The sequence below is a fragment of the Sarcophilus harrisii genome, chromosome 2 (assembly GCF_902635505.1).
Source record: "Sarcophilus harrisii chromosome 2, mSarHar1.11, whole genome shotgun sequence".
Taxonomy (NCBI): Eukaryota; Metazoa; Chordata; class Mammalia; order Dasyuromorphia; family Dasyuridae; genus Sarcophilus; species Sarcophilus harrisii.
The window spans coordinates 200,629,167-200,701,255 of NC_045427.1; positions in this window are offsets into that span (position 1 = coordinate 200,629,167).

Consider the following 72,089-nt stretch of genomic DNA (forward strand, 5'->3'; position numbering starts at 1 on the left):
TATGCATGTGATTTTCTTCAGTTAGATTTTGCATCCCCTTTCCATTTGATTAATTAAATGATTTTTTTTCCTTTTGATTTCCATTTCCATTTCATTTGTTGTTTTACTCATTTGATTTTTTTTGCACTTGGTCAATTGCATTTTTTAGGAATTGTTATTCTTCTAAACTATTGATTTTCTCTTGCATAATTCTTTTTTCTAGTGAGGGACAGAGCCAAGATAGCGGAGAGTAGATTTGTCTCAATCTGACTTCCTCCAAGTATCCCTCAGATCAACACCAGATTAATCCTTTAAAGGGGTTCTTGAGTGACAGAATCCACAAATATTAGGAGTACAACAAATTTTCCAAAGAAGATAATTTGGAAGAACTTCAGAAAAGATATGTTTCAATCAGTCAGGGCTAGAGGTTGCTGAGCATAGACTGCAATGCAGGGAGCCTGGGGTAGGGAGCTGATGTGGGGAGCCAGGACTTTGTGCCACTTGTGCACCAGGATTCTACTGCAAAGTTTTTAGGCTACTTTGTCCTGGGTATAAACCAGTGGTTCAGCAGACTTGCTGTGAGACACCCAAAATAAATACAAAAAACAAATAGTGAGCCTCTGAATCCCTGGAAAAAGTGAGAACTGTCAACTCTACCCAGCATTGAAAGTCAGTCAGCAGCATCAACCCACACCAAAGTAAAGCAGCTGTTGCCCCTTTGCCTTAAGAACAGACCTCAAACATCAAAAAAATGAGCAAAAAAAAAAGAACTCTGACCATAGACAAATTTTATGGAGAAAGAGAAGATAGACATCTAACACTGAGGCTCTTAAAGATAAATTGTTTCCAATTGAAGTCCCAAAGGGTGATATGAATTGGTCCCTATTTCACAAAGCTCTCTAGGAAGAATTCAAAAAGGATCTTACAAGTGAGTTAGAAGAAAAATGGGGAAAGTAAATGAGATCTTCATAAGAAGGTATGGAAAAGGAAAAAAAAACAGAAAGTACCTGAAGAAAAGTCCTTAAAAATAAATTTGATGAAGTGGGAAAAACATAGAACTCTTTTCAAAATAGAAATGAAAATGTAACCAATTCATTGAAAAACAAATTCTATGAAATAGCAAACAAAGTGCAATGAACAAAACAATTCATTTAAAATTTCAATTGGCCAAATGGAAAAAGGAGATAAAAAAAGCATACTGAAGAAAATAATTCCCTAGAAATTTGAATTGAACAAACAGAAGTGAATGAAAGATTGAGACTTCAAGAATCTATCAAAACAACACAAAACAAAAAGTAAGTTACCTCATTCGAAAACAGCTGATCTGGAAAATAGATTTAGCAGAGACAATTTAAGAATTATACTTTCTGTACTTCCTGAAAACCATGATGGAAAAAAAAAAAAAAAAAAAACCTAGACATCATCATTCAGGAAATCATCAGAGAAAACTGCCCAGATGTCCTAGAACTGGAGGGTAAAATAGCCATTGAAAGAATTCACCAATAATCTCTTGAAAGAAACTCCAAAATTAAAACTCCAATGAATATCGTAGCTGAATTTCAGAACTATCGGACCAAGGAAAAAATATTACAAACAGTCAGAAAGAAACAATTCAGATACCAAGGAGTCACAATCAGGATTATGCAGGATCTATCAGTTTCCACCTTAAACCATCCAAGGATCTGGAATCTGATATTCCACAAGGAAAAACAACTTGGATTGCAGCCAAGAATCAACTATTTAGCAAAATTTAGCATCATTGTTCAGCAAAAAGATGGATATTAAAGGAAACAGGCGAATTTCATTTATTTCTGATGAAAAGACCAGAGCTGAATAGAAAATTTGATTTCAATATAGAAATTGAAAGAGGCATAAAAAAGTAAAAAGGAAAAAATAATAACTTCGTTTTTAAAGTGAAAAAGCTTATATCATTATAGAGAAAGATGGTATGTCTAACTCCTGAGATGTTTATTTATCTCTGTTATGAGTAGACTTAGAGAGTTTAGGTATAACTTCACTTTATTTTGATGATATAAATAAAAAACTAGATGAGGAAAGGTGATCCTACTGGAAGAGGAGGAAAATGGAGTTAAAATGGGGATAAATCACATATCAATGAGGAGGCAAAAAAGAACTATAGCAATTGAGGGGAAGATGAGAGAGGGATGAACATTGAGTGAATCTTACTCTCATCAGATTTGGTTCAAATAGAGAATATCAGACACATTTGGTTTCACTGAGAAACTTGTCTCATGTTTTAGGAAAGTAGAAGGAGAAGGGCAAAAGGAACATAGAAGGCTAATAGAAGTGAAAACAGAAGTAGACAGTGAAAGATATAAGAAAGGGGAAAGGACTACAAAAGGGAAGGGCTGTTTTAGGGAGGGGATGGTATAAAATACTGGGGAGGAGGGAAAATACTGGAAAGGGAAGAGAAAAGTTTAAGTTGGGTAAAACAAGAAGGCAGGAAATGCAGATTAAGTAATTTTATTTGTAAATATGAATGGAATGATCTTTCCTATAAAAGAAAAGTGGATTACAGACTGGATTAAAGGCAAGAATCCTACAATTTGTTGTTTACAAGGAACACATTTAAAGCAGAGTGTTGCATTTAGGGTAAAGGTAAAAGTTTGGAGCAGAACCTATAATGCTTCAAGTGAAGTAAAAAATCAGGGGTAGGAATCCTGATCTCAGGTCAAGCAAAAACAAAAGTACATCTAATTAAAAGAGATAAGGAAACTATATCCTACTCAAAGGTTCCATAGATAATGAAGTAATATAATACTAAACACATATGCACCAACTGGTGCATAGTCAAGAGATATAAATAAACTTTGAAGGCCTATATAAATAATAGATAGTAACACCATATGGTATGATGTCAAAATATGTCATCTAAGAACATCCAATATTACAGTGTTTGAATGGATTGTGTTGCTTTAAGGTACAAGAATTGATAGCTTTAACAGACTATGGATTACATCAGTGAAGTAAATATTTCTTTTTTTTTTTTTTTTTTAATAGCCTTTTATTTACAGGATGTACAAAACTTTCGCATTAACAATTAAACCTCTTGTTCCAATTTTTTCCCTCTTACCCCCCACCCCTCCCCTTGATGGCGGATGATCAGTAGATGTAAATATATTAAAATATAAATTGAAATAAAATAAGTATACCTGACCAAAACGTTTTTTGCGTACAAAAGAATCAGACTCTGAAATATTGTACAATTTTAAAGGAAATCAAAATGCAGGTGTGATTAAATATGGGGTTGGAATTCAATAATGGTTTTAGTCTCTCCCAGAGTTCTTTTTTCTGGGCATATAGTTCGTTCTTTTGCTCCATTAGAAATGATTTGGTTGTCTCGTTCGAGAGGCCTGGTCCATCAGAACTGGTCATCATATAGTATTGTTGAAGTATATAATGATCTCTTGGTCTGGTTTTCCTCAGCATCAGTTTTGTAAATCTCCCCGGCCTTTCTGTTATTATTGGTCATTTCTTACAGAACAGTAATATTCCATTATTCATATACCACAATTTATTCAGCCATTCTCCAACTGATGGACATCCATTCAGTTTCCAGTTTTTAAACCACTACGAAAGGCTGCCACAAACTTCGTGCAATACAGGTCCCTTTCCCTTCTTTTAATCTCTTTGGGATATAAGAGTATAAATTGTGGATCAAAGGGAATGCCAGTTTGATAACTTTTGAGCATAGTTCCAAACTACTCTCCAAAATGGTTGGATTCGTTCAACTCCACCAACAATGCATCAATGTCCAGTTTTCCCGCATCCCCTCCAACAATCATTTATTTTCCCGTCATCTTGCCAATCTGACGGTGTGTAAATGGTATCTTAGAGTGGTCTTAATTTGCATTTCTCTGATTAATAATGCTTGAATCTTTTCATATGACTAAAATAGTTTCAATTTCTTCATCGAAATTGTCTGTTCTATCCTTTGACCATTTTTCAATTGGGAGAATGGCTTGATTTTTTTTAGAGTTAATTCTCTATATATTTTGGAAATGGGCCTTTATCAGAACCTTTGACTGAAAAAATATTTTCCCGTTTATTGCTTCCCTTCAATCTTGTCTGCATTAGTTTTTTTTGCAAAAGCTTTTCAGTTTGTATAATCGAAATTTTTATTTTGTGATCATTGATCTCTAGTTCTTTTTGGTCATAAAGACCTTCCCCCACAGGTCTGGAGGTAAACCCTATTTCCTAATTTGTTAATATTTCATTCTTTTTGCCTGGTCATAACCCTTTTTGTTATCTTGGTGTACGGGTTGATGGATAATGCCTAGTTTTGCTATATTGTTTCCAATTTTTTGCAATTTTATCAAACAGTAAGTTCTTTCCCAAAAGCTGGGTCTTTTGGGTTTGTCAAAGACAGGTTGCTATTTTGTTGACTGTTTTTCCCTTGAACCCATTTATTCCACTGATCAACAATCTTTCCACCAATACCAAATAGTTTTGGTATTTTCTCTATTATGTTTTTAATCGTTTTCCCTAAGCCACCATCATTTGATTTTTTCATTAATTCCCTTGAAATTTTATTTTTTTTTCCTATAACTTTTTTATTTTTTTCTAGGTAATTAAATGTTTTAAGTCTGATTGGTATAAAGCACAAATAAATAGATTATTTAGGTAATATTGTATCTTTATTATTTTGCTCGCCCTATCCAAGGCATTTAATATTTTTTCCAATTGGTTAGATGACTTAATTTGTGTGAAAAGTGGTCTGTAATTTTGCTCATAAAGTTTCTATTTTCCCTGGAATGATTCCTAAATATTTTATTTATCATAGTTACAAATGGTTTCTCTTTGTAACTCTGACTGTTGGATTTGTTAGTGATATATAAGAATTGTGACTTATTGGGTTTTTTTATAACACAACTTTGTAAAGTTGTGGATTATTTCTAATAACTTTTATGAATCTCTGGGGTTTTAAGTAATATGTTCCAAAGTGATAATTTGGCTTCCCATTGCCATTCTTATTCCCTTTCATCTTTCTCGCTCATTGCTAAATACTTTCTAATCAATATTAAATGTAAGGTATAGGGGCAAAATTGCCCCTGATCTTTTGGGAATGGTTGGTTTGTTCCTACATTGATGCTTTGATGGTTTTAAAAGTTCTGCATTATTTTGGAAAATTTATTCCTTCTCAAGTGTTTTTAAAGGAATGGATGTTGGATTTTATCAAATGGTTTTCCACATTGAGATGATCATTGTTTTTTTGTTTTTAACTGGCCAATTATTTGATGTTTTCTAATATTGAACCACCCTGCATTCCTGGTATAAATCCTATTGATCATGTTATTTCTTGGGTGATTTTCTGTAGTCTTTTGCTAATATCTTATTTAAATTTTACTCAATTTAAGGGAGTTGGTCTTAATTTTCTTTCTCTGTTTTTCAGCCTACCTGGTTTGGTATATACCATGTCGTGTCATAGAAGGTTTGGGACTCCTTCACCCTATTTTATCAAATAATTTATATAACTTGGGGCCAATTGTTCTAAATGTTTGGAAAATTACATGTTCCATCTGGTCCTGGGGATTTTTTCGGGGTTGAATTCCTGTTTTTTTTTTTCTAAATGGGACTATTCAAAAATTTACTTCTTCCTCTGTTAGTCGGGAAGTTTGTATTTTGAGGGTAGTCATCCATTTCATTTAGGTTATCAAATTTATTGGCATAAAGGGTTGAAAAATAACCCTTATTATTTTCTAATTTCCTCTTCATTGGTGGAAAGTTCTCCTTTTCATTTTTAAGACTACTAATTTATTTTCCTCCCTCCTTTTCTAATCAGATTTACCAAAGGCTTATCATTTTATTGGCTTTTTCATAGAACCAACTCTTGTTTTATTAATTAGTTCAATAGTTTTTTTACTTTCAATTTTTAATTTCTCCTTTAAATTTAAATTTCCAATTTAGTATTTGATTGGGGTTTTTAATTTGGTCTTTTTTTAGTTTTTTTTTAGTTAAGCCCAATTCATTAATCTTTTTTTCTTTTTATTCAAGTAAGTCTCTAAGGATATAAAATTCCCCTTATTACCCTTTGGCTGCATTCCCAAATTTTGGTATGATGTCTATATTGTCATTATCTTGGTAAATTATTAATTTATCTATAATTTGCCACCCAATCTTCTTTAATATAGTTTTTAGTTTCCAATTACTTTTTGGTCTATTTCCTAATTTTTTGTTAGTTTTTATTGCATCATGATCTGGCTTTTCTATTTCTTTTCTTATTTAATTTTGGGTTTTTATGTCCAATATGGTCAATTTTTGAATAGGTTCCATGAACTGCTGAGAAGAAAAGTATATTCCTTTCTCTCCATTCAATTTTTCTCCAAAGATCAACTACCTAATTTTTTCTAATATTCTATTTACCTTTAATTTCTTTCTTATTTGTTTTTGGTTTGATTTGTCTAATTCTGAATTAAAGGGTTGAGATCTTCCACTTTACAGTTTTTTTGTATATTTCTTCTTGCAACCTCTTAACTTTCCTTTAGGAAGTTGGATGCCATACCATTGGTACATATATGTTTAATATCGAATTGTTCGTTGTTTATGCCCCTTTAGCGGATGTGTTTCTTCCTTATCTCTTTAATTAATCAATTTTTACTTTTTCTTGATCTGAGATAAGGATTCCCTCTTTTTGACCTTTACCAACATGATAGATTTTGCTCCAGCCTTTTACCTTTATTATTTTCCTTCTTTAAATGTGTTTCTTGTAAACAAATATTGGGGTTCTGACTTTTGTCCAGTCTTAATCCCTCCTCATTATGGGAATTCATCCCATTCCATTTCGTTAAATTACTAAATCTGTTTTCCCTACCATCCAATAATCCCAGTTGGCACGCCCCCCAACCCTCTTTCCCCCTTTTAAAACTTGTACATCTTTGTAACGTGCTTACCCTCTTTATAATCCCCTCCCCCCTTTAATCTTTTCCCCTTCCCCTTTTATTTTTTTTTTTTCCTTTTCCTCTCCCCTTTTAATGGGGGGAGAGAATTTTCTTAAAAACAAATGTCAATTATTTTTTTTTTTTGAGCCAACTCGTGAGTAAGGCACCAAATTCCTCCCCCCTGTTCCCTCAGATTGATAAGTTTCCTTTGCCCTTTTGGGATGTGGCCCTTTTTTATCCCTCCTTATTATTTATTCCTTTTCCATATTTTCCCCTTTTTTTTTTATTTATATCATACAATCAAATTATACATTATTTTTTGCATCCCAAACAGAAATACAATTTAAAAGTTTTTTCCTTTCCCATCTCTTGGTTCTATGGTTGGAGATCAAATTTTTTGTTTAGTTCTGGCTTCCGAAACAAATGGAATTTTTGTTTATTAAAATTCCATCTTCTTCCCTGGAAGAAAATGCTCCAGCTGGGTGTTTATTCTTGCGCATCCCGGTCTTTGTGCCTTTTGAATATCATATTCCAGGCCCTTCTTTCCTTTAAGGTGAGGCAGCCAGATCTTGGGTGATCCCTTATTGTGGCACCTCGGTATTTAAATATATTTTTTTTGGTTTAAATTTTTTTTAATCGTAGTTTAATTTGGCCAAAATTTTCCTTGGGGGTTTTTATTTTGGGTTTCTTTAGGGGTTGGTGAATTCTTTCAATCCTATTTTACCTTCTGATTCTATTACATTGGGAGTTCTCTTTGATAATTTTTGTAAAATAGATCTAGCCCTTTTTTTCATCATGTTTTCAGAAAGTCCAATAATCCTCAGTTATCTCCTAATCTATTTTCAAATCTGTCGTTTTTGCAAGTGATAATTCATGGTTTTGCAGTTTTCATTTTTTTTTTTCTTCACTGATTCTTCTGTCTCAATGAATCATTAGTTTCAATTTGTTCATTCTAATTTTAAAAATTATTTTCTTTATTAGCTTTTTTTTTTTCTGTAATTCCAATTGAGTTTTAAATGTATTGTTTTGGTCTGTATTTTTTTCCATTTTTTTTTTTTAGTGAATTATTTTCTTTTTCCAACCACAGATCCTACTTTCTTGAGTGTTCTTTGTCTTTTCCAATTCACGATCCTACTTTCTGAATTCTTTTATTTTTTCAATTCACAATTCCCACTTTCCTAGTTTTTTCTTTTTCAATTCGTATTTCAGGAAGTTTTGCCTCTTTTAACTTCTCTTTCCTTTCCCCATTTATCTTCTAACCTCTTTTGGACTTTTAATTCTTCTTGAGGCATCATGTAAAAGGAGGACAGTCTGGCTTTTGCTGTTTGAGGCTCCAGGTTTGCTGACCTGCTCTTTTTCTTTTAAAAGGTGTCGATTGTTCTTTTCATCTTTTTATTCTTTTTAAAGCCTTTAGGGTGGTCTCCTAGGGCAAGGGGGTTCCAGCTTCCTCTGCAGAGCAGGGAGATGTAAACCATTCCCCCGGGTATAGTGCTCTGGGAGGTTTTCACTTCCCCCAACAGGAGTGGTTCAGCACTGTGAGCTATCAAACTGTTAGTGGGCTGAGTGGGTTGTGTTCCCTTGGCTGAGACCAAGGGGAAAGTGCCTGCCCCAGGCCGGGCCTCTTGTGGGACTGTAGTTTGCCCTGACCACAGACTGCAACGCAGACCGCGCCCAGACGAACCGCCAGGAACTCTGCCCCAGTGTCTCTCCCAAGCAAAATCCCGGCCCTGGAAAGCTCCCATGGCCCCAAGCTGGGCTCCCCCACTGTCAGATTGAGGCTAACCTGGGTAGTCCTCCTGCTGGGGATCACACCCCCAAGGAAAAGCCCGACTGTGGGTTGGGGCTGCATGGTTTGCGAGATCTTGCCTTCACCCTCTGTTTGGGCTCTCCTGAACCAATTTTCTCCCCCAGTTTGGGACCCCTGGGGAACCAACCTTTTTGGCGAGACCAGTTTTCTTCGGCTGGTGAGTTGTTATCTTCTTATCTTTATGAATTGGATGAGCTATTTTAGGTGAATAATATTGAGAAGGGGAAGAAAGAGCTTAGAAGTCGCGTGTCTTCTCCCATCTTGTTCCCCCGAAGTAAATATTTCTTAACAATACCTAATAATGAATATAAGGAATATTTTAAATAATCCCATAAGTACATTGATTTTCTTAGTATTAAGTGAGAGAGACGAATTGAGTGATATTGTTTTATCATATATTTAGAAAAATGTCAGAAACCCAGTTTACTTCTGATTAGGGCCCTCTACATTATTTTTTTCATAATTGAAGATTAGTTAATATGAATAAGACTTTTGAAGCTTAAGGGTCAGATTGAATAATATAAATAACTGATTCCTGTAGCAATTTAAGGTTTTCAAAGATGTATATATAGATATATCTATATATATACACATATCCATCCATATATATGTATATATAATATTTAAATGCACAAAGTTGTTAGTATACATACACAACCCTCTTTTATAAATGAGTACCAGTGAATTTAAGCAACATGTATATTGTCACATAGCTGATCAGTAAGAGGGACAAGGTCTGAATCCAGCTTTCTCTGGATATCAAATATAGGACTTTTTCTACTATGTATCTCTATGAGTCAGACTCAATAAGAAGTCATAGCCTTTGTGACCAAAAACATTATTCAGGATGAAGAAACATATTTGGAAAGTACAATTTCATTTTTAGGAGTCAATATTATTGGTATAAAATATATTGATTTGAAAGTAAGATGAAAAACCATAAACATAAATTACTGGATTAGAATTAGACACTTAAACAGCTATGCTTCCTTCTCTTTATACCTTCTTTAAAAAAGTCTCCTATAACCAGTAGTCTTTTCTTTTTCATTTGAAATGTATTAACTTGTTCCATGGTCCATTACTTTGATTAACTTTGAAATGGATGCCTCATGTCCTAATTTTTCTTAAAGTTTGTTTCCTACTCTCACTGGACTATTTTCTTAAAGTGACATTTTGCTAAAATGATACATGAAAGCTGACTTAAGCTTTCCAACATATTTTGAAAATATGATGATTTTTTATCTACATAACAACTGTGGGAGGTAACTGCTATTATTATCTTCCTTTTAGAGATGTGGACAAAGAAGTAGATATGTTAAGTTCCTTGCTTTGGCTCACACAACTTGTAAGTTTTTAAGGATAAAGTTGAACTAAGATCTTCTTGATTTTGGATTTAGCATTCTATCCACTGTACAACCTAGCTCTCTTTGATGATAGAAGTAATATAAGAAATTAGTTTAGTACTTAAACATGTATATAGTAACAAGACAAAGTTAAGGATTCAGCACTTTAGTTATTGTTTGCAAGAAATCTTGTTAGCAATTTAAAACATCTTCCTAGTGTAAATTGAGAGAAAAGTCAATTTTATTTTCCTTTTTCTAATTTCAGGGTTAGCAAAATTGAATTACCTAATACTGTTTGTAAGCCAGTGGCATATTTTTTCCTCCTCCTATCCTAGCTACACATTTCATACCCATCTTTTAGAGTTGATTCTGAACAAAAATTAATGGGCTCCTTATTCAATATTGCAGTGTTTCAGGTAACAAATGCATGACAGCTATTTAGCCAATCTCTGAGTAGCCAACCAGGGAGTGTGGCATTAATGATTTTGGAGAAAGTTAACTAAGTACATCTATCACTTTGTCATGTATGGTAAAAGAAAGCATCCATCAGAGGATAAGAGGGGAGCAGGCTTTGCTTCCTTTTGCAGGTAGAGCTGAAATCTTTTACAAAAATCAATAAAACTGGAATGGTAAGCTGCATTTATGTTGATTAAATATAACAGATGGAAAAAAGGAATGACAGAGGCTGGCAAAGAGTCACCTAGAAGATAACAAAGGTCACTTGGCTAAGGTTAACCAACGTTCTGAAAGGATTTACAAAAAGCATTATACTAGAATCAGCAAGATGTAGTGAAGAAGTGTCAAACATGTCTATTAGAAACTGTATGTGGTCCACAATACAATACAACCTGAATTCAATTAAAATTCAACTGTGGAATAGTTAACAAAATAAATAAAAACACCACAAAACAGATAATATTGCATTTTAAGACTATGTAAAGTTAATATGTGACCCTCATATATCCTTATGTACAGTTTAGTGGCTCCTATTTCAGTCTGAGTTTGCCACCAAAGGTGCAATTGACAATAACTGGGTTTTAAGTCAGAAAGATTTAAGATTTGAATCTCAACACAAATAATTACTGATGTCAGACCATAAAAATCTCTGGGCCTCAGTCTTCCTCCATATTCCCTCCAAATTGTTAATCTATGAACCTATGTCTCAAATGTTGGATATCTCAAATTACTTTTAGGTACAATAAGATAAATGGACAATTTCTTCATTCAAAGTGAAATTAAATTAGATAATATAGCTATAGGACTCTCTATATTTCAAATATAATTCTTGCTTCTTTAAAAGTTTAATTTTATTTATTTAAATATACATATTCTGAGACTGTTCATTCTTGAAAATTTATGTCTCTAGTCTCTCTGTGTTTACTAAGTCATGTCCTTTTACTTCATCTCTATCCTTCCACTGTTGAAACTCTTCATGTTATGCACATTTTGCCATCTGGAATAGGCTTAGTGAGAGCAGATGGAGAAAGGTGGGGGCTAATCAGATGAGAAGAAAAACTGATGAGGGAAACGAAGAGGGCCAAATCTTGGTAAGCAAATCCTCCAAATAGTCTGGGGATTTCTATGGGACTTAAAAATGGAAATTATTTTCAATTGTAGGCAGAAGTGAATGGAGTGCCAAAAAGAATAAAAGTTCTATATCACTTTTCTTTTTCAAAGGATGGAATGCAACATCAGTTGAAGTGTTCAAGTTAAAGGTGAATGACTTTTGTCTAGAGGGTTATACATGGGGTTCTTCTGTAGGCTAGGGGAGATAAGCTCTTGGGTTCCTTCTAATATGGATATTCTATGAATAAACAGCTGGAGTTTACCTTATAAGTTTTGCAGCACGTCATTCAATATTCTAAATGAACAGTAACAAGAAATTTAAACCATTTGTTTGTTCATGCATTGTTTGTATTATAACCATTAGAGATGAGGTTGTGAAGTTAAAAGTTACAGAGCTTCCATACTTTCCTTCTTTAAAATTATCTATTAGTGAAATGATTTATTTTGTCTTTAAACATGATTGGTAAAGAATCTTGACCCTACAGACAGCTGAAAGTTATCCTATTACAAACAGCCTAAGGATAAAGCAAATTTCCTCTATGTTAGTTCTAAGGGAAATTAAATAATTTATATACTCTAATTTTGTGTTTCTTCTTACAAATGTGCCTTTCTTTTTTTTTTTCGGTTATTTTTGACTGTAACAGAAAGTGCATTCAAATTTCCTGTATCCTAATGGAGACTTCCAGCACCCTTGTTCAATGCCAATTTAAACATCATTTACCTATCTCCATTAGGTTCCTCTGTTGTCTTTACTACAAGTAAAACAGCTTCTACTTTTCCCCCCTTTTCTTTCTTTTTTTCTATTTTGTCTGGTATTTTATTTATTTTTAAATATATTGATCTATTATTAAAAATGTTATGTCATCTGATTTGCCCTAAACTTATATAGATATTCCATGAACTAACATCACAAATATTACCTTTCAACATAGTAAGAAGTGATATAAGAATTGACAATTAATCAGAAATCACTGCTTTACATTAATCACACATAAATCTCAAAAATTGTTTTACCCATTTGTTTTATTTCAGTTACATACACCTAATCAAGGCAAGGTCTTTATTTTCTTTCCTAAGATCCATAGCCACTGTTTATGTTTTATATTTATATTTGACTAACATGGAAAATTCTTTACAATATTAATTATTTAGACTTCGTGTGTTTATATTACAAATAGCTTGTAATTATGCACAACTTTATTTACCGCTATCTGTGCCATCACACAAAATGATATCAAAAAAATCGTAGTCTTTTCCATATCCAGCTAACTTGGCCTAATAATGGTAGCACTAGGCCTAAATCAACCACACCTATTCCTTGCTTTTTAAAACTAATTCCTTTTTACCTTTTCAACAGACACATATACATCTATTTTATATATTAAAAGATAACTGATCTTTTTATTTTGCTTCATAGTTTATAAAGTACTTTCCATATATTATCACAACAACCCTCTGAGGTAAATAAAACAGCCAATTTTATCACTATTTTATAGATGTTGAAGTTGAGACCTTAAATGAATTGCCTAAGGTCACAAAGCTTATAAGTTCCAGAGACCAAATTTGAACTTATAAGTTCATTAAAAGGAAATTGAGGAATTTTTATGTCTCTCCCATCTTTTCAGTCATGAGGGACTTTGAATATGGAATATTACATATATTGTATGGCAAAAGAAATATAATGATTGATTTTTGCACTGTTTTTGTCCATTTAAAAACAAATCTTTATAAATATTAATGAATATGGAAGTAGAAGGGACATATTTGAAAATATAGGTGATTTAAAAGCAAAGTATATCAGTAAAACAAAATAAAATCAATATAAAATGGGAAATATGCCTTTTTTATTAATAAATTTCACATTTGTCTTAAATGCCTATCTAAACTTTAAACTCCTGGATGGAAGACATCATGACTTAAACTTACTAGGTGCTCAATAAATAAATTGGATAAATCTTCACACATCACAACATCCAAGTCTTGACATAAATGGGAATTTAGATCAGGGAAATTAATGACTTTTAATCCTTTATTTATACTTTATAAGTAATAAATGTTAATTGGATGAAGAAATTACTGTTGGATAAGATCAAAAGAAAAATGATTGTCTTTTGATTTCTTGTGAGGTGGTTAAACAAGACAGCAATAAAAGAAGTTTTGATTATTGTTAAAAATTACTATTGTCTATTTCTTTTAGAAGGAAGAACACGTTCTCTTTTCTCAGTTATATTCTATAATACATCTCTATGCAATCCCTGTAAGTGATCATGAAAAAATGGATTCCATTAAAAAAGGGAACTAGTTTTCATAGGCATATATATATATATATATATATATATATATATACACATACATGTTCTTTAAGTCAGGAAGGATTTACAAGTTTTGGAAATGAAATAAGAAAAAGCAATCCAAATTGAGATAAAAGATAGTGAGTTAATTTAAGTTAATTTTATTTATTTATTTTAAATTAATTTTAATCCAAAAATAGAGTTAATTTATCCTTAGAATAACATTTAAAAATATCATGTTATCTTGTGTCATTTAAATGCAAATTCTATAAATTAGTTAATAATTTAAAAAAATAATGAATAGGGACTTATATTTGTTAAGGCGAATAAATAAGACAATCTCCTACTCACTTTATTTCTAAACAATGAATTACTTTTAAATATTTTTCTTCTTCAAGGCATAAAAAATTTTCTTTTTTTTTTTTTTTTTTTTTAAAGCATAAAAAATTTCAGGAGGTTAGGATAATCAGTGTTCTTAAAACATACCATTGTAAACAAAAGGAAACTAAAATAGATAGTTGTATTCTTGGAATAGCATAGCATATAAAAAAAACAAAAAAAGCACTAAGCTATAACTGTATGCAATTTAATCCCAGAATCAGTAATAGCATTTTCTCTTCTGGATTACCATTTCACAAGGACCCAGTTTCAAACTTGACAGTTATGTGACAAAGTTGAAAAATAAAATAAAATAGCAACTTTGAATTATCATTTCCTCTTTCTTCCTCACTTAAAAATGACAAATCTTCTAGTTGCTATATAAGCTGCAAAAGTTTCAAAACCTAATAAATAAATCTGCAAGGTTTCCAAGATGTCTGATAATCCCAAAGGAAAAATATACTGATCCAATCACTCTGGTACTGCATCATGAGGCACTGAATAGAAAAGTCAATAAAAAGCATTGGAGCACTGAGAAGCAAGCTGGAGTCAAGAGCTGATTTTGATGAGAGCTGTCTGATAGAAAATCAGTGAGATTTACTTAAATTTACTACTTAATTCTTGGAGTTTAAAGGGCAGGAAATTCTGGTGAAATGATCAGTATTATTTATTTGATTTCTTCACTCTTTCCTTGACTTTAATTTTAAATGATAGCTTATATTTTCAAAATATATGCAGAGATATCTTTCAACATTCACCCTTGCAAAACTTTGTTTTTTCAATTTTTTCCTCTTATTCTTTTTCCATATCTGATTTTTTAACATTAAAGCTTATTTTCAAAATATATTTTCGAAATTTTCAACATTATCCTTTGCAAAACCTTGTATGAAAAAATATTTTCCCTCCCTTCCCCATACACCCTCACCTAGAGGGCAAGTAATGCAATATAAGTTTAACATGTGTAATTCTTCTAAATATATTTCCACAATTGTCATGCCACACAAGAAAAATCAGATCCAAAAGGAAAAAAATAATAAGAAAGAAAAGGAAAAGAAAGCAAACAACAACAAAAGAAGTGGAAATATTATCTTGTGGTTCACACTCAGTCCCCACAATTCTCTCTGTGGGTAAAGATGGCTCTCTCCATTACAAGACTGTTGAAACTGGTCTGAATCAGTACTTGAAAAGAGTCATGTCCATCGGAATTGATCATCGTATAATCTTGTTGTTGCTGGGTACAATGGTCTCCTGGTTCTGCTCATTTCACTCAGCATCACTTCTGGTAAATCTCTTTAGGCCTCTCTGAAATCATCTTGCTGAATGTTTCTTATAGAACAATAATATCCTATAGCATTAATATATCATAACTTTATTCAGCCATTCTCAAACTGTTGGATATCCACTCTGTTTCTAGCTTCTTACCAGTATAAAAAGGCTGCTAATATATTTTTGCACACATAGCTCCTTTTTGCTTTTTGTTTGGTCCTTGGGATAAAGGCCCAGGGTATACACAGTTTAATAGCATAAACTTTGGGCATAGTACCAAATTGCTATCCAGAATGGTTAAATTGGTTTACAACTCCAATCAATGTATGTTTCCAGGATTTCCAACATCTCCCCCCAACATTCATCATGATCTTTCTTATTATTTTAGACAATTTGAGAGGTGTGTAGTGGTGCCTCAGAGTTGTCTTAAATTGCATTTCTCTTATTAATAGTGATTTAGAGCATTTTTGCATGTAACTAAAATTATTTTAAATATTTCAAGGGAAAATTGTCTATTCATATCCTTTTACCATTTGTCAATTGGAGAATGGCTTGAATTCTTATAAATTTGGGTAAATTTTCTATATATTTCAGAAATGAAGCATTTATCAAAAACACTGCATGTAAACATTTTCTGCAGTTTATTGCTTATGTTCTAATCATGTCTGCATTGGTTTTTTATTAAAGTTTTTTTATTTTCAAAATATATGCATGATGATATTTGTGTAAATATGCATACATATGTTGCATTTAAGATATTTTAACAGTTTAACATATATTTTATTACTTGACATCAAGGGGATGGGGTAGAGGGAAGAGAGGGAAAATTTTGGAATGCAAGATTTTGCAAGGATTAATGTTGAAAAATGGCCCTTGCATGTTTTGAAAATAAGAAGCATCAATAAAAAAGAAATAGTAACAAAAATTAAAGTGAATAGATTGTTTAACATGAAATTAAGAAAAAAGAAAATAAACAGCTGTAATAATTAAAAAAAAATATTGCACGGATAATTTTCAACATTCACCTTTACAACATTGTTCCAAATATTTTCCCTTCCTTCCCTTCCCCCCTCTATAGATTGCAAGTAATGCAATATGTGTTAAACACATGTTATTATATATATATTTCCACATCTATCAGGTAGCACAAGAATTAGCAAATCAAAAAGGAAAAAATGAGAAATGAAATAAAATACATGCAAATAACAACAAAAAGTGAAAATAACATGTGGTCTACACTCATTTTCCTTATTCCTTTCCCTGGGTGCAGATGACTCTCTGAATCATAAGATCATTGGAACTGACCAGAATCATCTCATTCTTGAGAAGAGTCATGTCCATCAGAATTAATCATTTCACAATCTTCTTGCTGTGTACAATGATCTCTTGGTTCTGTTTAATTCACTTGACATCAATTCATGTAAGTCTCTCCAGGCCTCTCTAAAGTCATCCTGCTGATTATTTCTTATAGCACAATAATATTCCATAACATTCATATACCATCATTTATTCAGCCATTCTCCAACTGATGGGAATCCATAAAGTTTCCAGATTCTTGCCACTACAAAAAGGGCTGCCACAAATAGTTTTGCACATGTGAATCCCTTTCCCTGCTTTATGATTTCTTTGGGTTACATAACCAGTAGAAAGACTGTTGTATCAAAAGATTATTATTTTCTTCTCTTATTTTCAAAGCTAATATTTCTAATTCAATATTGAATAGTCATGGCAATAGTGGGCAAACTTGTTTTACTCCTGATCTTATTGGGATTAGTTCCTGATACTATTAATTTTAATTTATTCCCATACTCTTTAGTATTTTTAATAAGAATGGGTATTGGATTTATCAAATGGTTTTCCTGAACTGAGTAAGATATACATATGATTTTTTAAAAAAAAATCTATTTAATAACCTTTTATCTACAGGTTATATGTATGGGTAACTTTACAGCATTAACAATTGCCAAACCTCTTGTTCCAATTTTTCACCTCTTAGCCCCCACTCCCTCCCCCAGATGGCAGGATGACCAGTAGATGTTAAATATATTAAAATATAAATTAGATACACAATAAGTATACATGACCAAAACGTTATTTTGCTGTACAAAAAGAATCAGACTCTGAAATATTGTACGATTAGCTTGTGAAGGAAATCAAAAATGCAGGTGGGAATAAATATAGGGATTGGGAATTCAATGTAATGGTTTTTAGTCATCTCCCATAATTCTTTCACTGGGCGTAGCTGGTTCAGTTCATTACTGCTCCATTGGAAATGATTTGGTTGATCTCATTGCTGAGGATGGCCAGGTCCATCAGAACTGGTCATCATATAGTATTGTTGTTGAAGTATATAATGATCTCCTGGTCCTGCTCATTTCATTCAGCATCAGTTCGTTTAAGTCTCTCCAGGCCTTTCTGAAATAATCCTGTTGGTCATTTCTTACAGAACAATAATATTCCATAATTGATTTTTTTTAAATCTGGTTATTGACATAGTCTATGCTAATAGTTTTTCTAATATTGAAGCAGCCCTGAATTGCTGATATAAATCCTACTTGTATTATCCTGGTTATAACTTATTGTAAACTGTTTGCTAATAGTTTATTTTAGATTGTTGCATCAATATTCATTAGAAAACTTGTTCTGTCATTTTCTTTCTTTGTTTTGACTATACCTGGTTTAGTCTGTGTCATAAAAAGAATTTGGTAGGATTCCTTTTTCCAAATAATTTGAATAATATTGGAATTAATTGTCCTGTAAATGTTTGATAGAATTCACATATAAATCCATCTGGTTCTGGAGATTTTTTCTTAGGAGTTTATTATTAGCATATTCAATTTATTTTTCTAAAATGGGGCTATTTAAGCAATATATTTCCCCTTCTATTGATCTGCACAACCTATATTTTGTAAGCATTCCTCTATTTCCCTTAAATTAATCAGATTACTAGATTGCTAAAGTCACTAAATATTTTGTCCTGTGAACCTAATCTATTTAACTAAACTACTACTGTATTTTTTAGCCAGTATCAAAAGGTTTTGATGACTATCATAAATGCCACATTTCAAAAATATAGACAATTGACTTAAATTTATAAATGGTCAAAAATATGAACAATTTTAGATAAAGAAATTGAAACTATTTCTATTCATATGAAAAGGTGCTCTAAATCACTAGCAATTAGAAAATTATAAATTAAGACAACTCTTTGGTATCACCACACGTATCTCAGATTGACTAAGATAACAGGAAAAGATAATGATGAATAGTTGGAAGGGATATTGGAAAACTGGACTACGTTGTTGGTGGAATTTTGAACTGATTCAACCATTCTGTAAGGCAATTTGGAACTATTCCCAAATGTCTATCAAACTCTGTGTACCATTTCATCCAGCAGTGTTTTTACTGGGATTGTATCATAAAGTGATAATAAATGAGGTAACGGGAATCAAATGTTCAAAAAATATTTGTGGAGGTCCTTTTTTGCAGTTTCAAGAACCTGGAAAGTGAATGGATGCATGTCATTTGGAGAATGGCTGAATAATTTATGGTATATGAATGTTATGGAATATTATTGTCATATGAGAAATGATCAACAGGATGATTTCAGAAAGGTTCAGTGAGAACATGAACTGATGCTAAGTGAAGTGAGCGAACCAGGAGATCATTATACACAAGATTACATGATCATCAGTTTTTGACAGTTATGGCTCTTTTCAACCATGAGATGATTCGGGCAAGTTCCAGTGATCGGAAGATGAAGAGAGCCATCTGCACCCAGAGGGAGGACTGTGGGTGTTGATCACAATATAATATTTTCACTTTTTTTGTTATTGTTTTCTTGTGTTTTTTTTTGTTGTTGTTGTTTGTTTGTTTGTTTCTGGAAATATGCACAGAAGAATTATACATGTTTAACATATTGATTGCCATTTGGGGGAGGGGTTGAAGAAAATTTGGAATACAAGATTTTACAAGGGTAAATGGTGAGAATTATCCATGCATATGTTTTGAAAATATATTTTTTATAAGAGCTACAATTCTTAAGAGTTATAGTTATCAAATGTAAACAATCTAGCTTTATTGAATAATACTTTTCTGTTTACGATTTTTATGCTCCTCTTAATTCTTATATTGGAAAATCAAATTTTCTGTTCAACTTTGGTATTTTCAGCAGGAAATTATGAGTCTCCATTTCACTGAATTTTTATCATTTCCCCTGAATTATTATGTTTAATTTTGCTGAATAGTTGATTCTTGGTTGTAATACAACTTCTTTTCCTTTCTAGAATATTATACCCACCCTCCCATCTCCTAGTCCTTATCATTTAATGTTGAAGCTATTAAAACCTGTGCATTCCTTATTTTGTTTTCTTGAAATTTGATTTTTTTTCTTTCAGTATTTTCTCTTTGATCTGATTATTTTGGAATTTGCCTTAAAAAAACAAACAAACAAAAAAAAAACCTTGGAATTTTCATTTTGGGATCTCTTTTATGTAGTGATTGATAGATTCTTTCAATGACTCTTATTTTCTTATTCCTGGATATCAGAGCAGTTTTCCTTGAAAAATTTTGAAAGATGCTGTCTAGGAAATAGAGCCAATATAGTAGAGTGAATGCAGAAACTCACTCAACTTCTTCCCCAAACCACTCCAAATTCCTTTAAATACATATGACTCCATGCAAATTTTACAGCGTTGGAGTACCCCAGAATATGAAATAAAACATTTTCTAGCTGAAGACAACTTAAAAGGTCAATAAAAAAAGTTTGTGACACCAGGATAAGAGTCTAGCATGCATTCCTGGTGCAGGCAGTTCCAGTGCAACCCCAGACCTGACCCAGCCAGACATCTGAGTCAGCAACAGTACTAGTGGCTTCTGGTACATCAAAAAGAATTTGGAAGGTCATCAGAAAAAGTCTGTGGAACCAGGGTGGGAGCTTAAAACATTATCTCAGAGCAAGTTGCTCCAGCACAGCTTGGCTTCTATCATGGCCCCAGACCCTCCCCCATCACAGCCCTAGCCGGGTACTCAGTATGAACAAGGTGGGACCTCTGAATCAAAAGCAGTACTGGAGGCTTATGAACCTCTCAGCCAGGGCCACCAGAGAGGACTTGGAAGGTCAGCAGAGAGGGTCTGTAGCAACAGGGTGGATGTTTGGTGTGCACTCCTAGCAGAGGCTGTGCCAGCACAGCCCTGGCCCCAATCCCAGCTGTGTAAATATTACAGCTACAGTGGGATGGGGCCACTCCTAACAGCTTCAGAGAAGAAAAGAGTGATTGTGGTACAATTCCTAGAAGTATCTCTGAAAACAGCTGCTCAAATCCCTTAAGCTTGGGGCAGTGCATCCTCCATCCTAGAAACAGAGTCCTACTTTATTTATTTATTTTAATTGATTTAAATTAATTTTAATACATATTTCTTTGTGAATCATATTGGGAGAGTATAGAGGGCCAGAACTCTGAAGAGTTGTACTTGAATCTAGGTCAGCAGGGTACTTATTGTTAAGCATATATTTAGCGTAATGTAATGATGTTATGGCTACAGTTGGCACAAGTTTAGTGTGCTGCAGTTATGTTATCATACTGAAGTACTTAAGGAATGGAAGGGCTCAGAATGAGTCTCTCAGCCACAGACACAAGAGAAGACACCAGACTTCAGATTCCAAAATTAAGATTCCATCTTTGACCATCCTCCTGGTGGCTGTCCTGCCTCCTGTATTCCTCCACTAAGATCTAAGCTGGTTTCAGATGCTCCAGAGAGCTAGTCCAGACAATATACTCATGAACATCAAAAATTGTTAATGAGACTGATGCAGAACTTCAAAATTTGCAGGAATCATTGGATTCCCTGACACATGAAGTAATGGACAATAGATTGGTTTTGGACTATCTTTTGGCTGCTGAAGGAGGTGTATGTGTGATTTTTATTTATGTACCCTCCTTCTAGGACTTATGGACATATATACTTCCTCATATTAATTCATGTTGTTTGTTACATCACTATTAGCCTGTGTTATATTACTATGTGGTTGTGTAATACCTCCCATGCTGATGGATTTATGTTTCAAGTAAAACCTTTCTTCCCAGAGGAAAACTGCTAATAATATTTTGTTTGACTCCCTATTTCCCTTTGGTGCTCATCTCCCTTCCTGAGAAGTCAGGGAGGCATGACCATCTGTGCTCTAAAACCAAAGAATCAGGAGATGTAGAGGGCAGGAACTCTGAAAAGGTGTACTTGAATCTAGGTCAGCAGGGTACTTAATGCAAAGCACATATTTAGTGTAATGTATTGATGTAATGGCTACACTTAGCACAAGCTTGGTGTGCTGTAGTGATGTAATTGTACTGAAGTACTTAAGGGCTGGAAGGACTCAGAATGAATATCTCAGCCACAGACACAAGAGAAGATGACAGACTCCACGTGCCAGACTCCGGATTCCATCTTTGACCATCCTCCTGGTGGATCTCCTGCCTACTTCACTCCTCCACTAAGACCAAGGCTGGTCCTGAGATCCTCTGGAGAGCTAGCCTGGACTTTATAGGAGAGAAGAATGAGAACAAAAGGGAAAACCAGGAGAGAGGAGAAAAAAAACAGAAAAAAGACATCAACATTGCATGTGTTGATTTGCATTCAATCTCCATAGCTCTTTCTCTGAATGCTGATGATATTTCTATCCAAAGTTTATTGGGATTGACGGAAATCTCTGAAGAAATGAAAAAAAAATCAAGTTTTTCACAGATGATCATCTCAAATTCTTGCTGTTACTTTGTGCAATGCATTCTTAATTATGCTTGCTTTTCTCAGCATCAGTTCATGCAAATCTTCCCAAGCCTTTCTAAAATCAACTTGTTCATCTTTTTTTTTATAGAAAAATAATATTCCATTATTTTATATCCCATAATTTATTTAGCCATTCTCCAATTGACAGACATTAACTCATTTTCCAAATCTTTGCTACTACAAAAAGAGCTGCAACAAATATTTCACACATGTGGGTTCTTTTTCCTCATTAATACTGTTTTAGAAATACAAACCCAGGAATGGCACTGCTTGAGCAAAAGAAGTAGAAGCAGGGATACATAATACACAGTAACAGAAAGAATGTGCAGTGATAAACTATGAAAGACTTGGTTCTTCTCAATGGTCAGTGACCCAAGAAATCCCAATAAACTTTGGATTGAAAACAATATCTGCATCTAGAAAAAGAATTGTGGAGATTGAATGTAATAAAGCCATTTTATATTCATGTCTTTTTTTTCCCTCTCTCTCATGGTTTTTCCCCTTTGTTCTAATTTTTCTCTCCCAACATGATTAAAGAAAGTGTATTAAAAGAAAATAAAAGTGAAAAAAATGAGATGGGATACTGGGAACTATATATTAAACATTGGGCATCCATTCATTGTAAAGTTGTGGTCTGGCTAGAGCTGTGGTCTGGCTTTATGAAAGTACTGATGTCTTAATTTTAGTTACCACTAGGAGTTTTTCATTTTACACATCAATGTTCAAGGAAAACAGGTGATTTTTTTTTTTATTTAATAGCCTTTTATTTACAGGATATATACATGGGTAACTTTACAGCATTAACAATTGCCAAACCTCTTGTTCCAATTTTTCACCTCTTAACCCCCCCACCCCCTAAATGGCAGGATGACCAGTAGATGTTAAATATATTAAAATATAACTTAGATACACAATAAGTATACATGACCAAAACATTATTTTGCTGTACAAAAAGAATCAGACTCTGAATTATTGTACAATTAGCTTGTGAAGGAAATCAAAAATGCAGGTGTGTATAAATATAGGGATTAGGAATTCAATGTAATGGTTTTAGTCATCTCCCAGAGTTCTTTTTCTGGGTATAAGCTAGTTCAGTTCATTACTGCTCCATTAGAAATGATTTGGTTGATCTTGTTGCTGAGGATGGCCTGATCCATCAGAACTGGTCATCATCTAGTATTGTTGTTGAAGTATATAATGATCTCCTGGTCCTGCTCATTTCACGCAGCATCAGTTCGTGTAAGTCTCTCCAGGCCTTTCTGAAATCATCCTGTTGGTCATTTCTTACAGAACAGTAATATTCCATAATTTTCATATACCACAATTTGTTCAGCCATTCTCCAACTGATGGACATCCATTCAGTTTCCAGTTTCTCCACTACAAAAGGGCTGCCACAAACATTCGTGCACATACAGGTCCCTTTCCCTTCTTTATAATCTCTTTGGGATATAATCCCAGTAGTAACACTACTTGGATCAAAGGTATACACAGTTTGATAACGTTTTGAGCATAGTTCAAACTTCTCTCCAAAATGGTTGATTCGTTCACAACTCCACCAACAATGAATCATTGTCCCAGTTTTCCCACATCCCCTCCAACAATCATCATTATTTTTCCTGTCATCTTAGCCAATCTGACAGGTGCTATGTGAGTATCTTAGAGTTGTCTTAATTTGCATTTCTCTGATTAATAATGACTTGGAGCATCTTTTCATATGACTAGAAATAGTTTCAATTTCTTCATCTGAAATTGTCTGTTCATATCCAGTTTGACCATTTTCAATTGGAGAATGAACTTGATTTTTTATAAATTAGGTTAATTCTCTCTATATTTTGGAAATGAGGCCTTTATCAGAACCTGACTGTAAAATATTTTCCCAGTTTATTGCTTCCCTTCTAATCTTGTCTGCATTAGTTTGTTTGTACAAAAACTTTTCAGTTTGAGTATAATCAAATTTTCTATTTTTGTGATCAGTAATGATCTCTAGTTCTGCTTTGGTCTTAAAGACCTTCCCTTCCACAGGTCTGAGAGGGTAAACTATCCTATGTTCCTCTAATTTATTAATGATTTCATTCTTTATGCCTAGGTCATGAAGCCCATTTTGACCTTATCTTGGTATACAGGCGTTAAGTATGGATCAATGCCTAGTTTCTGCCATATTAGTTTCCAATTTTCCCAGCAATTTTGATCAAACAGTAAGTTCTTATCCAAAGCTGGGATCTTTTGGGTTTGTCAAAGACTAGGTTGCTATATTTGTTGACTGTTTTATCCCTTGAACCTAATCTATTCCACTGATCAACTAATCTATTCCTTAGCCAATGCCAAATAGTTTTGGTAACTGCTGCTCTATAATATAATTTTAGATCTGGTACAGCTAAGCCACCATCATTTGATTTTTTTTTTCATTAATTCCTGAAATTCTTGAGCCTTTTGTTTTCCATATGAACTTAGGTTGTTATTTTTCTAGGTCATTAAAATAGTTTTTGGGAGTCTGATTGGTATAGCGCTAAATAAATAGATTAGTTTAGTTAATATTGTCATCTTTATTATATTTGCTCGCCCTATCCAAGAGCATTTAATATTTTCAATTGGATAGATCAGACTTAATTTGTGTGAAAAGTGGTCTGTAATTTTGCTCATAAAGTTTCTGATTTTCCTTGGCAGATAGATTCTAAATATTTTATATTATCAGTAGTTACTTTAAATGGAGATTTCTCTTTGTGAACTCTGACTGTTGGATATTGTTAGTGATGTATAAGAATGCTGATGACTTATGTGGGTTTATTTATAACCAGCAATTTTGGTAAAGTTGTGGATTATTTCTAATAACTTTTGTGAGAATCTCTGGGGTTCTCTAAGTATACCATCATGTCATCGGCAAAGAGTGATAATTTGGCTTCCTCATTGCCTATTCTTATTCCTTTAATCTCTTTCTCAGCTCTTATTGCTAAAGCTGGCATTTCTAATACAAAATTAAATAGTAATGGTGATATTGGGAAACCTTGTTTCACTCCAGATTTTATTGGGAATGGATGCAGTTTGTCGCCATTACATATGATGCTTACTGATGGTTTTAAATAGATACTGCTGATTATTTTAAGGAAAAGTCCATTTATTCTTGTATTCTCAAGTGTTTTTTAATAGGAATGGATGTTGGATTTTATCAAATGGTTTTCTGCATCTATTGAGGATGATCATATGTTTTTGTTAATTTGGTTATTAACATGGCCAATTATATTGATAGTTTTTCTAATATTGAACCAGCCCTGCATTCTGGTATAAATCCTACTTGATCATAGTGTATTATCTTGGAGATGATATTCTGTAGTCTTTTGCTAATATCTTATTTAAGATTTTAGCATCAATATTCATTAGGAAGATTGGTCTATAATTTTTCTTTCTCTGTTTTCAGCCTACCTGGTTTAGGTATCAGTACCATGTCTGTGTCATAGAAGGAATTTGGTAGGACTCCTTCATTCCCTATTTTATCAAATAATTTATATAGCATTGAGAGCCAATTGTTCTTTAAATGTTTGGTAAAATTACATGTAAATCCATCTGGTACTGGGGATTTTTTCTTAGGGAGTTGTTTAATTGCCTGTTCTATTTCTTTTTCTGAAATGGGACTATTCAAGCAATTTGCTTCTTCCTCTGTTAGTCTGGGAAGTCTGTATTTTTGGAGGTAGTCATCCATTTCACTTAGGTTATCAAATTTATTGTCATAAAGTTGAGCAAAATAACTCCTTATTATTTCTCTAATTTCCTCTTCATTGGTGGAAAGTTCTCCCTTTTCATTTTAAGACTACTAATTTCATTTTCCTCCCTCCTTTTCTAATCAGATTTCAAAGGCTTATCTATTTTATTGGCTTTTCATAGAACCAACTCTTAGTTTTATTAATAAGTTCAATAGTTTTTTTTACTTTCAATATTTTTAATTTCTCCTTTAATTTAAATTTCAATTTAGTATTTGATTGGGGGTTTTAATTTGGTCTCTTTTAGTTTTTTAGTTGCAAGCCCAATTCATTAATCTTTTCTTTCTCTGTTTTATTCAAGTAAGCCTCTAAGGATGTAAAATTCCCATTTATTACCGCTTTGGCTGCATCCCAGCAAATTTTGGTAGTGATGTCTCATCATTGTCATTATCTTGAGTGAAATTATTAATTGTATCTATAATTTGCTCTTCACCCAATCATTTTTTAAGATGAGATTGTTTGGTTTCCAATTACTTTTTGGTCTATTTCCCCTAACTTTTTGTTGAATGTAGTTTTATTGCATCATGATCTGAAAGAAAGCATTTACTATTTCTGCTTTCTACATTTAATTTGAGGGTCTTTATGTCCTAATATATGGTCAATTTTTGAATAGGTTCCATGAACTGCTGAGAAGAAAGTATATTCCTTCTATCTCCATTCAATTTTCTCAAAGATCAACTATCCGAATTTTTTCTAATATTCTATTTACTTCTTTAATTTCTTTCTTATTTGTTTTATGGTTTGATGTTGTCTAATTCTGAGAGTGAAAGGTTGAGATCTCTGCTACTTACAGTTTTGTTGTCTATTCTTCTTGCAACTCTCTTCAACTTCTCCTTAGGAAGTTGAGTGCCATACCACTTGGTGCATATATGATTAATATTGATATTGCTTCGTTGTTTATGCTACCCTTTAGCAGGATGTAGTTTCTTCCTTATCTCTTTTAATTAGATCAATTTTACTTTTTGCTTGATCTGAGATAAGAATGGCTACCCCTCTTTTTGACTCACCTGAAGCATAATAGATTTTTGCTCCAGCCTTTTAGCTTTTTACTCTATATGCATCCCCTGCTTCAGATGTGTTTCTTGTAAACAACATATTGTAGGGTTCTGACTTTGATCCAGTCTGCTATCTGCCTCCTCTTTATGGGGAGTTCATCCCATTTACATTTATGGTTAGAATTACTAAATCTGTATTTCCTGCCATCCTATAACCCCAGATTGTGCTTTACTTATTCTTGCCTCCCCAACCCTCTTTCCCCTTTTAAACTTATGTACCCCTCTTGTAGCATGATACTTATCCTCTTATAACCCTCCCTCCCCTTTGATTCTTTGCCCCTTCCTTCCCTTATTACTCTTTTTCTTTTTCCTTTTCCTCTCCCCGTTTTTAATGAGGCGAGAGAGAATTTCTCTAAAACAAATGTAAATTATTTTTTCTTTGAGACAACTCTGATGAGAGTAAGATTCACAATGTTCCTCCCTCTCTAAATTCCCTCAGATATGATAAGTTTCCTTAGCCTCTTTGTGGGATGTGGTTTCCCCCTTTTTATCCCTCCTTCCCACCTTATTCTGCCATCATCCCTTTTCCATATCTACTTCCCTTTTTTATGTTATATCAGTACAATCAAATTATACATGTATTCTTTTTGTATATCCACAACGGAAATACAATTCTCAAGAGTTATTTTTACCTTTTCTGCATCTCTTGAGTTCTATGGTTGGAGATCAAATTTTTTTTTTAGTTCTGGTTTTTTCTTCAGAAACAAATGGAATTCATTTGTTTCATTAAATGTCCATCTTCTTCCCTGGAAGAAAATGCTCAGCTTAGCTGGGTAGTTATTCTTAGCTCATCTCAAGATTCTTGTGCCTTTCAGGAATATCATATTCCAGGCCCTTCTTTCCTTTAATGTAGAGGCAGCCAGATCTTGGGTGATCCTTATTATGTCACCTCAGTATTTAAATGGTTTTTTTTTTGGCTGCTTGTAAAATTTTTTCCTTAATCTGATAGTTTTGAAATTTTTCCACAATATTCCTTGGGGTTTTTATTTTAGGGTTTCTTTCAGAAGGTGTTGGATGAATTCTTTCAATGCCTATTTTACCTTCTGATTCTATTACATCTGGGCAGTTCTCTTTGATGATTTCTTGTAAAATAGTATCTAGGCTCTTTTTTCATCATAGTTTTCAGAAAGTCCAATAATCCTCAGATTATCTCCCTAGATCTATTTTCCAAGTCTGTCGTTTTGCAAGTAGATAATTCGTGGTTTTTCAGTTTGTCATTTTTTGTTTTGCTTGACTGATTCTTGCTGACTCAATGAATCATTAGTTTCAATTTGTTCAGTTCTAATTTTTAAAGAATTATTTTCTTCAATAGCTTTTTTTACTTCTTTCTGTATATGTCAATTGAGTTTTTGAATGTATTGTTTTAGTCTGTGGAATTTTTTTCCATTTCACTAATTTTTTTTTAGTGAATTATTTTCTTTTTCCAATTCACAGATCCTACTTTCTTGTGTGTTCTTTGTCTTTTCCAATTCACGGATCCTACTTTCTTGCGAGTTCTTTGTCTTTTCCAATTCACAAATCCTACTTTGTAGTGAATTCTTTATTTTTTCCAATTCGTATTTCAGGAAGTTGTTGCTCTCTTGTCAGGCTTCTCTTTCCTTTCCCCATTTATCTTCTAACTCTCTTTTGAGACTTTTAATGGTCTCTTCTATGAGAGCATTATGTAAAGGAGGACAGTCTGATGCATTTTTGCTGTTTGAGGTCTCTTCAGGTTTGCTGACCTGCTCTTTTTCTGCATAGAAGCTGTTGATTGTTCTTTTCATCTTTTTATTCATGTTTTAAAGCCTTTAGGGTAGGTCTCCTAGGCAAAGGGGTTACCAGCTTCCTCTTCAGAGCAGGGAAAGATGTAAACAGATTTCTGGCTCTGAGGTATGGGAGTGTTCTGGGTGAGAGTTTTCCCTTCCCCCAACAGGGAGTGGATGCAGCACTGGCCGAGCTATCAAACTTCTTAGTAGGGCTGAGTGGATTATCGATTGCCCTAGGCTAGAGACTAAGTGGTGAAAGTGTCACTGCCCCAGGCCGGAGCCTCTTGTGGGACTGTGAGTATTAGCAGCTGACTGCAGACAGCCACAAACTCTGCCCAGAGTCTCTGCCTGATGCAAATTGGCCCTGGAATAGCTCTATGGCCCCAAGCAGAGCTCCCCACTGTGCAGATTGGAGGCTAACCAGGGCTGCGTCCTCCTGCTGTGCAGGATCACAACTGCCCCAAGGAAAAGACTGTACTGCCGGTTGGGGCTGCGTGCTTGTGCTGAGATCTGTGCCTTCACCCTGGGTTTGAGACTCTCCTTGGAACCTAATTTCTCTCCCAGTCTGCGCCGATCTCCCCCCTGGCCCTGGAACCAACCTTTTTTGGCGAGACTGCAGATTTTCTTTGGCCGGTGAGTTGTTCTACTTCTTATCTTTACGAATTGTAGCAGTCAAGACTATTTTTGAGGCTCGATATAATATTGATAAAGAGGGTAAGAGAAGAGCTTAGAAAGTCGCGTGTGTCTTCTCTGCCATCTTGGCTCCGCCCCCCGAAAACAGGTGATTTTTATGACATACAGGTATAGAAAGAAAAAATAGCTAAATGTTAAAAAGACACTATTCATTCTCTTTGACCCAATAAATATCCCAGGTTTCTTCCTGACAAGAAAAGGGAATAAGCTCAAAGTCAACATCAATAAGGCTTTAACAAAACAAGAGATTTACACTAATCATTCAAGATTTCTTCATTATTTGGATAATTATCCATTTAGTAGTCCATATTAAAATTTTTTTTAAATATCCTAATTTCATGATTATATCAAAAGATGCATAAAATATATTTGATAAAATGCAAAAGTATTTTATGTTAAAAGAAATCATAAAAGAATGAAAATAAATGGGCCTTTCCTTCATATAAGTAATATTCATTAAAAATAAGAATAAGCACTATATTTACTACTAATGTGGATAAACTAGAATCCTTTCTAATGTGCTCAAGGTCAAAAGTACATTATTAACCTTATTTATCCCCAAGCTAAAAATGTATGGCAATAAGATTTAATAATGCAATTTGAACACAAATAGGAGTCTATTCCTTGAGACTTGGCTACCCCAAGACTAAAGATTCAGATTTTTCATATAGATTCTTTTCCAGCTGAATGCAAAACAGTTGTGAGTAGACTTAGGGAAGTTTTCTAAATGTGTAATTCCAGCAAAAGGCTTTTGCTTATCTGAATTACCTCAAGGTTTCCTCAAGGCCTTTTCTTGTTGTATATTCTCTTGCTGCTGTACCTTAAGTAAGGTTCTTTTAGTTGACTATTGAATGATTTTTAAGTCTTATTTGTTTCATTTCTGTATCTTGAATTACATAAGTCCCAAATGAGAAGAAAATTTACATTTAGCAATTTTTTTAAAAATGAGAACTATATTATGCTAACAACAGGATCATTCAAAAAGAGTGGACCATCAATTATGATAGATTCTTAACATATATAATTTTATGGGATATTTCCAAATCAATTCTAAATATGCCATTTCTTTGATGATTGAATAAAACATGATTAGAGTAGACTAAAACCAATATTTTTCCTTATTACTGATGACTAACTATAGCTAGATAGCTTAGAAATGATTATCTTTGGCAACCACAAGTTTTCAAGTTACCTGTAATTTTTATACCAAATTCTGTAACAAAGAAATAGCCTCTAACTATAATATTTTATTAGTTAAAAGACAAGGAAATATATATATATATTTGTATATATATATATATATATACACATATATAATTTTCTTGGAGTTCTGTAATGTTTGGGAATTTATTCCTATTAATTTAGAATGAGTTTGTCTCTCTCTCTCTCCCCTGCCTCTCTCTGTCTCTATCACTCTCTTTCTCACACATACACACACACACACACACACACACACACAATACAAACACACACACACACATAGAAACACACACACAGACAGTAACCCCCCACTACCCCCCCAAAAAAGCAAGAACATCCACATAAGCACATACAAACACATGCCTAACTAATGAAACTCATGAATTTGGGAGTTATAGGGTTTAGAAATAATTCCTGTGTTTTCTTCTACTTCTTATTTTTCTAAATAGATTCAAATAATAATGTTTACCTGTTTCTAAAAAGAGAGGCTATATCTGCTTCTTATGCTTCATTGAGTTGAATTTCAAGAGCCATTTTTATCTTCATCATTTTTATCTTTTATCAAGAGCAGACATGACAAAATTTTGTTGTTCAGCCATTCAGTTGTGTCTGACTCTTGATGATCACAATAACCATACCATTCTAGTCCATTCTATCTTCCAGCATTACTAAAATTCCATCTTAGGTTATGTATCTGGTTTCCATAATAATATCCATTTCTTCCTCTATTTTTCCATCTTCCTTTTGCCTTCAACCTTTACCACCATGGTAGACTTTTACAATGAGTCCTGTCTTCTCATTAAGTTGCCAAATTATTAAACTTCAGATTAAGTATTTAACCTTCTAATGAATAGGCTAAATTAACTTACTTTAGTTTTTTCTTGTGCAAGGCAATTGAGGTTAAGTGATTTGGCCAAGGTAACACAACATTGTGTCAACTTTCTGAGACCATTTTTGAACTCAAGTCCTGACTCCAGGGTCAGTCCTTTATCTACTGTGTCACCTAGATGTCCCAATTTGTTTAAGGATTGAATAATTTTATCTCCTTTTTTATCCAAGGGATTCTCTAAAGAATTCTCTAAAAGCACATCTTTTCTGTAGTGTTCAGCTTTATTTTTGTTTTGTGTTTTATTTTATTTTATTTAATTAATGTTTTCCCCCAGTTTCATTAAAAACAAGTTTTTTGTTGTTTTGAATGTTTTCATTTTTAAGACACATTGCTTTATGAATCATGTGGGGAGAAAAAATAGAGCAAAAAGGAAAGACCATGAGAAAGACAAAAAACAGAAATAAGAAGTGAACATAGGTTGTGTTGATTTACATTCAATCTCCATAGTTCTTTTTCTGGATGCAGAACTTTTTGTCCAAATTTTATTGGAATTGTTTTGGATTACTGAATCAGAGAGGAGAACCAAATCTTTCATAGTTGATCATCATACATTCTTTCTGTTATTGTGTATAATGTATTCCTAATTTGGTTTCCTTAGTTCAGCATCAGTTCATGTAAATCTTTCTAGGCCTTTCTAAAATAATCTTGTTCATTATTTTTATAGAGAAATAATATTCCATTATCTTCATACACCACAAGTTGTTCAGCCATTCTCCAATTGATGGGCATCTATTCATTTTCCAATTCTTTGCTACCACAAAATAAGCTTTTACAAACATTTTTGCACAAGTAGGTTCTTTTCCCTTCTTTATGATTTCCTTGGGGTACAGACCGAGTACCCCACTCGGTACTTGGCACTGCTCAGTGAAAGGGTAAGCACAACTTAATAAACCTTTAGATATAGTTCCAGATTGTTCTCCAGAATGTTTGGATCATTTCACAGCTCCACTAACAATGCATTAGTGTCCCAGTTTTCCCACATTCCCTTCAATATTAACCGTTATTTTTTACTGTCATCTTAGCCAATTGAAGAGTTATCAGATGGTACCTCACAATTGTTTTAATTTGTATTTTTCTAATCAATAGTAATTTAGAGAATTTTTTCATGTGACTATAGATGGCTTTAATTTCATCATCTGAAAAGTGTCTGTTCCTATCCTTTGATCATTTATCAACTGGGGAATGATTTGTATTCTTATAAATTTGACACAATTCTTTATATATATATATATATATATATATATAAAACCTTTATCAGAAACACTGACAGTAAAGATTGTTTTCCCCTAGCTTTGTATTTCCCTTTTAATCTTATTTGGTCATAAATTCCTCTCTTCTCCAAAGATCTGATAGGTAAATTATGACTAACTCTCTTAATTTGTGTATAATTTCATCCATTATGTCCAAATCATGGGCCCATTTTGACCTTTCTTTTCTATGGGGTGTGAGATGTAGATGTATACCAAGTTTCTGATATATTATTTTCCAGTATTCCAAGAAATTTTAGTCAAATAGTGAGTTCTTATTCCAATCTTATCTCCAAATCTGGAGTTTGGGGGTTTATCAAATGCTAGATTACAAAAGGCTTTGATTATCGTGTTGTGCATATGTAATCTATTCTACTGATTCACCTCTCTATTTCTTACCCTGAACCAAATGGTTTTGATGGCTACTGCTATAAAGCATATTGTTGGCTTTGTTACTGCTAAACCACCATCTTTTGTATTTTTCATTAAATTCCTTGATATTCTTGTGCTTTTATTCTTTCAGATGAATTTTGTTATTATTTTTCCTAGTTTTATAAAATAATGTTTTGGCAGTTTGATTGGTATGGCATGGAACAATTATGCCAATTTAGGCAAAATTACCATTTTAATTATACTAGCTCAGCCTACCCATGAGCACTTGATACTTTCCCAATTGGTTAGATCTGACTTTATTTGTGTGAATAAGTGTTTTGTAATTATGTTAATATAGTTCATGCATTTGTTGTGGCAGAAGAAACCCCAAATATTTTATTTTCTCTGAAGTAATTTTAAATGGAATTTCTCTTTCTAACTCTTCATGATGGGCTTTATAAGTAATATATAGAAATGCTGATGATTTGTGTGAATTTATAGTATGTACTGCAACTTTGCTACTGCTATGAATTGTTTTGAATAAGTTTTTGGATGATTTTCTAGCATTCTCTAAGTATGTCATCATATCATCTACAAAAGGTGATAGTTTTATTTCTTATTCTAATTTCTTTAATTTTAGGGTTTGTCCTTTGCTTCCTATCAGCTATTATATGTTGTTACTCAGTCATTTGTCAGTAACATATGATTTTTTGTGATATCATTTGGAGTTTACTTGGCCAAGATACTAGAGAGTTGGCTCTTTCCTTTTCTAGTTCATTCCACAGATGATGAAACTGAGGCAAACAGGCTTAAATTATTTGTCCAAGTCACATAGATATTAAATTTGGATTTGAATTCAGGAAGTTGAGTTTTCCTGATTTTTAGTCTGCCTGTCATTTGTGCCTGCTCATATGACAACACACAAAACATGAAAAACAATAAATTTTTTATCTTGACTTATTTTAATGATATGGATTCATATCTAGATATGTCTTTTTGTCTTGTTCACATGTGTGATTTTTATCCATGTAGAGAGTTCCTTTGGAAGAAAACTTCCTTTAGCATCACATACATGCAAGTACTGTGGAATTTATAATCTTAATGGTTAATTTTTTTAAAAAAAATCTATTTATTTTGGTTGGACATTTAAATTAATTTTTTTTTGGCTGAGAGAATTGCGGTTAAGTGATTTGCGCACAGTCACACATTTAGGAAGTCTTAAGTGTCTGACACCAAATTTGAACTCAGGTCCTCCTGACTTCAGGGCTGGTGCTCTCTTCACTGCACTACCTAGCTTCCCTTTAAATTCATTTTTAAGATATTTCCTTATGAATCACCTTGGAAGAGAAAAATCACAGTAAAAGGGTAAAACAATGAGAAAAAAAGAAAAGGGGGAAAAAGTGAATATAGCTTGTCTTTATTTACATTCAGTCTCCATAGTACTCTCTCTGGATACAAATAATATTTTCTAAAGTTTAATGGAATTGCCTTAGATGACTGAAACATTAAGAAGAACCAAGTCTTTTATAGTTGATAATCCTACAATCTTGCTGTTATTGTGTACAATGTATTCCTAGTTCAGCTTATTTTTGCTCAGTATCAGTTCTGTAAATCTTTCTGTGTCTTTCTAAAATCAGCTTTATCATCATTGTTAATAGAAAAATAAGATTCCATTACTTTCTTGTCCCATAACTTATTCAATCATTCTCCCAATTGATGGTTATCTACTCATTTTCCAAATCTTTATCACCTCAAAAAGAGCTGCTCCAAAAATTCCTATACATATAGATCCTTTTCCCTCATTTATGATTTCCCTAGAATACAAACCCAATAATAGCACTGCTAGACCAAAGGATATGGACAGTTTGATAGTCCTTTGGGTATAGTAACAAATTGCTCTTCATAATGGTTGAATCATTGCACAGCTCTGTCGATAATGTATTAGTATGTCACTTTCCCCATATCCCCTCCAACATGCATCATTATCTTTTTCTTTCATCTTACTCCATCTGAGAGATATCAAGTGATACCTGAGAATTGTTCTAATTTGCAATTTTCTAATCAATAGTGATTTAGATCATTTTTTCATATGACTATAGATGGCTTTAATTTCTTCATCAAAAAACTGTCTGTTCATATGCTTTGACCATTTATAAATTGGGGGATAACTTATATTCTTATGAATTTGACACAATTATATATTTTAGAAAGGATATCTTTATCAAAAATACTGGAGGTAATTCCCCGCCACCCTCCAGTTTTGTCCATTTTTTCTAATGTCAATTTCTCAGAAGCTGGAGGTTTGGAGTTTCAGCAAATAATAGATTACTATAGTGATTGATTATTGTGTCATGTGTTTTTAACCTACTCACTGATATGCCATTCTATTTCTTAGTTCGTATCATACAATTTTATAATAGAGTATAATAGAATATAACCTGGAAAGTCCTCCATGAACAAATTGAAATATACATTATAAAAAGTAATAGCAATATTCTGGGATGACTAGCTGTAAATGACTTTATTATTCTCGTATTGTAATCATCCACAAGTACCTTTAAGAACTTATGATGCATTCAGGAGGGTGGAGCCAAGATATCAGAGAAGGCCCATAAGATTTTCTAGGCTCTCTAATAGTCCTCAACATTTAATTCAGCCTCAAAAATAGCTATTGACTGGTAAAACCCATGAAGACTAGAAGTAAACAACTCACCAGCCAAAGATAATCTGGAATTTCATCAGAAAATGTTTGTCCTGAGGGGTGAGGGAGAAGATCAGCCCAAGCAGGGAGAGAACTAGAGGCTAACATATTGTGCAGACTGGGTGGGAGTGGTCTCTGTGGTTAGAAAAATTACAGAGATGACACTGGCATAGACTGATTTCTCTGCCCTGTTTACAAAACAGTAGATCAACAGAGAATTCAAAGCCACTCTAAAAAAATGCCAGATCTTCACAGGATCTGGCTTTACCCACCCAAAACCAAAAGGAAGTGACAGCACAGATCACAACACAACGTTGCAGGCCCAACCTTCAGTACAGGGCTTTTCCTTTTGGCAGTTGCAAATCTGCACAGAAGGGGGGCACAGCATGGGCAACCTCTAATCTGCACAGCAGGGACCTGCTTGGGGCAATAAAACTGTCACAGAACGATTTCCTTCAAGGCAGAGACACTTCCAGTCTGAGAGGGGGAGCTATTCACTGGTCATAATGCTCTCCTAGAAGAGACCATTAAAAGTCTCAAAAGAGAGTTAGAAGAAAAATGGGGAAAGGAAAGAGAAGCTTTGCAAGAAAATAACAACTTGCTGAAATACGAATTGGAAAAGGTAAAAATTCCCAGGAAGTGCAGGAAAACAGAATTTGTGAATTGGAAAAAGTAAAAAAAAAATTAGGAAAGTAAGAATTGTGAATTGGAAAGGATAAAGAATTCACAGAAAGTAGGATTTATGATTTGGAAAAGATAAAGAATTCACAAGAAAGTAGGATTTTTGAATTGGAAAAAGAAAATAATTCACTAAAAAAATAGTGAAATGGAAAAAAAATTCCATAGAGCAAAACAATTCATTTTAAAACTCAATTGGACATATACAAAAAGAAGTAAAAAAGCTAATGAAGAAAATTACTCATTGAACATCAAAACTGAACAAATAGAAACCAATGATTCATTGAGAAAGCAAGAATCAGGCAAGCAAAACCAAAAGAATGAAAAATTGGAAAAAAAAAAGCATGAAGTATCTACTTGGAAAAATGACAGACCTGGAAAATAGATCGAGGAGAGATAATCTAAGGATTATTGGACTTTCCAAAAATTATGATGAAAAAAGAGCCTAGATACTATTTTACAAGAAATCATCAAAGAGAACTGTCCATAGGTAATAGAATCAGAAAGGAAAATAGGCATTGAAAGAAGTCATCCAACACCTTCTGAAAAAAAAAATGCTAAAATAAAAACTTCAAGGAATATTGTGGCCACATTTGAGAACTATCAGATTAAGGAAAAAATATTACAAGCAGCCAGAAAAAAAAAAAAAAACAATTTAAATAACGAGATGTCACAATAAGGATCACCCAAGATCTTGCTGCCTACACATTAAAGGATTGAAGGTCCTCGAATCTGATATTCCAAAAGGCAAAAGAACTTGGAATGCAGCCAAGAATAAACTACCCAGCTAAGTTGAGCATTTTCTTCCAGGGAAGAAGATGGACATTTAATGAAACAGATGAATTCCATCTGTTTATAAGGAAAAAACCAGAACTACACAAAAAATTTGATCTCCAACCAAAGGACTCAAGAAAAGAAAAAGGTAAAAGAACACTTGAGAATTGTATTTTTGTTGTGGATATACAAAAAGACTACATGTATAATTTGATTTTACTGATATAACATAAAAAAGGGAAGTAGAAATGGAAAAGGGATAATGTCAGAAAATGGGAAAAAGGGTGATAAAAAGAGGGAAATTACATCCCACGAAGAGGCAAAGGAAACTTATCATATCTGAGGGAACTCAGAGAGGGGAAGGAACATTGTGTGAATCTTACTCTCATCAGAGTTGGCTCAGAGAGAAAATAATTGACATACTTGTTTTACAGAAAATCTTCTCTCACCTCATTAAAAAGGGGGAGAGGAAAATTGAAAAGAAAAAGAGTAATAAGTGAAGGGTACAAGAAAGGGGAAGAGATTCAAAGGGGTTGAGGGAGGGATCCTAAAGAGTGTGAGTGACGGGATACAAGTGCAGCACATAAATTTAAACCTGGGAAAGAGGGTTAGGGGGGACAAGTAAAAGAGAAACATAATCTTGGAATAACAAGATGGCAGGAAATACAAAATTAGTCATTTTAACCGTAAATGGGAATGGGATGAACTCTCCCATAAAGTCGAGGCAGATAGCAGACTGGATCAAAAGTCAGAAGCCTACAATATGTTGTTTACAGGAAACACATTTAAAGCAGGGAGATACATATAGAGTAAAGGTAAAAGTCTGGAGCAGAATCTATTTTGCTTCAGGTGAAGTCAAAAAAGCAGGGATAACCATCCTTATTTCAGATCAAGCAAAAACAAATATTGATCTAATTAAAAGAGATAAGGAAGGAAACTATATCTTGCTAAAGGATAGCATAGACAATGAAGCAATTTCAATATTAAACATATATGCACCAAATGGTATAGCATCTAACTTCCTAAAGGAGAAGTAAAGAGAGTTGCAAGAAGAAACAGACAGCAAAACTGTAATAGTGGGAGATGTCAACCTTGCACTCTCAGAATTAGATAAATCAAACCACAAAAAAAATGAGAAAGAAATCAAAGAGATAAATAAAATGTTAGAAATTAGGTATGATAGATCTTTGGAGAAAACTGAATGGAGACAGAAAGGAATATACGTTCTTCTCAGCAGTTCATGGAACATATTCAAAAATTGACCAGATATTAGGATATAAAGACCTCAAAATTAAATGCAAGAAGGCAGAAATAGTAAATGTTTTCTTTTCAGATCATGATGCAATAAAAATTACATTCAACAAAAAGTTAGGTGTAAATAGACCAAAAATAATTGGAAACTAAATAATCTCATCTTAAAGCATGATTGAGTGAAATGACAAATTATAGACACAATTAATAATTTCACTCAAGATAATGATAACGATGGGCCATCATACCAAAATTTGTGGGATGGAGCCAAAGATGTAATAAGAGGAAAGTTTATGTCCTTAGAGGCTTACTTGAATAAAATAGAGAAAGAGAAGATCAATGAATTGGGCTTTCAACTGAAAAAGCTAGAAAAAGACCAAATTAAAAACCCTCAATCAAATACTAAATTTGAAATTCTAAAATTGAAAGGAGAAATTAAAAATATTGAAAATAAAAAAAAAAAAACTATTGAACTTATAAATAAAATCAAGAGTTGGTTTTATGGGAAAAAAACCATAAACTAGATAAGCCTTTTGGTATATCTGATTAGAAAAAGGAGAGAGGAAAATCAAATTAGTAATCTTAAAAATGAAAACAGAGAACTTTCCACCAATGAAGAGGAAGTTTGAGAAATAATAAGGAGTTACTTTGCCCAACTTTATGCCAGTAAATTTGATAACCTCAGTAAAATTGATGACTACCTCCAAAAATATAGGTTTCCCAGATTAACAGAGGAGGAAGTAAATTGCTTGAAAAGTACCATTTCAGAAAAATAAATAGAACAAGCTATTAATCAACTCCCAAAGAAAAAATCCCCAGGACCAGATGGATTTACATGTGAATTCTACCAAACATATAAGAACAATTAGCCCCAATGCTATATAAACTATTTGATAAAATAGGGAATGAAGGAGTCCTACCAAATTCCTTTTATGATACAGACATGGTACTGATACCTAAACCAGATAGGTTGAAAACAAAGAAAGAAAAGTATAGACCAATCTCCCTAATGAATATTGATGCTAAAATCGTAAATAAGATAATAACAAAAAGACTACAGTAAATCATCCCCAGGATAATAAACCATGATCAAGTAAAATTTATACAAGGAATTCAAGCCTGGTTCAATACTAGGAAGATGATCAGTATAATTGGCCATATTAATAACCAAAATTAACAAACATCATATGATTATCTCAATAGATGATGAAAAAGCATTTGATAAAATACAACATCCATCCCTATTAAAACACTTGAGAGTATAGGAATAAATGGACTTTTCCTTAAAATAATCAGTACTATCTATTTAAAACCATCAGTAAGCATCATATGTAATGGGGATAAACTACATCCATTCCCAATGAGATCATCAGTCAAACAAGGTTGCCCACTGTTACTGCTACTATTCAATATTGTATTAGAAATACTAGCTTTGGTAATAAGAGTTGAGAAAGAGATCAACCGAATTAGAGTAGGCAATGAGGAAACCAAATTATCACTCTTTGCTGATGATATGATGGTATACTTAGAGAACCCTAGGGATTCTACTAAAAAAGTTATTAGAAATAATCCACACCTTTAGCAAAGTTGCAGGATACAAGATAAACTCACATGAAATCATCAGCATTCTTATATATCACTAACAAAACCCAACACCCAGAGTTACAAAGAGAAATTCCATTTAAAGTAACTACTGATAGTATAAAGTACTTAGGAATCACTCTACCAAAGGAAAATGAGAAACTTTATGAGCAAAACTATAAAACACTTTCCACACAAATTAAGTTTGATCTAACCAATTGGAAAAATGTAAAATGCTCTTGGATAGGGTGAGCAAACATAATAAAGATAACAATCCTACCTAAAATAATCTATTTGTTTAGCGCTATACCAATTAGACTCGACACCCCCCAAAAAACTATTTTAATTATGTAGAAAAAATAACAATAAAGTTCATATGGAAAAACAAAAGGTCAAAAATTTCTAGGGAATTAATGAAAAAAAATCAAATGAAAGTGGCCTAGCTGCACCAGATCTAAAATTATATTATATAAACCATTTGGTATTGGCTAAGAAATAGATTAGTTGATCAGTGGAATAGGTTAGGTTCAAAGGACAAAACAGTCAATAACCTTAATACTCTAGTATTTGACAAACCCAAAGACTCCAGCTTTTGATATGAGAACTCACTGTTTGATAAACATTGCTGGGAAAATTGGAAACTAGTATGGCAGAAACTAGGCACTGACCCACACTTAACACTGTACACCAAGATAAGGTCAAAATGGGTTCATGACCTAGGCATAAAGAAGGAGATTATAAATAAATAAGAAGAACACAGGATAGTTTACCTCTCAGACCTGTGGAAGAGGAAGGAATTTATGACCAAAGAAGAACTAGAGATCCTTACTAATCACAAAATAGAAAATTTTAACTATACCAAGCTGAAAAGTTTTTGTACAAACAAAACTAATGCAGACAAGATTAGAAGGGAAGCAACTAAACTGGGAAAATATATTTACAGTCAAAGGTTCTCATAAAGGACTCATTTACAAAATATATAAGCAATTGACTCTAAGTTATAAGAAATTAAGTCATTCTCCAATTGATAAATGGTCAAAGGATATGAACAGACAATTCTCAGATGAAGAAATTGAAACTATTTATAGCCATAAAAAAGATGCTCCAAGTCATTATTAATCAGAGACATGAAAATTCAGACGACTCTGAGATACCACTACACACTTGTCAGACTGGCTAGAATGACAAAGAAAGATAATGCGGAATATTGGAGGGGATGTGGGAAAACAGGGACACTAATACATTGTTGGTGGAACTGTGAATGCATCCAATCATTCGGGAGAGCAATTTGGAAATATGCTCAAAAAGTTATCAAACTGTTCATACCCTTTGATCCAGCAGTGTTACTACTTGGCTTATATCCCAAAGAGATCTTAAAGAAGGGAAAGCGATCTGTATGTGCATGAATATTTGTGGCAGCCCTCTTTGTAGTGGCCATAAACTGGAAACTGAGTGGATGCCCAACAATTGGAGAATGGCTGAATAAATTGTGGTATATGAATATTATGGAATATTATTGTTCGGTAAGAAATGACCAACAGCATGATTTCAGAAAAGCCTGGAGAGACTTACACGAACTCATGGTGAGTGAAATGATCAGGACCAGGAAATCATTATATACTTCAACAATAATACTATATGATGATCAATTCTGCTGGACCTGGCCATCTCAGCAATGAGATGAACCAAATTAGTTCTAATGGAGCAGTAATGAACTGAACCATCTACAACCAGGGAAAGAACTCTGGGAGATCACTAAGAACCATTACATTGTATTCCCAGTCCCTATATTTTTGCCCGCCTGTATTTTTGATTTCCTTCACACGCTGATTGTACAATATTTCAGAGTCTGATTCTTTTTGTACAGCAAAATAATAGTTTGGATATGTACACTTATTTTGTATTTAATTTATCCTTTAATATATATAGCATGTATTTGTCATCCTGCCATCTAGTGTAGAGGGTGCAGGGAAAGAAGGGAAAAATTGGAATAAAATGTTTGGCAATTGGCAATGCTGTAAAATTACCCATGCATATAACTTGTAAATAAAAAGCTATTAATGTAAAAAAAAAGATTAAAAATGAAATAAATTCTCTCATTCCATGATTCTGTGACACAGTATCTAAGTTGCTTGAACCAGTTACTGTTGTGCTTACTATTCCTGGAAATAAATTTCTGTATGTATGTGTGCACACATGCACATGTATATAAATGCTTGTTATTCAAAGGGTATCACTTCATTTATTTCTGGGAAAGAGTCATGGTCCTCTGATGTTGATACTACAGAAAATAAAATATGGTGAAGTTTTCAATTGAAACAAAAAAAGAACTTATGATGAAAAATCCTATCCATTCCCAGGAAAGTAACTGATTGTGTCTGAATACAGATTTAAGCATTCTCTATTTCTCTTTCTCTATTTCTTTATTTTTATTTAATTTTTCTTAAGCCTTTTTATTTCATTATGTGAGGAGATCTATGGTTTCTTTCACAACTTGGCTTCTTTGGAACAGTTTGGCATAATTTCACATAGCGTTTCTTAATTGTGTGGGAGGATAAAGAAGAGAAACTAGTACTCAAAGGTTTAAAAATAAATGTAAAAACAAGTTTTGAATGAAGCTGAGGGAAATATTAAATAAATGAATTTAAAAATGTATATAACAGAGTTTTAGGGATGGTCATGCTAGACCAACATTTTTTATATTTTCCCACTAATTCCCTTGATATACTTGACATTTTGTTCCTCCTTAATTTTGTTATTTTTTTGTTATTATTTTTTTGTTAAATTTTGTTATTATTTTTTTCTACTTCCACTAAAATTTTGACAGTATAATTGGCATGACATTGAACAAGTAGAGCAATTTAGGTAGAGTTGTCATTTTTATTATATTATCTTGGCCCACCCATGAGCAATTGACAATTTTCCATTAGGACTAAAAATTGTTTTGTAATCTTAGTTATATAATTCCTGGGTTTATCTTGGCATATAGACATGCAGATATTTTATTTTGTCCACAGTTATTTTAAATGAAATTTCTCTTTTTAGCTTTTGCTGTTGGGCTTTGTCAGTAACATATAGAAATATTGATAATTTATGTGAGGTCTTAATGACTATATTGAAATGAAGAATTCACTACAAACTTGTTGGGGTTCACCCAGTGTCTATAAGAAATGGGACTTAAACCCAGGATACCCTAACTTTTAATCTCACTCTTTCTCTACTTCTGCTACTTTTTTCCTGTAAGTTTTGTAACCTGCAACATTGTGGGCTTTATTGTAATGTTCTTAGTTGGTTTTCTTAAGATCTTGAATCAGCCTTTCTTTCAGCAGATTAATCACCACAAGAATAGCCAGGTGTTAAAGTCCATATCCTTTATTATCTCCTTCACAATCTAGTTTCCTTGCCTGGGGCCCAGGTTAACTTTCTTAGAAGCCTTCCGGAATGTGTCTTGGTTTCTATGGGGGAGGCAGGAGGACCACCACAACGGTCTCTGTCTTAAAGTCTGTCTCAGTCTGAGAGCTTGTGCTCCATCCTCCAACCACTACAAAAATGGGAGATGAAATGAATCTGTCTCTGCCTCCCAGGGATGAGTTTGTCTCAGCTTCTAGGCTCTACACTGAGCATAAGCCAATCATTATATCACTAGGAAACCATTATTTGTTGTAAGATTAAATCAATCATACTGAATCTAGAGAACTATTGATCACCATGCTAAATTAGATAACTATTGTCTCATCAATTCCACCTAGTTAGTACCTTGTAAGAATCCTTGTTTCAAATACAGAGTTCTGACCCATAACACTTTACTATGCTAGAATTTGTATATGGGACAATAAATATGTTGAGGACATAATGGATATGAGTTATGCATTTACAAATGACTAGAAAAACCATGCTGCAATCAATAAATTGTCACTTTTCCTTTTCCAGGAAATTGGATTCACATTAGAACTTTGAGAAAGTCATCAATACTTCTTTCTGTTCTTGTGGACTCTTTAGCAAGAATAACAGATTCTCAGGTTGTCAAGGCTTGCCAAAGTAATATTTCTCTCCCTTCACAGTTCGTGAGAACATGCACACAGGCTGCTCAACAACTTCCAGCATAAAGAGATCAGAGTACCAGTTTTAATCTTTCCTTACCTATGCCTTAGTCTTTATTTTCATCCTATGTTTTTCCTCATTTCTGGGATCTATTCCTTTTTTTAGTTTCTATTTCCTGATTATTATGTTTATCTTCCCATTACCCCCTATTCCTGCTTTTAATTTCCTCAGTATTAATGCAGGTGTAAAACCAAATGTCCAGGGTCAACATGGATGTCTCTTTGATGCTAACTGTCTGTACCTTGATGTTCTCTGGACAGAGATCATACAAATACATGAAGACTACTCTATGGACAGGTTGCTGTAGCTGAATGGGGATCCTATAGAAGAAATGAACTGTCATCAAAATAGAATGGCATTTTCTTTGTAATGGCAAGATACTGGAAATCTGAATGTATGTCTATCAGTTGGAGAATGGCTGAATGAATTATGGTATATGAATGTTATGGAATATTGTTGTTCTATAAGAAACAACAGGCAGGATAATTTCAGAGAAGCTTGCAGAGGCTTAAATGAACTAATTCTAAGTGAACTGAGCAGAACCTGGAGATCATTATACATGGCAACAACAAGACTATACAACAATTAATTCTGATGGACATGGCTCTCTTCAACATTGAGATGATTCAAACCAATTCCAAGTGATCAGTGATGAAGAGAGCCATCTACACCCAGAGAGAGAATCATGGGAACAGAGTGTATAATGCAATATAGCATTCTCACTCTATCTGTTGTTATTTGCTTGCATTTTGTTTTCTTTCTCAGTTTCTCTTTTTCTTTTTTCTTGATCTGATTTTTTCTTGTGCAACAAGATAACTGTATAAATATGTATACATATATTGGATCTAATATGTATTTCAACATATTTAACATGGGTTGTACTACCTGCCAGCTAGGTGAGGGAGTGGGGGAAAGGAGAGGAAAATTTGGAACAAAATGTTATGCAAGGGTCAATGTTGGAAAAATTACCAATGCATATGCTTTGTAAATTAAAAAAAAATTAATAATAAAAAAATAAAAAGGCATTCAAATTAGATGCAAGAAGTGGTTTCCATAATATGACTGTCTTTATATTTATAAACATGAATATAAGTGCCTTCATTTGAATATAAACTCTTTGAAAATAGATTTTTTCCCTTTTTAAAAATATGCTTTCCTACTGCTTACCTATATAAAAAAGCAGGCACCACAGAATAGATTCTTAAATATCTGTGGGTAAAATAATGAATTGACCCATCTTCCCTTTCACATCATCTCTTTACCTACTGCTTCATTCTAGTTATCAAAAAATTTAATTTCATTACATAATTAGGTAAAAATCTATATATAATATTTTATCTAAAAGATTTATGATTTCATTGGAAAGAAAATTCCTACAAAGGATAATTACTATGAGATGGTGTAACTGAAAAGTTCATCTTAAGAACCAATTTTTTTTTTTGGTGCTGTGATTTTTCTCAACAGACCTAGGCGGGTGTTGGGAAGATAAGCACAGATTGATCCTATATAAAATCTTGTCAGCTGAATAGCAGAAAAGCTTGCATTTCTCTGGCTGTAACATTTGATTATCCAGGGTTACCTCTACAAGATGAAGAGTCCTTGAAGTAATATGACTTTAGTGAAGGTAAAAACATATTATACCTTTAAATTTACAACACATTAATAATTGAACTGCTTGTTCCAAACACCTATGGATACAATCCAAGAGTGGATTTCTCATTAATTTATATAAGTAAGGTTAGTGAGCCGTATTTCTTCAAGTATCTGTGACTTTTTGTGTTTCTTTCTCTTTTGTAGAAGAACAGTGGATCAATACTGCTGCACATTTACCCTTAAAAAACAATATAGATAATCTAAGCCTAAGTAAAAATATAAAGGCCAAAAATAAGTAAATAAATAAAAGTTGGGATACATAGGATCAGAATTGTTTTGTTGTTGTTAGCAGATGATAGAAAAAGCAAAATAATGCAAGTACTAAGCATATGCTTCATTTACAATAAGAAAGTGACTTTCAAAATAGAAAGATTAGAACAATTTAGAAAGGAAGAATGTATAAGGAGAGGATTCTGGGAGGATAGCTGAATAGGTTAGAAAATTCCAACTTTTCCAGTTCTATCCCCAGCCATGACAAAATAATGCCTTAAGGTGAACTTAGAGCAGTAAAAACAGACAAGAGTTGGAGCAGAATAGTAGTCTTCTGAGGCAATCAACAAATAGCTAAAAAAATTTCAGGATGGAGTAAATAATTCCAAGCTAATTAACTCTCCTGAAATAACAGTAGCAAGTGCTGGGGCTACTGGACTAAATGGTACCCTCAGCCCCAGTCACAGAAACCCTTATCTCCTGAACTGACACCTAAGCAAAGGAAAATAGAAGGAACCTCTGCTGAAAACGAATCCATAACACACACATAGTTGTATTGTCTAGATACCAACCAGATGAGGATAGTAACAATGGATCAGGGACTGCTGATGGTGGGTATTTATAGGAGGACAGGGATTCTTGATTTCAGTTCCAGACCAGAGGAAAAAAACCAGAAAAAGGACCTGAACCAGAGGCACCATCTCTCAAACCCTAGGTCTAGAAGTGGTTACAATAACAGGCTGTTATAAATGTTTTTAAAATGAACATGCAAAAGTGAAAGAACCTTTTCTCCACATAGAGTTACTATGGGAATAGAAAAGACCGAGATTTGTCTTCAGAGGAGGATACTGAAGCAAAATTTTCCATTACTTCCAAAAATTATGTCAAATGGTTACCTACTCAAAAAATTTCCTTAGAAGAATTAAAAATGGGGACTGAAAATATCATACCAAGTTAAGTTAATCTAGATACCCAACAATTACTTTAGCAGTAACAACAACTATAAAAGACATTTAATAAACTTCCACACTATTATGATTTTGCTGCTGAAAGACCTGAATGTAATAGAAATTTTGACAAACTGTGCATACCTTTTGATCTAGTGGTGCTTCTACTGGGTTTATATTCCAAAAAAATCTTAAGGGAGAGATAGGAACCCAAATGTGCAAAATATATTTGTGGTAGTCCTTTTGTAATGCCAAGAAACTGGAAACTGAGTGCATGCCCATCAGTTGGAGAATGGTTGAAGAAGTTATGGTATATGAATGTTATGGAATATTATTTGTTCTATAAGAAATAATCAGCAGGATGATTTCGGAGAGGGCTGGAGAGACTTACATGAACTGATACTAAGTGAAATAAGCAGAACCCAGAGAACATTGTACACAGCAACAACAATATTATACAACTATCAATTATGATTGATATAACTCTTTCCAACAATGAGATGATTGAGGCCATTTTCAATGGTCTCATGATGAAGAGAGCCATCTACACCCAGAGAGAGGACTGTGAGAATTGGGTGTGGATCATAACATAACATTCTCATTCTTTTTTGTTGCTCATTTGCATTTTGTTTTCTTATTTATTTTCTGTTCTTTTTGATCTGCTCTTTCTTGTGCAGCAAGATAATTGTACAGATATGCTTAAATATATTGGATTTAACACATATGTCAACATGTATAACATGTATTGGATTACTTGCTATCTGGGGAGGGGAAGGGAGAAGGAGAGGAAAATTTGGAACACAAGACTATGCAAGAATCAATGTTGAAAAGTTATCCATGCATATGTTTTGAAAACAAAAAGATTTAATAAGAAAAACCTAAAATTGCACAACTAAATTCCTTTTGTTATGAAATTAACAATCATGAACAAAAATTAAGTTATGTAATTATCCATTCATTTTTAAAGATTTGTAGTTATATCTAATTGCAACAAAATGCTATGTTGTTTTAATATTTATTGACAGACAAGATCTAAAAGAAATGTAAGATTCATCAAAGATTAATTTGAGGGGACTCAATAAGGATGGACTGTTTTTACATGAGGAAACATAAATGTTATAGTTAATATTATCATTAGTAATTAGGTAGTTTGAAACAAAAGACTGGAATAGAACTGAGTATGATGTGATTCTATAAAAGCAAAACTATAGGAAAATGTAAAAAAGAGTCATTTTCTTATATAAATGAGGTGTGAACAGAGGTACTTTCACAGATGAATTAAATGAGGCTATAAAAGTATTTGAATTTTAGAAAGAAATAAGATGATAGGGGGATAGATAGTAAGGATTGTAAAGAAGAATTTTTTAGAGGGAAACTTACTGACATCATATCAGGCTTAGAAAGGTAACAACATATTTATTTAAAAGGGAATAAAGGTCTTCTAAATTTATAAAGAAATAAAAGATTGAGGAAATAAGAAAACAGATGGCATAGAAAAATATTTAGATTAACAAGAATTGGATAGGGTATGTAGAATTAATGGGAATGAGACAGAGACAGAACAACGTATATATTTGGAAGGCCATTTTTTTTTTCTAAATTTAGACTGAAAGAAGAGGACAAGGGGAAAAATTGAGCAGAGATGATAGAGGAAGAATTCTTGAAGGAGTATGGTAAGTAATAGGAAGGCAACATAGCAGGTTAGAAGAGTGAGGAGATATATTTAAATAAAGTACATAAACGTAAAATAAAAATTAGAAGTAGAATGTGTTATGTTAAAAAGACAGGAGTAGAAATCATGATCTCAGACAAAGTTATATTTAAAATAGATTTAGTCGAAAGTGAAAAATGGAACCACTACATGTTAGCCATATTAATCAATATTGTTTTAGACTATTTAAAATAAATAGACAGTATAAGATTGGAATATTATTGTGGTAGGAAATTATAAATAAGTGAAGAGAGGTCAAATAAGTCAAGTATAGTTTTATATAGATGCATATGAATGTATAATGGGAATATATATTTTGATTAAAGGAGTCTATGTATATATATATATGTGTGTGTGTGTGTGTGTGTGTGTGTGTGTGTGTGTATGCATGTGTATATATCTATGTATATATATCAATGTATATATATGTGTGTATTATGCAGATATGTGTATGTGTGTGCATCTATCTATGTAAATATCTGTACTTAATTATAGCCTTCTTGGGAGAAGGGGAGGAAGAAGGGGTAAAAAAAATAAAGTAAAATATACATAGCAGTAAACGAAATGAAACATATAAGGAAGTAAAGAAAAGATAGACATCTCTGAATGCAAAATATAATATTTATTATTCAGGCTTTCTGGAAATGGAAATGTATTGCTTAATATTTTGAATCCATTCTGATGTTCTGTTGTCTACATGACAATTTTTCCCTTTCCCAATTTTGTATTTAGTTTTACAATTTTAAAATAAAGAACAAATATATAACCAATATAGAGGGTTATTCATTTTTAATGGGCTCCAGTTTTTAGGACCATATAAATTACTCTGAAATCTGAAAGAAGTAGTAAAAGTAATTATAAAGTCATTTATTCAGACCCCATTAACAAGAGGGCCACAAAGCAAAGGTGAAAAGGTAAAATTATAATCAATCAGAAATCTATGGGAAAAAAGAAACTGGGAAGTGTAGTATGAGGATAAAGGGAGCAACAATGGTATTGAACAATTAAGAAAATTAAATAGAAATCTTTGTAGGTGACCTTGCAATAAGGTGTCTTATTGATTTTATTTGTCCCAACTGAATTTATCTTAAATGTTAGGGAGTACTAAGAAAATATTATATCCCTTCTGATAGGGATTATCTATACAAGATAGTATCTTTTAGTTTTATCCAGAGTGTTTCATGATAACCCTATTAGTATGAAAAACAAACAAACAAACTACGAAATAGAGGATTTATTAATTAGATTGATAAATATCTGCTGAATAAGGACCCACATATAATAGGTAATGATTAATTTTTAATACTAGGAAGAGAAAAAAGAATCAAGGAAAAAGACAGTTAAATATTTGTTTGATGAAGATGAAAGAGTGTGAGGAATCTGGTACTTGGTATTATTTAAGTCAGGGTAAATAGTTTGATAATCTCTCCATAATCTCCAATGGTCAAATTGTATCTGGACTGTTGCATTTAATTTGGAGTATTTTTTGGGAACACTGTCATGAATATTTAAAACAATTTAGATGAACTGAAGTACTAAAGAGCTGTTAGTTTCCTGAGACAATATTGCACAAGTATTGTTTGAGAGAACTTTCTGTAGAAAAGTCTTAAAAGCAACATAGGATACAATTACCAAAAATGTCAAAATTTGCAGTGAGTCAAAAGTTTATATCCTAGCAACTTCTGAGCCCACATTATCTATCTATCTATCTATCCAACCTAGCTATCACATATTAATTCATACATATATATATATATATATGTAAATTTGCATATAATATCTATCACATATATCTCACTTGGTGAATGTATTTCAAAATTATTTGTTTCTTTTGTAACAGTATTTCTTTAACTTTAAGAATTTTTAACAATTCTCATTATTTAGAGTAAGTAAATTTTGCTCTCATTGCCTAAAGGAATCCATGATACAAATAAAGGTTAACAAATCCTGCAAGAAAAGCATCATAATAATCTCCTTCAAATATGGGAAAAGTCGATATGTAGACACAGAATTAGAATTGTTCTCCAGCCCCCAAAGGTCTGTAAGAGTATTAAGAGAGGAATATCACATTTTATGGGAGGATTGTCAAGACTATTTCAGGAGTAGTCCTCTATCTTTGTTGTCTCCTTAGCACTTAAATCTACCCTGTGGTTCCAAAAAAGCTATTTCATATGAAGTGGCCACACACTGGTAAACAATCTTGGAAGATAGGCTAAACCAGTGAGTAATTAAGGGACACAAATCTATCAATGAATTGAGTCAATTCTGTGAAGGGAGAATAGATAGATTGTAACAATTTGTCCAAATAGTATTGAAAGTAGTTAATGGGGGGTGGGGCCAAGATGGGGGAGAGAAGTCATATCTTTATTTGACCTCTCCCCATGTCCCTCATATTAACAGCAAATCAAGACTCTGAACTAGTTTTGGAGAGACAGAAACCACAAATATCTGGAATGTAACAAATTTCCAGCAAAGATAATTTGGAAGAACTTCAGAAAACAGTGTGTTTCAATTGGGCACAGAAGGAGGTGGGATGAGCACAGGCACTACAGAGATCTAGGGTGATGTAAGATCTGCAGCTGGGAAATCTATTGGGAGGAATCTACAGCAGTGTTGGCTACTCGGGCCTGGTTGCATCCAGTGGATGAGTTGAATAGCTATAAGACATCCAATACAAATACAAAGTGCAAATAATGAGCTCTTAAAAACCATGATATTGTAGGACCTGGCCATGCCCACCCAGAACTAGAAGTTAGAAAGTACCAAACCAGCACAACCACTATTGCCTTTAGAGTAAACTTAGATAATTCCCCTTTGTCCTAAAATCAGACCACAACTTAAAAAAAATGAACAAAAAAGCAAAACAAAAAACAAACAAACAAACAAAAACCTCTGAACATAGATAGTTTTTTTATGGAGAGAAGAACAGATTTCAGAACCCGAGGATACTAAAAGCAGATGAACTCTAGATCAAGCCCCAAAAGGTAATATGAATTGGTCTCAGTCTCAAAAGACTCTCTTAGAAGAATTCAAAATGGTTCTTAAAAGAGAGTTAATAGAAAAATGTGGAAAGGATATGAGAACTTCTTAAGAGTTTGGAAAATGAAACAAATTATTGGGAGAAAAATCCTTGCAAAAAATAGTTATTCAGTTTGGACAAGTATCCTTTTTTGTATTTAATTTATACTTTAACATATTTAACATGTATGGGTCATCCTTCTATCTAGGGGAGAGGGGAGAGGGGAAGGAGGGGAAATATTGGAACAAGAGATTTGGGAATTGTCAATGCTGTAAAAATTACCCATACATATAACTTGTAAATAAAAAGCTATTTTAAAAAATGATGATGAGGGACTAAACTAAAAAAAAAGTTATTGAAATGGAAATAGCATATAATTTTAGAAAATTGATTTGACAAAATAGAAAAAGAAAACAACTCCTTGAAAAACATACTTGGTGAAATGGGGGAAAAAATCAATTGAATAAGGCAACTAATTTAAAAATTGAACTGGCTAAGCACAAAAGGAGCTAGAAAAGGTAATTGAACTAAATAATTCACTAAAAAATTAGAATTAAACAAATTGAAATGAATGACTCAATGAGACATCAAGAATCAGTCAAACAAAACAACAAAAATAGAAAAAAAATAGAAGAAAGTGTAAAATACCTCATTGGAAAAGCAACTAAAATGGAAAACTGATCTAGGAGAGAAAATCTAAGACTTATTGGACTTTCTGAAAACCATGATAAAAACAGAGCCTGGACATCATCTTTCAATCAAGCAAAACTGTCCTTCATAGAACCAGAACTCGCTGATCAACTTCTGAAAAAGACCCCAAAATGAAAAGTACAAGCAATATCATAGTTAAAATTCAGAATTACCAGATCAAGGAAAAATATTGCAAGCAGCCAGAAAGAAACAATTCCAATACTGAGAAGCCAGAATCAGGCTTACCTAGGACCTAGATTTCAACTTAAAGAACTGAAGGGCCTGGAATTAGATATTCTGAAAGACAAAGGAATTTGGATTGCAGACAAGAATGAACTATCTAGCTAAATTGAGCATTATCTTTCAGGAAAAAAGATGGACATTGAATGTTACAAATGTATTTCATGTATTTCTAATTCAAAGAGTTGAACAAAAAATTTGATCTTTAAATACAGAACTCAAGAGAAGCATAGAAAGGTAAAAACAAAACAAAACAAAACAAAAAAAAAAAAACTCCTGAACACTATATCTCTGTTATGGGTATACTTCTAGGTATAATTTGATTTTATTATGATAACATGAAAAAGAAACTAGAGGTGAAAAAGGATTGTAATGTAAAAAGAGAAAAATGGAGGTAAAATGAGGGAAGTTACATCTCATTAAAAGGCAAAGAACAGTTTTTGTAATTTAAGGAAAGAAGGGGTGAGCATTGAGTGAATCTTACTCTCATCAGATGTCTCAAAGAGAGAATATTAGGCATATTTGGTTTTCACAGAAAAACTTGTCTCACTTTATAGGGAAGTAGAAGGGGAAAAGGGAGCCTAATAGAAGGGAAAACAGAAGTAGTAAGGTGTAGTTTCCTTCTAGAGGTCCCTGTTCAGCTATCAAAATGTAATGTCTGGATTTTCTCTCTAGAGGATCTCTAGAGGAGCCTTGGTCTTAGGTGGAGGAGTGATGAAGGCAGTAGAGCCACCGGGAGGATCTCTGTTTCTTTCTCTGTCTTCTATGCCTCCTCTCTGTATGAGTCCTCATCTGTGTCTCCTCTGTGTCTGTGTCTGAGTCTGAGTGAGTTCGAGTCTCCTCTGAGTCTGAGTTCTCATCTTCAGTCTTCTCAGCTCTTACATCACATTACATCACACTAAATATTGCCAACTAGAGTGATTACATCATTACATCACAATAAGTATATGCCAATTAAAGTGATTACATCTATATCACACTAAGTATGTGTGAATTAGAGAACCATTATCTCTTCAATCATACTAAATAAAGCACCCTACTGTAAGTATCCTAGCCTCAAGTAGAACACAGGTGGTCATGCTCTTCCTGATTTGGGGGGTGGGGGAGAGCATGGAGAGCATCCATTAGCATGAGAGGTATTGCACAAGCACATAGTAATATAATACAGTCTAGTAGTGATGTAACAAGCATCATGATTGGACATGATTAATTATACATGTCTATAAGAACTAGAAGGAGGGTATATAAACAAAAATCACAAATACACCTCCTTCAGCATCCAAGAGATAGTCCAAAACCAATCTATTGTTCATTACTTGATGTGTCAGGGAATCTAATGATTCCTGCAGGTTTGAACAGTCTCATTGATGATTTTTGATATTCATGAGTCAATTGCCATCCACATTGGGTTAACAGTCATACTCTTTCAATAGCACATGTAGTCAGAATGGAACCACAAAAATGTTGCTTGGATCTTTTCCTTTGTTTCAAGTCTTCTCTTTTTCTGTCTCTCTTTGGTAGACAAGGCAAATACAACTTGTTGGCACCCACCAGATTCCTTCTCCATCTGTAGAGATACAGGCAAACCCTCTTCCCCAAGCAGTTAACCCATCTGGTCTCTTCCATTCACCACTTTCTGGATCTCTCCACATCATCTGGTAATGACCTAAAGATAGTAGAGGTGCTCCCACTGGACACTGCTCTTCCAGTGGGTTATAAAATATGTCTGCCAGAGCCAGTACATTTTTGTCAAAAATTTAAAAAAAAATTAATAGTATAAAGAGCTAAATTGAGAGGTTCTCTAGGGCTACCTATAACTCCCTCTTTCTTTTGTTTTTGAAGGAGTGTGTTGATGTGTCTGTTTCTCCTCTCTACTATTGCCTATCTTTGAGGATTAAAAGGAATGCTAGTGGTGAGTAAATCTGATACTAGCACAAAAGTGTGCAAAACGTTTAGAAGTATATGCTGGTACATTATCTGTTTTTTTATTGCTTGTGGCAGACCATAATTGCAAGAGTTTGCATAAGGAATCCAGTGACCACTTGGGCTGTCTCTTTTGCTGTTGGTATTGAAAAATAAATCCTGAAAAGGTGTCTACCACAACGTGGATAAAAGACAGGCGACCAAAAGATTTGCCAAATCCGTTTGCCAAATTTCACTGGGTCTCAAACCACAAGGGAGTCTATCGATAAACTAAAAGGTATGCAAAAAAAAAAAAAACAGGATAGAATGATATCTCAACATTATGCCTGAAGATAGTAATTGAGAGAGATGACTCTAGCGACAAAGTGAAGTACAGCAGTAAATTTCAAGTTCTCCAAATTTCCCCCATAACCAGAACAAATTTATGTCTCAAAACATAGACTGGTAAAACACAAAGAAAATTTAGGGCACCAAAAAGGATGTTCCTTGGACAATCCAAGAAAACCTGAAGAAAGACCCCAAACTAGAAAGTGTGAAGTGTAAACACCTTTAGGCTAGCTTCATATAAACACCAACGGGGGAACCCCTGTGACTAAAGGGGTTTTGCTAAAGTCTTTATAACTTTCATCTCCAAGACAGGATAGAGTCTACAATCTGAGTCCAGGAAAACTGAGGGATTTTGTGTCCATTAGGAAAGCCAGGCCCAGCTGTGCTGTAGACATGCAGCTCTGGGTGAGAAACAACCAGAATACCCTGGGAGTGCAGAGGCAGTGGGGCAGAGACACAGTTTTTTGTCTGTATTTGCAGGAGAGTGGAGTTTTTGGTTTGGGGTTCCAGGTCAGAGGGGAAGGATGAAGTGAAGCTAGAGGCACCATGCCCTCACCCCAAGATTAGAGATGTTTACACTAATAATTCTCATTTTAAAAAATGAGCTAGCAAAGATGAAATAACCTGATCCTAGAAACTTATTATAGAATAAGGAAGACTGGGGTTCATCTTCATAGAAGGATACTGAATTTTTAAAAAAGCTTCTTTTACCCCAAAGAGTAATGTAAATTTGCTCCCTGCCCAAAGAGAATTTATAGAACTCAAAAATGACTTCAAAAATCAAATGAAAGTGGTTGAGAAAAAAATAACTAAATGAATATATAAGTGAATAAAAACTATGTAAGAAAAAAAAGAATATTATGTGAGTGAAAGGAAATACAAAATCTTAAAGACAAAAGTAATTCTTTAAAAATTAGAATTGGGCAAGAGAAAGTAAGTAAAGATATAAAAGAGCAAGCAAGGAAAAAAACAGAACAGAATGTGAACTATCTTATGAGAAAACTAACAGATCTGGAGAAAAGATCAACAATAGAAAATATAAGAATAATTTAGGACAACCTAAAAGTTTTGACTAAAAAAAGAAACAAAAAACTTTGACATAATAATTCAAGAAAAAAAATCCAAAGAAAATATCCTGGAGTGATAGACTTGAGAGGAAAGTAGAAATAGAAAAAAAAAAAAAAAAAAGATCAATTACAACCACAAAGAGATCCTCTGTGGAAAACACATAGAAATATTATTGCCAAATTTTAAGCACTCAGATCAAAAAGAAAATTTTGTAAGAAACAAGGAAATAACAATTCAAATATGCTGGAGCTACAATTTGAATTGTACAGGACTTAATCAATAGGCACAATAAATGACTATAGGTTCTAGAATCATATATCCCAATCAAAGTACTAATTCAAAAATAGTATATCCAGCAAAATTATACATATGATTGAATGGAAAAAAAAGATTCAACAAGTTGCATATTTTCAGTACTTTCAATTAAACCTGAATTTAATAGTTCACATAATAGATAAGAAAATTTAATAGTTAATAAAACTTAACTATAGGAACTATGGGAACTATAATTTAAAGAATCTTAACATGGATAAATTATATTTACATAGAAATGTATACCACATGCTTAAGATTTACAACAGTAACTGGGTAGCTCAACTGGATAGGAATTGAGTAGGAACTGACTCAAAAAGCAAAACTGCCTAAGAAAAGGTAAAAATAGTAATTATTATACAATAAACAGGAGTGGAAGAAGAATAGGCACATGTGCATTCAAGAGCTTATAGTTCTGAAAAACTACTCACATCAGGAGTGGGTGAAATATGCAGCATTACATATATGGATGAAGAGTATACCATGACAGATATAGCATTTATAAAGAAATAAGAGGGAAAAAATGGGAGAAAGGAATGTTATAGTGACACAAAGAAAAATGTGTAGATTCATGGCAATTGGACAAGGTGTGTAGATTAATGGGCAAGGGGATAAAGGATAATGTGGGGTACAGAAGTGTAGAGTAATCGTAGTTGCACAAGGTACATAAATTAAAAGGAACAGTTTAACAAGAGAGAAAGGGTAGTATATGATAAGGTGGGGTGCAGAAAGATGTTTAAAAATATTGGAGTGGAATAAGGCATGTAGACTAATGGAAATGGAATAAAGAGAGAAGGAATGGTTTTGAGAGGAAAATAAGGAAGGAATCCATGGGTGGGTGGAGATTAAATAAGAAAAGTTAGAGTAGAATTAAAGTAAATTAATGATCTTAGAAAAAAACCAAACTCAAAAATTCAATCAACAAGAAAATCTACATTTTATGTAATTCATATTATTATTGTCTTAGAAGCATGTCTAAATATGGCTTAATGTGTGTGTGTATATACATATACATATATATATATATATATATATATATATATACAAAAATATATGTGTGTATATATAAATTATATATATATATATATATATATATACATGTCTGAGTATTTGTGGATATATATGTATGAAGATATAAAATATATTTGTGTATAAACATTTGTATATGCATTTAGGTGGGCCTGTGGATGGGTGTGAATGAATATGTGTTTATACATGTGTGTATGTATATAAACACACAAACACATGCATATATAATCTGTTTAACTGTAGACCGCTTTGGGGACAGAGGATGAAAGAAGAAAGAAGAATAAAATAAAAAGTTCTCAGCAGAGGAGAAAAGAATAACATACAATAAAAAAAGAAAAAAATTTGTTATATATTTTGAATCCTCTCTGATATTCTGCTGGGCACATGGCATTATTTTGTTTTAATTTTCTTTTTCTGTCTTTCTTTTTTTCTATTCTGTTTTTTCTTATAAAAAAAACTAAAAAAAATTGGTTGAGGAAAGTAGGAATGCTTAGACAAAGAAGACGATGCTTGGCAAAGTAAATATTGTTTTTATGAAGAAATTGAAGGACTGTCATATGGAAGAAGTTATTGGATTCATTATGTTTGGTTGCAGAAACTATAGGAGTAATGATTAGAAGGTATGGAAAAAAAAATAGCCATGATATAGAAAAACTATTGTGTATAATACTGTCTCCAAATGGTATAGATTGCCTTAAGAGGTTCTATTTGCTTTTGACCACAGGATAAAATTCTCAGGTATATTGTTAGAAATGGATATAATTTATGTGTGAGTCAGATAAGATGATTTCTGATGTCACTTTTAATTCTGAATTTTTCTGAATCTCTGAATTATCATAAAATTTTCTAAAAAACAGTTGTGTAAAAAATAGGTAAATAGCTATTTTCTAGAAAGAGCCTTCTAATTATATAAGCTGTATTTTCAACAAAGAAAATGTAGTGATGTAACAAACTACCTCAAAGTACACTGACATTGTTAATCAATATAGTTAACAATTTCTGTGCTCTCAATTTAGAAAATGAAAAAAAAAGTCTTAAGGTTTTCATTAATCTATCATCTTAAAATTGTATTTTTATGATTATATGTACTTATTACTTCTAATTTTAACAGAAGATGTTTTATTTGAATATATATACATATATATAATTCATTCTTATTCCTCAAATCTTTAGAGAGCAGTCAGGATTTTTTAAAAACAATATCTTGCTAACAGTCATTAGTCATTCATACTATCAACTATGTTTGAAAACATAAAATATCAGGCAAAATAATAAATATGGTTTAAAATAATTCCAAAGCATTGTGGATGTGTTGGTTTTATACAGTGAAATGTTCATAAATGCAGGAAAAATAATCTAACTTTTACCTAGTAGGTATGGCACCAGATATCCAGATATACCTAAAGAAAAAATTTCCTCATCAGTATCTCAACAATAATAACTCTTATTTGAAATATTTTTTCTTCTCTTCTGAACGAATGACAAAAATGCCTTCTTTCACTAACATTGACCAAACTAAATAGAAAATGGTAAATTGACTTTAATCATATTTTATTTTGTCATATAAATGCAATATATAATAAGGGGCTTCTACTTTATTATTGTGTGTTCCAAAGACAATACACACACACACACACACACACACATACACACATAATGTTTTTATTCACAAAGAATATGCAAGGATAATTTTTTCCAACATTGACCCTTGCATAATCCCCTGCCACAAATTTTCTCTTTTACCCCATCTTCTCATCCACCCAGCAGGCAGTCCAATATATGCCAAAATAAATGCCAGATTTAATATGTGTATACATATTCACACAATCATCGGTTGTGCAAGAAAAATCAGATGAAGAAGAAAGGAAAAGAAAAACTGAGAAAAAAGATACAAAATGCAAGCCAATAATAACACAGAGAATGAGAATGCTATGCTGTGTTCCACCATCTCTTCCCATGGTTCTCGCTCTGGTTGTAGATGGCTTTCTTCATCACTGCACAAGTACAAGTGGTCTGAATCATCTCAAAGCTAAAAAGAGCCATGCCATTAGAATTGATCATCATATAGTCTTGATATTGCTTTGTATAATGATCTCCTAGTTCTGTTCATTTCACCTTGCATCAGTTCATGTAGGTCTCTCCAATCTTCTCTGAAATCATCCTGCTAGTCATTTCTTACAGAACAATATGGTATTGCATAGCATTCATAAAAAATAATTTATTCAGCCATTCTCCAATTGATGGGCATCCACTCAGTTTCCAGTTTCATACCACTATGAAAAGGGTTGCCACAAACATTTTTGCACATATGAATCCCTTTCCCTCTTTTAAGATCCCCTTGGGATATTATTCCAATAGAAACATATGCTTTGTTTGATAAGTTTTTGAGCATAGTTCCAAACTGCTCTCCAGAATGGTTAGATCCATTCACAGTTCCACCAACATTGCATCAGTGTCCCAGTTTTCTCACATGCCTTCAACATTCATCATTATCTTTTCCTGTCATCTTAGCTAATCTGATAAGTGTGTCATAATATCTCAGAGTTGTCTTGATTTGCATTTCTCTGATCAACAGTGGTTTGGAGAACCTTTTTATGTGGCTACAAATACTTTCAATTTCTTCATCTGGAAATTGTCTGTTCATATCCTTTGACTATTTATCAATTGGAGAAAGGTTTGAACTATTATAAATTAGTCAATTATCTATATATTTCAGAAATGAGGCTTTTATCAGATCCTTTGGGTGTAAAACTGTTTTCCAAGTTTATTGCTTCCCTTCTAATCTTGTCTGCATTCGTTTTGTTCGTACAAAAACTTTTTATGTTAATATAATCAAAATCATCTATTTTATGATCAATAATGATCTCTAACTCTTCTCTGGTCACAAATTCCTTCCTCCTCTACAAATATGAGAGGTGGGAGGCAAAATGGCAGAGAAAGCACATGCGACTTTCTAAGCTCTTCTCTTACCCTCTTTATCAATATTATATCGAGCCTCAAAAATAGTCTTGACTGCTACAATTCATAAAGATAAGAAGTATAACAACTCACCAGCCAAAGAAAATCTGCAGTCTCGCCAAAAAAGGTTTGTTCCGGGGCCAAGGGGGAGATCAGCATAGACTGTGAGAGAAATTAGGTTCCAAGGAGAGCCTCAAACTGAAAGTGAAAGCACAGATCTCAGCACAAGCTCATAGCCCCAACACTCAGTACCGGGCTTTTCCTTGGGGCAGTTGTGAACCTGCATGGCAGGAGGGCACAGCCCAGGTTAGCCTCTAATCTGCGCAGTGAGGGGCTCCACTTGGAGCCATAGAGCTTGTGCAGAGCCGATTTGTCGGGCAGAGACCTTGGGGCAGAGACATTGGAGCAGAGACTGCTGGGCAGAATCCGGATAGAATTGATAGTTTGTGGTCAGCTGCTAATACCCACAGCCCCATAAGAGGCTCTGGCCTGGGGCAGTGAGTGACACTTTCACCCCTTAGTCTCTAGCCTAGGGCAATTGCTAACCCACACAGCCCAACTGGGAACTTCAATAGCTCGGCCAGTGCTGAATCCACCTCGTGTTGGGGAAAGGGAAAACTCTCACTCAGAGCACTCCCATACCTCAGAGCCAGAATCCGGTTTACATCTCTCCTGTTCTGCAGAGGAAGCTAGTAACCCCCTTGCCTAGGAGGCATACCCTAAAGGCTTTAAAACATGAATAAAAAGATGAAAAGAACCATCAACAGCTTCTATGCAGAAAAAGATCAGGTCAGCAAACCTGAAGAGGCAGCAAATAGCAAACATGCACCAGACTGTCCTCTTTTACATGACTCTCTCATAGAAGAGACCATTAAAAGTCTCAAAAGAGAGTTAGAAGATAAATGGGGAAAGGAAAGAGAAGCCTTACAAGAGAGCAACAACTTCCTGAAATACAAATTGGAAAAAGTAAAAAAAAATCTCAGGAAAATAAGAATTGTGAATTGGAAAAAATAAAGAATTCACTAGAAATTAGGATTTGTGAATTGGAAAAGACAAAGAACTCGCAAGAAAGTAGGATCTGTGAATTGGAAAAAGAAAATAATTCACTAAAAAAAATTAGTGAAATGGAAAAAAATTCCACAGATCAAAACAATACATTTAAAAACTCAATTGGACATATGCAGAAAGAAGTAAAAAAAGCTAATGAAGAAAATAATTCTTTAAAAATTAGAACTGAACAAATAGAAAGTAATGATTCATTGAGACAGCAAGAATCAGTAAAGCAAAAACAAAAAAATGACAAACTGGAAAAAACCATGAATTATCTACTTGCAAAAACGACAGACTTGGAAAATAGATCTAGGAGAGATAATCTGAGGATAATTGGACTTTCCCAAAACTGTGATGAAAAAAAAACCCTAGATACTATTTTACAAGAAATCATCAAAGAGAATTGCCCAGATGTAATAGAATCAGAAGGTAAAATAGGCATTGAAAGAATTCATCAAACACCTTCTGAAAGAAACCCTAAAATAAAAGCCCCAAGGAATATTGTGGCGAAATTTCAGAACTATCCGATTAAGGAAAAAAATTTACAAGCAGCCAAAAAAAACCAATTTAAATACCGAGGTGCCACAATAAGGATCACTAAAGATCTGGCTGCCTCCACAATAAAGGATCGAAGGGCCTGGAATCTGATATTCCGAAAGGCAAAAGAACTTGGGATGCAGCCAAGAATAAACTACCTAGCTAAGCTGAGCATTTTCTTCCAGGGAAGAAGATGGACATTTAATGAACCAAATGAATTCCATTTGTTTCTAAGGAAAAAACCAGAACTAAACAAAAAATTTGATCTTCACCCATAGAACTCAAGAGATACAGAAAAGGTAAAAAGAACTCTTGAGAATTGTATTTCTGTTGTGGATATACAAAAAGAATACATGTATAATTAGATTTTAATGATATAATTTGATATACTGATATAATATACTGATATTTGATATATACTGATATACTGATACTGATATTGATTTATGATATAAAATAAAAAAGGGAAGTAGATATGGAAAAGGATGATGGCAGAATAAGGTGGGAAGGAGGGACAAAAAGAGGGAAACCACATCCCACAAAGAGGCAAAGGAAACTTATCATAATTGAGGGAATTTAGAGAGGGGGAGGAAGATTGTGTGAATCTTACTCTCATCAGAGTTGGCTCAAAGAAAAAATAATTGACATTTGTTTTAGAGAAAATTCTCTCTCGCCTCATTAAAAAGGGGGAGAGGAAAAGGGAAAAGAAAAAGAGTAATAAGGGAAGGAAGGAGAAAAGATTCAAAGGGGGGGAGGGAGGGATTCCAAAGAGGGTAATCATCAAGATACAAGTGGGTTACGTAAGTTCAAAAAGGGGAAAGAGGTTGGGGGAGGCAAGAAAAAGTAAAGCATAATCTGGGGTTATTAGGATGGCAAGAAATACAGATTTAGTACTTCTAACCTAAATGTGAATGGGATGAACTCCACCATAAAGAGGAGGCAGACAACAGACTGGATCAAAAGTCAGAACCCTACAATATGTTGTTTACAAGAAACATATTTAAAACAGGGAGATACATATAGAGTAAAGGTAAAAGGCTGGAGCAAAATCTAATATGGCTCAGGTGAAGTCAAAAAAGCAGGGGTAGCCATCCTTATCTCAGATCAAGCAAAAGTAAAAATTGATCTAATTAAAAGAGATAAGGAAGGAAACTACATCCTGCTAAAGGGTAACATAAACAATGAAGCAATATCAATATTAAACATATATGCACCAAGTGATATTGCATTCAACTTCCTAAAGGAAAAGTTAAGACAGTTGCAAGAAGAAATAGAAAAAAATACTGTAATAGTGGGAGATCTCAACCTTGCACTCTCAGAATTGGACAAATCAAACCACAAAACTAATAAGAAAGAAATTAAAGAAGTGAATAGAATATTATTAAAATTAGGTATGTTAGATCTTTGGAGAAAATCAAATGGAGATAGAAAGGAATATACTTTCTTCTCAGCAGTTCATGGAACCTACTGATAATTGACCATATAGTAGGACAAAATTAAATGCAAGAAAGCAGAAATAGTAAATGCTTTCTTTTCAGATCATGATGCAATAAAAACTACATTCAACAAAAAGTTAGGAGTAAATAGACCAAAAAGTAATTGGAAACTAAAGAGTCTCATCTTAAAGAATAATCGGGTGAAGAAGCAAATTATAGATACAATTAATAATTTCACTCAAGATAATGACAATGATGAGATGTCATACCAAAATTTGTGAGATGTAGCCAAAGGGGTAATAAGAGGGAATTTTATATCCTTAGAGGCTTACTTGAATAAAACAGAGAAAGAAAAGATTAATGAATTGGGCTTGCAACTAAAAAAACTAAAAAAAGACCAAATTAAAAACCCCCAATCAAATACTAAATTGGAAATTCTAAACTTAAAAGGAGAAATTAAAAATACTGAAAGTAAAAAAAAAAAAAAAAAACTCTTGAACTAATTAATAAAACTAAGAGATGAAAAAGCCAATAAAATAGATAAGCCTTTGGTAAATCTGATTAGAAAAAGGAGGGAGGAAAATGAAATTAGTAGTCTTAAAAATGAAAAGGGAGAACTTTCCGCCAATGGAGAGGAAATTAGAGAAATAATAAGGAGTTATATTGCTCAACTTTATGCCAATAAATTTGATAACCTAAGTGAAATGGATGACTACCTCCAAAAATATAGACTTCCCAGACTAACAGAGGAGGAAGTAAATTGCTTGAATAGTCCCATTTCAGAAAAAGAAATAGAACAGGCAATTAAACAACTCCCTAAGAAAAAATCCCCAGGACCAGATGGATTTACATGTGAATTTTACCAAACATTTAAAGAACAATTGGCCCCAATGCTATATAAATTATTTGATAAAATAGGGAATGAAGGAGTCCTACCAAATTCCTTCTATGACACAGACATGGTACTGATACCTAAACCAGGTAGGCTGAAAACAGAGAAAGAAAATTATAGACCAATCTCCCTAATGAATATTGATGCTAAAATCTTAAATAAGATATTAGCAAAAAGACTACAGAAAATCATCTCCAAGATAATACACTATGATCAAGTAGGATTTATACCAGGAATGCAGGGCTGGTTCAATATTAGGAAAACTATCAATATAATTGGCCATGTTAATAACCAAATTAACAAAAACCATATGATCATCTCAATAGATGCAGAAAAAGCATTTGATAAAATCCAACATCCATTCCTATTAAAAACACTTGAGAGTATAGGAATAAATGGACTTTTCCTTAAAATAATCAGCAGCATCTATTTAAAACCATCAGTAAGCATCATATGTAATGGAGACAAACTGCAACCATTCCCAATAAGATCTGGAGGAAAAAGGGCCATATCCCATTATTATTTAATATTGTATTAGAAACCTAGTTTTAATAAGAGGTAAAAGAGATTAAAGGAATAAGAATAGGCAATGGGGAAACCAAATTATCACTTTGCCGATGAATGATGGTATCTTAGAGAACCCCAGAGATTCTACTAAAAAAGTTATTAGAAATAATCCACAACTTTACAAAGTTTGGGTTTAAAATAAACCCACATAAGTCACGATTCTTATATATCGAAAAATCCAAAGTATAGTTAAAAGAGAAATTCCATTTAAAGTAACTACTGATAATATAAAATATTTAGGAATCTATCTGCCAAGGGAAAATCAGAAACTTTATGAGCAAAATTACAGACCACTTTTCACACAAATTAAGTCTGATCTAACCAATTGGAAAAATATTAAATGCTCTTGGATAGGGGGAGCAAATATAATAAAGATGACAAATTAAAACTAATCTATTTATTTAGCGCTATACCAATCAGACTCCCAAAAAACTATTTTAATGACCTAGAAAAAATAACAACAAAATTCATATGGAAAAACAAAAGGTCAAGAATTTCAAGGGAATTAATGAAAAAAAAATCAAATGAAGGTGGCTTAGCTGTACCAGGTCTAAAATTATATTATAGAGCAGCAGTTACCAAAACAATTTGGTATTGGCTAAGGAATGATTATTGATCAGTGGAATAGGTTAGGTTCAAGGACAAAAAGCCAACTATAAGAACTGTCTTTAAAACCCAAAGATCAGCTTTTTGGGATAAGAAAGATGTTCGACAAAAATTGCTGGAAAAATTGGAAACTAATATGGCGAAATAGGATTGATTACATTTAACACTGTACACCAAGATAAGGTCAAAATGGTTTCAGACCTAGGAAAAGAATGAAATTTTAATAAATTAGAGAACACTTTTAGTTTACCTCCCAAATGTGGAAGGGGAAGGTCTTTATGACCAAAGATCTAGAGATCATTACTGATCACAAAATAGAAAATTTCGATTATACCAAACTGAAAAGTTTTTGTACAAACAAAACTAATGCAGACAAGATTAGAAGGGAAACAATAAACTGGGAAAATATTTTTACAGTCAAAGGTTCTGATAAATGCCTCATTTCCTAAATATGTAGAGAATTAACTCTAATTTATAAAAAATCAAGCCATTCTCCAATTGAAAAATGGTCAAAGGATATGAACAGACAATTCTCAGATGAAGAAATTGAAACTATTTCTAGTCATATGAAAAGATGCTCCAAGTCATTATTAATCAGAGAAATGCAAATTAAGACAACTCTAAGATACCACTACACACCTGTCAGATTGGCTAAGATGACAGGAAAAAATAATGATGATTGTTGGAGGGGATGCCGGAAAACTGGGACATTGAATCATTGTTGATGGAGTAGTGAACGAATCCAACCATTCTGGAGAGTAATTTGGAACTATGCTCAAAAAGTTATCAAACTGTGCATACCCTTTGATCCAGCAGTGTTACTACTGGGATTATATCCCAAAGAGATTATAAAGAAGGGGGGACCTGCATTTGCATGAATGTTTGTGGACCCTTTTTTTAGTGGTAGAAACTGAAACGAATGGATGCCCATCAGTTGGAGAATGGCTGAGTAAAGTGGTATATAATAAGGAATATTATTGTTCGATAAGAAATGACCAACAGGATGATTTCGAAAGGCCTGGAGGCTTAATGAACTGATGTGAGGAAATGGGGCGGGAAGGAGATCATTATATACTTCAAAAACAATACTATGTGATGACCAATTCTGCTGGACCTGGCCATCCTCAGCAAGGAGATCAACCAAATCATTTCCAATGGAGCAGTAATGAACTGAACCAGCTACGCCTAGAGAAAGAACTCTGGGTGATGACTAAAAACCATTAGATTGAATTCCCAATCCCTATATTTATGCCCACCTTCATTTTTGATTTCCTTCACAAGCTAATTGAAAAATATTTCAAAGTCTGATTCTTTTTGTACAGCAAAATAACAGTTTGGTCATGTATACTTATTGTGTATCTAATTTATATTTTAATATAACATCTACTAGTCATCCTGCCATCTGGGGGAGGAGGTGGGGGATAAGAGGTGAAAAATTGGAACAAGAGGTTTGGCAATTGTTAATGCTGTAAAGTTACCCATGCATATAACCTGTAAATAAAAGGCTATTAAAAAAAAGAGAGAAAGGCCAATTTATTTCCAGTGCTCTTGTTAGGATGATTCCTATTAGTTTCTGAATTTTACTAAGAGCTGAATGCAATACTAGGAGATAACAGAAAGGGAAAAATATTGTACTTTGTCTAAAAAGGCTTGAAATATCTGATTTCAAGATTTACTTGTCATGCACTGGTTACATGATTTCTTCAAGCCTCATATCCTTCTTCTCCTCTATTCAAAAGAGGGACAGAACTACTAGGGGTATGCCACATCCAGCTTGAATTGACTCTTCACATGATGGTTAAATTTTCAGTGGGATGTATTCAGTATTTCAGTGATTGGCAAAATACAAATAAGGTTTTGATATATTGTTTGTGATTTAATAAAGAAAATTAAACTTACAAATATGAGAGGTAAACTATCCTATGTTCTTCTAATTTGTTTATAATATCATTCATTATGTGTAGATCATGAACCCATTTTGACCTTATTTTGGCATATGGTGTTAAGTGTGGATCTATGCCTACTTTCAGTCATACTACTTTCCATTTTTCCCAATAATTTTTGTCAAATTGTGAATTCTTATCCCAAAAGATGGGGCTTTTTAGTTTGTCAAATATTGGATTGTTTTAGTCATTGGCTACTTTTTTCTGTGAGCCTAACCTATTCCACTGATCAACTAATGTATTTCTTAGCAAGTATGAAATTGTTTTGATGACAGCTACTTTATAATATAGTTTTAGATATGGTACAGCTAAGCCACCTTAATTTGCTTTTCTCTTCTTCCATTCCTTTGACATTCTTGACCTTTTGTTCTTCCAGATGAATTTTGTTATTTTTTTCTAGGTCAGTAAAATAGTTTCTTGGGAGTTTGATTGGTATAGCACAAAATAAATAGATTAGTTTAGGGAGTATCATCTTTATTATATTTGCTTGACCTATCCAAGAGCAGTTCATATTTTTCCAATTGCTTAGATCTGATTTTATTTGTGTGAAAAGTGTTTTGTGTTTTGTTTATATAAAACTGTTTATAATAAAACTGTTATATAGGGACTGTTTATATAGTTCCTGAATTTTCCTTGGCAGATAAATTCCCAAATATTTTATATTATGAATAGTTCTTTTAAATGGAATTTTTCTTTGTTTGTCTTGCTGTTGGATTTTGCTAGTGATGTATAAGGATACTGATGATTTATGTGGATTTATTTTGTGTCCTGTAACTTTGCTGAAGTTGTGGATTATTTCCAATAGCTTTTTAGTTGATTCTCTGGAGTTGTGTAAATATACTATGATATTATGTGCTAATAATGATAATTTTATCAAATCCTTTGGATGTAAAAATAGTTTCCAAATTTATTGCTTCCCTTCTAATCTTGTCTGCATTAGTTTTGCTTGTAAAAAACTTTTAAACTTAATATAATCAAAATACCTACACTACTTCCTTTAATCTCTTTTTCTTTTCTTATTGAAAAGGGTAGCATCCTAATACAATAGTGAATAGCAATGGTGATAGTGGGCAACCTTGTTTAACCACTGATCTTATTAAGAATGGTTCTAGTTTATCCCAATTACATATGAAGCTTGCTGATGACTTTAAGTAGATGCTACTGACAATTTCAAGAAAAAAAGTCCATTTATTCCTGTACTCTCTAATGTTTTTAATAGAAATTGGTGTTGGATTTTATCAAATGCTTTTTCTGCATCTATTGATATAATCATATGTTTTTTTTTTAATTTGGTTTGATATAGTTAGTCATGTTAATATTTTCCCTAATATTGAACCAGTCCAGCATTCCTGGCATAAATCTTACTTGGTTAGTAGTAGTATGTTATCCAGGGGGTGATTATCTGTAATCTCTTTGCTAATATTTTGTTTAAGGTTTTTGCATCAATATTCATTAGGGAGATTGGTCTATATTTTTCTTTCTTTGTTTTCATCCTACCTGGTTTAGCTATCTATATCATGTCTATATCATAAAAGGAGTCTGATCGGATTCCTTCATTCCCTATTTTTACAAGTAGTTTATATAGTATTGGAGTTAATTGTTCTTTAAATGTTTGGTAGAATTCACATGTAAATCCATTTGGTCTTGGGGATTTGTTCTGAGGGAGTTGATCAATACCTTGTTTTATTTTTTTCCCAAAATGGGACTGTTTAAGTAAGTTAGTTCTTCTTCTATTAATCTGGGCAATCTATATTTTTGTTGGTATTCCTCCATTTCACTTTGCTTGTCAAATTTATTGGCATACAGTTGAACAAAGTAATTGCTTATAATTGTTCTAGTTTCCTCTTAATTTCTGGATAGTTCTCCTTTTTACTTTTGTATACTAACAGTTTGATTTTGCTCTTAACTTTTTCTTAATAAACTAACTAAAGGTTTTTATATTTTGTTTTTTTTTTCATGAAAGCAAATCTTAGTTTTATTTATTAAATCAATATATTTTTAGTTTCAATTTTATTGATCTCTTCTTTTATTTTTAGAATTTTAAGTTTGGCATTTGATTGGGGGGGCTAATTTTTTTTCTAGCTTTTCTAGTTGCAAGCCCAATTTATTGATGTTATCCTTTTTTATTTTATGAAAGTAAGCCTCTAGAGATATAAAATTTCCCTGTATTACTGCTTTGGCTGCATCTCACACATTTTGCTATGTTGTCTCATTATTGTCATTTTCTTGGACGAAATTATTAATTGTGTGTATGGTTTTCTGTTTCACCCATTCATTCTTTAAAATGAGATTATTTAGTTTCCAATTTCTTTTTGGTTTGTTTTCCTTGTCCCTTTATTGAATGTAATTTTTATTGCATTGTGATCTTTAAAAAATGCATTTACTATTTCTACTTTTCTGCATTTGATTTTGAGATCTTTATGTACTAATATATGGTCAATTTTTATATAGGTTCCATGAATTGTTGAGAACGGGTACACCTTTTTGTCTCCATTCAGTTTTCTCCAAAGATCTATAATATCTACTTTTTCTATTATTTCATTTATCTCTTTACTTCTTTCTTATTTATTTTATAGTTTAATTTATCTAGTTCTGAGAGAACAAGGTTGAGATCTCCCACTATTTTAATTTTGCTGTCTATTTCTTTTTGCTACTCTCATAACTTGTGCTTTAGCAATTTAGATACTACATCACTTGGTGCATTTTTGTTTAATAGTGATATTGTTTTATTATCTATGTTATCCTTTAGCAAGATAAAATTTTCTTCTTCTCTTTTAATCAGAACAAATTTTGCTTTTGCTTGATTTGAGATGAGGATGGCTACCCCTGCTTTTTTTTTTTTTTTACTTCACCTGAAGGATAATAGATTATACTCCAGCCTTTTATCTTTACTCCATATGTGTTGCTCTGCTTTAAATGTGTTTCTTGTAAACTACTTTTAATCCAGTCTGCTATCAGTCTTTATTTTATGGTTGAGTTCACTCCATTCATGTTTATAGTTAAAACTACTAATTCTGTATTTCTTGCCATCTTGTTAATCACAAATTATACTTTTCTCTTTCCTTTCCCCCTTCTCCTCCTCCCCAGTATTTCACTTATGAACACTGCTTGCCTCAATCAGTCCTCCCCCTTTAGAGATTCTCCCCTTTTTATATCTTTCCCCAACTATTTCTTTTTTCCCTTCTATTTAGTCCACCACTTCCCTTTTCCTTTTTCTTCTCCCACTTTTTATAAGATGAGAGATGTTTCTTGGTGAAACCGAATATATCTAATATTCTTTCTTTGAGCCAAATCTGATGAGATTATGATTCACACAATATTGATCACCCTTCCTTCTTTCCCTCAACCATAATATGTTTTCTTTGCCTCTTCTTGAGATGTAATTTTCCTCATTTTACCTCCACTTTCCCCACTTTTTTCTGTTACAATCCCCATTCCTTCTCTAGCTTCTTTTTTATAACAGTAAAATCAGATTGCACATGTATTCTTAATCTATGCCCATAACAGAAATACAGTTATCAAGAGTTTATTTTTACTTTTTACCTTTTTTTGGCTTCACTTGAGTTCTATATTTGGAGGATATGTTTTTAGTTCTAGTCTTTTCATAAAAAATACATGGAATTCACCAGTTTTATTGAATGCCCATCTTCTTCCCTGAAAGAAAATACTTGGTTTAGCGAGGTAATTTATTCTTGGCTGCATTTCAAATTCTTTCACCTTATGGAATATCAGATTCCCAGACCTTTGATCCTTTAGAGTGGAAGCTGCTAGATCCTGTGTCAATCCTTATAGTAGCTCCTCAGTATTTGAATTGTTTCTTTCTGTATTCTTGTAATATTTATTCCTTGGTCTGATCATTTTTAAATTTAGCCACAATATTCCTTTGGGTTTTAATTTTGGGGTCTCTTTTCAGGAGTAATTTGGTGAATTCTTTCAGTGGTCATTTTACCTTCTGTTTCTATGATATCTGGGCACTTCTCTTTAATAATTTGCTGAAAGATACTGTCTAGGCTCTTTTTTTCGTCATATATTTCAGTAAGTCCAATAATCCTTAGATTGTCTTTTCTACATCCATTTTCCAAGTCAGTGTTTTCCCCATTAGATATTTTACATTTTCCCCATGTTTTCATTTTTATTTTCACTTATTCTTATTGTCTTACTTGAGTCATTCATTTCATTTGTTCAATTCTGAATGTTAGTGTGTTATTTTCTTCATTTATTGTTTTTACTTCTTTTTGTATTTGTCCAATTGAACTTTTGAATAAGTTGCTTTGTTCTAGAATTTTTTCAGTTCATAAATTATGTTTTTTAAGGATTTATTTTCTTTTTCTATTTCACAAATTTTGTTTTTTTATGAAGTCAATTTCTTTTTCTGTTTCACAAATTCTGGGGTTTTTTTTTGGGAGGGTGATTGCTTTTTTCCCCCCAGTTTTCAAATCTATCTTTTAATGAGCTATATGCTTTTTTCCCATTTCACTATGTCTATTTTGTTGCCTTTTCTAAACTCTCTTGCAAAGTTTTCATTTCTTTTCTCCATTTTTCTTCTAGCTCTCCTTCAAGATCCTTTTTTAAATTCTTCTAGGAGAGCCCTGTGTGATGGGGAACAGATTTTATCACCTTTT